The sequence below is a fragment of the Gossypium raimondii genome, chromosome 8 (assembly GCF_025698545.1).
Source record: "Gossypium raimondii isolate GPD5lz chromosome 8, ASM2569854v1, whole genome shotgun sequence".
Classification (NCBI taxonomy): domain Eukaryota; kingdom Viridiplantae; phylum Streptophyta; class Magnoliopsida; order Malvales; family Malvaceae; genus Gossypium; species Gossypium raimondii.
In genome coordinates this window covers 48,276,921-48,349,009 of record NC_068572.1, presented here as the reverse complement: position 1 = coordinate 48,349,009, position 72,089 = coordinate 48,276,921, and the positions used below count along the sequence as shown (strand labels likewise).

The window sequence follows — 72,089 nt, the reverse complement described above, 5'->3', positions numbered from 1 at the left end:
TATTACTCCAAGTTTATTAAGGTTTCATCACTAATGTGTTATAACACCTTCTTACTTAGCTGGCGTCTTCAAAGAAACACTTAGTCAGATTGCCCCACTGTAACCTTAAAAGTTTAATCCACTGGGATGCAAAAATTTGTACCATCTTTCTCCTGTTGTAGACCAAGATGTAAAAGATTTGGCCTTTTATCAATCCTCTGCTATCACAATTCAAGGATACATGATGTGAAACTTTTTTGTCTCTTACACCATTCTCAGGGTGTTGTACCAAATGCTGATGCACAAATGAAGAAATCTTCTCCAAGAACAACTTCTTATTATTATTCGGTGATCATTGCTTACTTGTTCATTGAAGCTTTGTCACCAACACGACATCTTGCCATTTTGTTCAAATAATACTTTAGACAAGAAAAAACTCAAAGGGATAGTCTGAATTTAGACTTTTCCTTATCAAATTTCCAACCTGGTGTGTTCTAAACAATAGTCCTATTTCAGGTTCCTGTATTATTTAGAAACTTCTAGAGTAATATGCAAAACTTCCCTTGTGAAAGTTTTATTAGTCCATTAATTATTATTCTAATGCAACATGCTTGCAAGTGATCATAACAATGGGTAGGAATAGAATTGATTTAGAGCATGGCTCTGAGATAAATAGATTATCTAAGATAATAAAGATGGATAACAAAGAAAATGATTTAGGAACGCATATCTTGGCAATGAATGAAGTGTTCCAAGAATAAAAAAAATGGTATAAGGATTAGGTGCCCCAAATATCGCAGCTTGAACTTCTCTGTACAGACTTTCTGAAGACCGTTCTGAGTTTAACATGTGTTTAGGAGATCTACAATACTTCGTCGATGCCCCAAGATGTCGCCCACCCTTTCCTATTGATTCCGTTATGCAAGACCACTGCCTGCCCCACTCTGATCAGTATTTGAGCTGCTCTGAAAATTTCAAACGCCATTTTGGACAACATTTGAGCCGCTCTTTTTGGGTTTTCAACTCAAATCCCCTTTGGTCTAAGGCGCCCTTTGTGGGTTTTCACCTTAACCTCTCCATTTTCTTTTTCATTTTTCATTTTTATCTTTTCATTTTTCACATCACTTTTTTTTGGACTCAAGCTTCCCTTTGCGGGTTTTTACCTTGGTCCTCTCCTTCTTTAAGCGGAGAATTTCCTGACTGAATTTGAGTTTATGGGACTTTGCAGGTTTATCACCCATCTCGTTCAAAATCAAAGCTCCTTTGGAAGGAAAAAAAACCTTCTCTATAATCATAAGGTTCATCTCAATTTGGCATCTGCTTCCCTCCAAGATATTTTTTGTAGAGGGAGGATCTTCAACATTTGGCCACCCTCGTGGAATTCTCTAGGATGAACCTTTTGTTATAGGCTCGCATCATTCATTTCTGGTACATCTGACCGTGATGAATAGCTTTTAATCTTCTTCCTTCTATCAAGTTTAATAGATCACATTGCGATTGGATCTGTCCTGCTTCAACTCAGCCAAAACTCGAAGAGAAAGAATTTCAACTTCAATGAAAAAAATGTGATAAACTAGAAAGAGTGACATTGCCTAAGTAGAGTTTTCATTGCACCATTCATGATATTCACCTTGAACATACTGCAAATTTCTGATATCGTGCTATTGTTCAGATTGCAATGACGGCGCTTAAACCGGGTACATCCTGGTTTCTTCGTGATATTGCTTCTAGGCTGAAAGTAACAAGTGTGTTCTAAACATTACTCTAACAAACTCTAAATACTAGAGGGTTTCCTCTGCAGTCCAACTATTTAGAACATTCCCAGGTTTATAAAGGGCGAACATCCAACAAGATCTCTTCTCCAGTTGTTTCTTCGTGTTCGGCGCTGATGTGTACGTTTCCCAACATTTCTTCATTCATCGTAGTCCCTTCATTATCCGTATGATTGAGTTGCGGGTTTTCTGTACTGAATGAATCCTCTAATTTGACAATGCCCATATTGATAAACCTTTCGACCAGCTTTCTAAAGGCAGTGCAATTTTCTATAGAATGCCCCGTAATTCCCGCATGATAGTCACATTGCACATTTGTGTCGTACCATTTGAGGTACGGAGGTTGTAAAGGCTTCAAGTAGAAAGGGGAGACAACATGTGCGTCAAATAAACTTTGATACAGCTCGTAGTACGGCATTGGGATTGGTGCAAATTGAGACTTCTTTTACTTTATGCTAGATTCTTGTATTGGGGGGATCTAATGGCCAGTAGTAACCGTCTTGGCTGGTTTTTGGTAATCGGCTTTGAATAACTCTCGTTATTCCTACCCACATTATTCACCTCATTTTTCCTCTCCCTCGAGACTTTTGAAGTATTGTTTTGGGAGTTCCACTCTTGCCTATTCCATTTGTAACGATCTTCAAATTGTTTTGAAAACTCTACTTTCGCCTATTTTGTTTCTGCTAGATCATCGAGGGCAACAGGATTAGTTAGATTGCCCCTAAGATTGGAACCTGATCCTGTCGCGAGATTCACCGGTGTTGAGGTATTGGTCTGGTACTGTGGTCGAATGTTAACTGTTACCCTTTGTGGATATGTGTTTGGTTGTGCTTGGATGTTTGTTGGGGTAAAGCCTGGAAGATATGCAGGGCCTTCATTATCATTCCCAAAGTGGACCACTGGGTTTTTTTCTTTTCCTAACCTCATATCCAATAACTGGGTTAACTGGCTCATCAAATTTCTTTGGATTTCTAGCATCTGATCCTTCATATCTTGTTGAAATTTGGCCAATTGCTCTAGCATTTGTATTTGCATCAGCTCTAAATAGCCAGAACATTTATTCAGGAATCCTCTAAGGTTTGGTATAGCTCTACCTAGGGCAAGTTTTTAAAACTCACTATATGAGGTTTAGTTTCTAGAGTAAGGGTACCCGAACCAGCGGATTCCTCGATCTTCACCCATTATAGGCTCATATAGATCGAGTTCAGTTCAGGGGGATACATTTCCCTATGGTTGCACGGAGATGAAAATCTCACGAAGACATAGGTACAGATGTATCCCGGAAGCGGTCCACTACCCTGCACGGAGGTGAAAACCTCACGAAGGACTAGTTTCTCGCTCCCACTTTAAGGGTAAAACTGACCAGGTAATCTAAACGCAAATACAAAGTAGCCAACATTCCATGGTAAAAAAAAGGTATGAAGGGAAATCATGATTTTAAAACCCAAATTTGATTTTCGATCACAAGACAAACAAATAACCAATTTATGGCTCGACTCTCTAGTGTCCCAGTGGAGTCGCCAAGTTGTCGAAACCGTTTTTTTGAAAACAAAATTTTTAAGTTGTCGACTTTAAAAATGAAAATGGGAGTCGCCACCGATTCTTTATTAAGGTGTGATCGGTTCACCTTAAAAATTATTTTGGTCTACGAATCTTTGAGAAAATGAGTTCGGGAGTCAGTTACGCACGAGGAAGGGTTAGTAGCCTCGTAACGCCCAAAAATTGGTACCAAATTGACTATTTGATGTCTTAGTGTCGAAAGTTAAAAAGATTTTAAAATAAGCTTGAATGATGAAATTTGTAAAAGGATAACCAATTGTTCAAGTCATATAAAGAAATCGAGTCCCACTACGTTAGGGTACAATCCCTCATAATCCCCGAACTTTGAATATCACGTTTATTTTATGCGAAAATCTTCATTTCGAGAAAGTAACAGGCCACACCCAATACGTTAGGGCACAACAAGTTAAGTTCCCAAAAATGATTTTTATGCTCGTGCATTTTGAATAAAGAATATTCTCGGTCATTTAAGATTGACAAAGAAAATCAGAACCCAATACGTTAGGGCTTAATTTCTCTCGAAAATCCCAAACTTCAAATAATGCTTTATTCAAAAAAATTTAAATCAAGAAAATAACTTTGATGAATGGTTAAAACCAAATTATATTTTCAAAAGGGTATGTTAAAAGTTAATATACAATATGATACAAAAGCTTTAATGCAAAACATATATGAGTATAAATTTACAAAATATATATACAAGTACAATATACAAGTAAATTCACAAATACGTGCATGCATATATTTGACACACATGTACAAGGATACATAAAAAGATAGAATGGAATATATCAAACAAAAACTAAAAATGCATGTACATGTACTTGAAAATCGTGAAAAGGATAAAATACAAAATATATGCATATGTGTATAAATTTACAAAATAGGAAAATAGAATGTATAAGTATAAACATAGGACAATCATGAAAATTCACATACATATATATTCAAATACATATATATGTGTACAATATGTATAAAAAATGGGATATATATAAAAAAGATTTTAAAGAAAAACGTGTACATAAATATACGAAAAATGTATGGGTATCTTGAATTATAGAGTGTGAAAAGTGTATATGTTATATAATATATATGCATATATATAAAATATAAAATATATAAATATTAGAAAAGTAAAAATATAAAATATTAAAAAGTATGTATGTATATTATTTAAAACATGCGTATATATATACAAGAATAATAATAATAATAATAATAGTAATAAAGTCATAGTATAACATAATTTAAAAAAATGAATAAAATAAAAAAAGGGTTAAATTAAACTAAAAAAGAAAAAAAAGCTAAATTCGAAATAAATCTGAAAATAGGACCACATTGAATGCGCGCGCAAGTGTGGAGGATCAAAAGGGAAATTATTCCCTCCTTCCAAAACGCTGCGCAGAAATGGGCTAAATTGAAAAACAAATAAATTTGCGGCTCAATTTAAAAAAGAAGCAAATCGGGCTTGATCGTGACGCTCCACAAACAAGAGGGCCTTAATGTGCAATTTACCCCTTAAAGCCCAACGCGCGGATCCTCCTGGTCGGGTCGGGTCAATACGCGGATCTTTTCTCCCAAAACGACGCCGTTTCAATTAAATTATAAAAGCAACATCTTTAAAAAAAATCATTTCCTGCTATGCTTTAAAAAAAAAAACCTCTTGAAACCCTAGCCTCCTCTGCTAGGGTTCTAACTTTCGGCCACCACCGCCGCCTCTGGAGATGGAGCCTCCAACTCCGATGATGAAGGAGTGAAGGTCCTCCGATTACTCAACGCCGGTAAGTCTCTCTTTTTCTTTTCTTTTTGTTTGGTTTTAAAATAAAGAACAAAAATGAAAAAAATAAAAACAAATCCCCGAAAATACCTTCAAAAATTCTTTTTTCCTTTTGATTCAGTATTTTTTGCCAATACAATCTTTTCTCCCCCACCCCTTTTTATAGATTTCTAAAGGCTTTTTATAGCCCGAAAAAGAAAAAGAAAAATAATAAAATCAATATTTGTCTTTGCTGTTTTTTCTCTTTCGGATTCTTTGAATCCGTTTTTGCAGGTGTCGTGGAGCGAACGGCGCGCGTGGGGAGGCCGATCACCTAGTCCTGCGGCGGTGGAGGTGGGAGGTTCTTGGTTGTTCATGCTACTTATCGCTAGGGTTTCTCGCAGATTGGGCTAGTTCAATTGGGCCTACATGTGTTGGGCCATTCTAGGTTGTGTTGGGCCCGAGCATTATTGGGTTTGTAGAGCTGCCCCTCTTTGCTCATTATCGTGTAACGGGAATAGAGCAAAGACTAAAAGCCCAATTGTGCCCGGTCTTACTGAGCCTCGACTTCTTCATTACTTCTTTACTTCAAATAGCGTCATTCCTTCCTACTGCATCTTGAGGTATAGAACCGGTGCTTCAATCTACTCTACTGCAATGTATGTCAGGGAGATAGGATTCGTATGTTGTAGCTTCTCAAAAGAACTAAATTTGCTATCTTTAATCTGCTCCACTGCAACTTCAGGGAGATAAGACCTGTAGCTTCAATTTGCTCTGCTACAACTTAAGGATAAATCTGACGCGATCTGCTCTACTGCAACTTCAGAGAAATGAGATCTGCGATTTTAATCCACTCCATTGAAACTTCAAGGAGATAGGATTGGTATACTTCTGTTTGCTCCACTGTAACTTCAGGGAGATAAGACTGGGTCTTCGATCTGCTCCACTACTGCTTAGGGAGATAAGAATACTAGCTTCAATGTACTCCACTGTAACCACAGGGAGGTAAAATTCACCATCTTTGATCTGCTCCACTACTGCTTATGGAGACAAGATCTGAAATCTTCAATCTATTCCACTGCTGCCCAGGGAAGTAGAATTATTGGCTTCAATGTACTCCACTGTAACCACGGAGAGGTAAAATCTGCCATCTTTGATTTGCTCCACTACTGTTTAGGGAGATAAAATCTGTAATCTTCAATTTATTCCACTGTTGCCCAGGGAGATAGAATTACTGTCCTCAATGTACTCCACTGTAACCACAGGGAGGTAAAATCTGCCATCTTTGATCTGTTCCACTACTGCTTAGGGAGACAAGATCTAAAATCTTCAATCTATTCCATTGCTGCCTAGGGAAGTAGAATTACTGGCCTCAATGTACTCCACTGTAACCACAGGGAGGTAAAATCTGCCATCTTTGATATGTTCCACTACTGCTTAGGGAGACAAGATCTAAAATCTTCAATCTATTCCACTGTTGCCCAGGGAAGTATAATTTCTGGCTTCAATGTACTCCTCTGTAACCACATGGAGGTAAAATTCGCCATCTTTGATTTGCTCCACTGTTTATGCAGGAAGGCAATATCTGAAATCTTCAATCTATTCCGCTGCTGCCCAGGGAAGTAGAATTACTGGCTTCAATGTTCTCCACTTAACCACAGTGAGGTAAAATTCACCATCTTTGATCTGCTCCACTACTGCTTGGGGAGACAAGATCTGAAATCTTTAATCTATTCCACTGCTGACCAGGGAAGTAGAATTACTGGCTTCAATGTACTCCACTGCAACCTCAGGGAGGTAAAATTCACCATCTTTGATCTACTCCGCTGTCTATGCAGGAAGGCAAGATCTGCTATCTTCAACCTGCTCCACTGTCTCCGAGGGAGGCGAGGTTGGTGTCTTCGATCTGCTTCACTGTCGATGCAGGAAGGCAAGATCTGTTATCATCACTAATCTGTTCTCTTAGGAACATGACCTGTATAATGAACTTTATGAACCTAATTATGCCTAGTGATTAGGATGTCATGATCAGAATGAATCAAATGCTCCTAACTAGACATCTATGAATGACATTTGAATGAATGCAGAATGTCATGAAAATGATATTTTATCGCTTGGGTTATTATTACTCCAAGTTTATTAAGGTTTCATCACTAATGTGTTATAACACCTTCTTGCTCAGCTGGCGTCTCCAAAGAAACACTTAGTCAGATTGCCCCGCTGTAACCTTCAAAGTTTAATCCACTGGGATGCAAAAATTTGTACCATCTTTCTCCCGTTGTAGACCAAGATGTAAAAGATTTGGCCTTTTATCAATCCTCTGCTATCACAATTCAAGGATACATGATGTGAAACTTTTTGGTCTCTTACACCATTCCCAGGGTGTTGTACCAAATGCTGATGTACAAATGAAGAAATCTTCTCCAAGAACAACTTCTTCTTATTATTCGGTGATCATTGCTTGCTTGTTCATTGAAGCTTTGTCACCAACATGACATCTTGCCATTTTGTTCAAATAATACTTTAGACAAGAAAAAACTCAAAGGGATAGTCTGAATTTAGACTTTTCCTTATCAAATTTCCAACCTAGTGTGTTCTAAACAATAGTCCTGTTTCAGGTTCCTGTATTATTTAGAAACTTCTAGAGTAATATGCAAAACTTCCCTTATGAAAGTTTTATTAGTCCATTAATTATTATTCTAATGCAACATGCTTGCAAGAGATCATAACAATGGGTAGGAATAGAATTGATTTAGAGCATGGCTCTGAGATGAATAGATTATCCAAGATAATAAATATGGATAACAAAGAAAATGATTTAGGAACGCATATCTTGGCAATGAATGAAGTGTTCCAAGAATAACAAAAATGGTATAAGGATTAGGTGCCCCAAATATCGCAGCTTGAACTTCTCTGTACAGACTTTCTGAAGACCATTCTGAGTTTAACATGTGTTTAGGAAATTTACAATACTTCGTCGATGCCCCAAGATGTCGCCTACCCTTTCCTATTGATTCCGGTATGCAAGACCACTGCTTGCCCCACTCTGATTAGTATTTGAGCTGCTCTGATAATTTCAAATGCCATTTTGGACAACATTTGAGCCGCCCTTTTTGGGTTTTCAACTCAAATCCCCTTTGGTCTAAGGCGCCATTTGCGGGTTTTCACCTTAGCCTCTCCATTTTCTTTTTCATTTTTCATTTTCATCTTTTCATTTTTCACATCACTTTTTTTTTGGACTCAAACTTCCCTTTGCGGGTTTGTACCTTGGTCCTCTCCTTCTTTAAGCGGAGAATTTCCTGACTGAATCTGAGTTTATGGGACTTTACAGGTTTATCACTCATCTCGTTCAAAATCAAAGCTCCTTTGGAAGGAAAAAAAACCTTCTCTATAATCATAAGGTTCATCACAATTTGGCATCTGTTTCCCTCCAAGATATTTTTTGTAGAGGAAGGATCTTCAACATTTGGCCACCCTCGTGGAATTCTCTAGGATGAACCTTTTATTATAGGCTCGCATCATTCATTTCTGGTACATCTGACCGTGATGAATAGCTTTTAATCTTCTTCCTTCTATCAAGTTCAATAGATCACATTGCGATTGGATCTGTCCTGCTTCAGCTCAGCCAAAACTCGAAGAGAAAGAATTTCAACTTCAATGAAAAAATGTGATAAACTAGAAAGAGTGGCATTGCCTCGGTAGAGTTTTCATTGCACCATTCATGATATTCACCTTGAACATACTGCAAATTTCTGATATCGTGCTATTGTTCAGATTGCAATGACGACGCTTAAACCGGGTACATCCTGGTATCACCATGCGAAGGCATCTTTGAATGCTTGAAGTAACCCAACAACGTATTGCTTTTTCGGTCATGCATGTTCCCTCAAGGTCACAGTTTCTATTGTTTCCTCATGAGGTAAAATTTCCTTCCTGCTCTACCATCCTTAATAAGTCCAGAAATAAGCTACAATCCATGTCATCTTCAAAGTTGTGAGATCCCTCTAAACACATGTCTCACTCAAAAGGAGATTCTGGGTCTGTAGCAGCGTCACTCATGTCATTGATATTTGGGGACCCATAGTGGGTACCAAATAATATACAAAAGAATGTATGAATAATATGAATAAGCGAATGAATGGTTTAGCAGAAAAAATCAAAAAGAACGACGAAAACGTAAAGACTGAAAGAACATTTACTCAAAGATGATTGCAATAATGTATTAATTAAAATAATAATATTCAGACGTGAGCCTATTTCACAAAGAAATTCTTATTGCTTCTAGGCTAAAAGTAACAAGTGTGTTCTGAACATTACTTTAACAAACTCTAAATACTACAGGGTTTCCTCTGCAGTCCAACTATTTAGAACATTCCTAGGTTTATAAAGGGCGAACATCCAACAAGATCTCTTCTCCAGTTGTTTCTTCGTGTTCGGCGCTGATGTGTACGTTTCCCAACATTTCTTCATTCATCGTAGTCCCTTCATTATCCGTATGATTGAGTAGCGGGTTTTCTGTACTGAATGAATCCTCAAATTTGACAATGCTCATATTGATAAACCTTTCGACCAGCTTTCTAAAGGCAGTGCAATTTTCTATAGAATGCCCCGAAATTCCCGCATGATAGTCACATTGCGCATTTGTGTCGTACCATTTGGGGTACGGAGGTTGTAAAGGCTTCAAGTAGAAAGGGGAGACAACATGTGCGTCAAATAAACTTTGGTACAGCTCCTAGTACGACATTGAGATTGGTGCAAATTGAGACTTCTTTTGCTTTATGCTAGATTCTTGTATTGGGGGGATCTGATGGCCAGTAGTAACCGTCTTTGGCTGGTTTGCGGTAATCGGCTTTGAATAACTCTCGTTATTCCTACCCACATTATTCACCTCATTTTTCCTCTCCCTCGAGACTTTTGAAGTATTGTTTTGGGAGTTCCACTCTTGCCTATCCCATTTGTAACGATCTTCAAATTGTTTTGAAAACTCTACTTTCGCCTGTTTTGTTTCTGCTAGATCATCGAGGACAACAGGATTAGTTAGATTGCCCCTAAGATTGGAACCTGATCCTGTCGCGAGATTCACCGGTGTTGAGGTATTGGTCTGGTACTGTGGTCGAATGTTAACAGTTACCCTTTGTGGATATGTGTTTGGTTGTGCTTGGATGTTTGTTGGGGTAAAGTCTGGAAGATATGCAGGGCCTTCATTATCATTCCCAAAGTGGACCACTGGGTTTTTTCCTTTTCCTAACCTCATATCCAATAACTGGGTTAACTGGCACATCAAATTTCTTTGGATTTCTAGCATCTGATCCTTCATATCTTGTTGAAATTTGGCCAATTGCTCTAGCATCTGTATTTGCATCAGCTCTAATTTCTCCAACCTTTGGCCTATTTTGCTTGGGTGCCGTGAGGGTGTTGGTTTTCCAATTTAACTGAAATAATTTTACTCAATTAGGCTCTTTCAATGGATTTTAATGCATATGATGCTATGTAATGCAAATGCATGGGATGAATGCAAAAAGAGACGTTGATTCTGATTCAATTCCATTTAGAAAACTTTTCTAGAAGATAAATTTCTTTACATAAAGCGGATATATATATACGGCTTTGCCCTCATACTCCAAGCGAGGACATCTTCTCCTTCTTCATCTGGATGCTAAGATAAATCTTGCAAATTCTTCAAAAGGGGTATCTCCTCTACCTCTTTTTTACTTGATCCTGGTTATAATCCAACGTCTGCCCATCCCCGTAATGCTCCTCAACTTCTTTAAGGTAGTTGGAATGTCAGAAACTATTGAATAATCAGCTTGACCTTGAGGCACGAAGTAAAGTTATGTATTCCTCCATCACCCTTCTCTTATCACGTTTTCTTGAACCATATTCGGACAACCATATTGTCATCCACTTTATCAAGAAACCCATTTTCTTATGACAAGCTCTCTATTTAGTAATCGAACTCGAATCAACATCTCTTTTCTAAGATGCAAATGCAATGCAATAATGATGTCATGCAATCAAAACAAAATAAAGCCAAGTCAGTATCCCACCAAAAGATATAATCCAATACAAACATTAAATAGCCAGAACATTTATTCAGGAATCCTCGAAGGTTTGGTATAGCTCTACCTAGGGCAAGTTTTTAAAGCTCACTATATGATGTTTAGTTTCTAGAGTAAGGGTACCCGAACCAGCGGATTCCTCGATCCTCACCCATTATAGGCTCATATAGATCGAGTTCAGTTCAGGGGGATACATTTCCCTATGGCTGCACGGAGATGAAAATCTCACGAAGTCATAGGTACAGATGTATCCCGGAAGCAGTCCACTACCCTGCACGAAGGTGAAAACCTCACGAAGGACTAGTTTCTCGCTCCTACTTTAAGGGTAAAACTGATCAGGTAATCTAAACGCAAATGCAAAGTAGCCAACATTCCATGGTAAAAAAAAGGTATGAAGGGAAATCATGATTTTAAAACCCAAATTTGATTTTCGATCACAAGACAAACAAATAACCAATTTATGGCTCGACTCTCTAGTGTCCCCAGTGGAGTCGCCAAGTTGTCAAACTGTTTTTTGAAAACAAAATTTTAAGTTGTCGACTTTAAAAATGAAAATGGGAGTCGCCACCGATCCTTTATTAAGGTGTGATCGGTTCACCTTAAAATTATTTTGGTCTACGAATCTTTGAAAAATGAGTTCGGAGTCGATTCACATACGAGAAAGGGTTAGCACCTCAGAACGCCCAAAAATTTGTACCAAATTGACTATTTGATGTCTTAGTGTCGAAAGTTAAAAGATTTTAAAATAAGCTTGAATGATGAAATTTGTAAAAGGATAACCAATTGTTCAAGTCATGTAAAGAAATCGAGTCCCACTACGTTAGGGTACAATCCCTCATAATCCCCGAACTTTGAATATCACTTTTATTTTATGCGAAAAATCTTCATTTCGAGAAAGTAACAGGCCACACCCAATACGTTAGGGCACAACAAGTTAAGTTCCCAAAAATGATTTTTATGCTCGTGCATTTTGAATAAAGAATATTCTCGGTCATTTAAGATTGACAAAGAAAATCAGAACCCAATACGTTAGGCCTTAATTTCTCTCGAAAATCCCAAACTTCAAATAATGCTTTATTCAAAAAACTTTAAATCAAGAAAATAACTTTGATGAATGGTTAAAACCAAATTATATTTTCAAAAGGGTATGTTAAAAGTTAATATACAATATGATACAAAAACTTTAATGCAAAACATATATGAGTATAAATTTACAAAATATATATACAAGTACAATATACAAGTAAATTCACAAATACGTGCATGCATATATTTGACACACATGTACAAGGATACATAAAAGATAGAATGGAATATATCAAACAAAAACTAAAAATGCATGTATATGTATTTGAAAATCGTGAAAAGGATAAAATACAAAATATATGCATATGTGTATATATTTACAAAATAGGAAAATAGAATGTATAAGTATAAACATAGGCCAATCATGAAAATTAGCATACATATATATTCAAATACATATATATGTGTACAATATGTATATAAAAATGGGATATATATAAAAAAGATTTTAAAGAAAACGTGTACATAAATATACTGAAAAATGTATGGGTATCTTGAATTATAGAGTGTGAAAAGTGTATATGTTATATAATATATATGCATATATATAAAATATAAAATGTATAAATATTAGAAAAGTAAAAATATAAAATATAAAAAGTATGTATGTATATTATTTAAAACATGCGTATATATATACAAGAATAATAATAATAATAGTAATAAAGTCATAGTATAACATAATTTAAAAAATGAATAAAATAAAAAAGGGTTAAATTGAACTAAAAAAGAAAAAAGCTAAATTGAAATAAATCAAAAGCAGGACCACATTGAATGCGCGCGCAAGTGTGGAGGATCAAAAGGGAAATTATTCCCTCCTTCCAAAACGCTGCGCAGAAATGGGCTAAATTGAAAAACAAATAAAAATTGCGGCTCAATTTAAAAAAGAAGCAAATCGGGCTTGATCGTGACGCTCCACAAACAAGAGGGCCTTAATGTGCAATTTACCCCTTAAAGCCCAACGCGCGGATCCTCCGGGTCGGGTCGGGTCAACACGCGGATCTTTTCCCCCAAAACGACGCCGTTTCAATTAAATTATAAAAGCAACATCTTTAAAAAAAATCATTTCCTGCTATGCTTTTAAAAAAAAAACCTCTTGAAACCCTAGCCTCCTCTGCTAGGGTTCTAACTTTCGGCCACCACCGCCGCCTCTGGAGATGGAGCCTCCAACTCCGATGACGACGGAGTGAAGGTCCTCCGATTACTCAACGCCGGTAAGTCTCTCTTTTTCTTTTCTTTTCGTTTGGTTTTAAAATAAAGAACAAAAATGAAAAAAATAAAAACAAATCCCCGAAAATACCTTCAAAAATTCTTTTTCCTTTTGATTCAGTATTTTTTGCCAATACAATCATTTCTCCCCACCCCTTTTACAGATTTCTAAAGGCTTTTTATAGCCTGAAAAAGAAAAAGAAAAATAATAAAATCAACATATGTCTTTGCTGTTTTTTCTCTTTCGGATTCTTTGAATCCGTTTTTGTAGGTGTCGTGGAGCGAACGGCGCGCGTGGGGAGGCCGATCTCCGAGTCCTGCGGTGGCTGGAGGCTGGGGAGGTTGCTGCTTGTTGCGGCTACTTGCTGTTAGGGTTTTCTGCAGTATTGGACTAGTTCAATTGGGCCTACATGTGTTGGGCCATTCTAGGTTTAGTTGGGCCCGGGCATTATTGGGTTTGTACAGCTACCAAATCCAGTGGGAAAATTGGTTCACATATAGGTATGAAATCATACCTATGTTCCTAAATGTAGATATATTTGGCATAGAATTTAGGCCAATCTTCATCGATTCTCCCTCGTAAGTCGATCTTGTGAAGTTCATTGAGCTCCTAGATGACGACAAAATACTTTGCCTAAACCTGAATTGACGCATCACTTGATAGGATTCGTTCATCTCGATCGTTGCAAAAACTATTAATGGCACTTTAACGTGCCAGATATTGCGATTCACTAAAAAATTCGTCTGGGATGCATTCTTGAATTCTCAGATAAGAGAGTGACTTCTATTCAAACTACAATATGAAATTATAAATTTTATTATGTATCTAATATTAAATTTCAAATCCTTACGTAAATATTATATAATTGAAAATTTCAAAAACTAACATTGATCTAACTTTAGTCAGATATCTTCGAACTCGTCTGGTATATCCACATGACAAGCGTCATTGTTCCACCTATTCAAATAATATGTTATTTAAAAGATATAATAATGAAAAAACATTATAATAACTATATTATTAAATGAATTTTACCTTGTTACGAGTGGAAATTCATAATGGGCATTTATTCGAGACGTAAAAATGAAAGTCAGTGTAACACTCCTAACCTATATCCGTCATCGAAATAGGGTTACAGAACATTACCAGAGTTTATAGATCAAATACAGTTAATTCATATCCTTTACTATTCATATTAGAAATCAATCATAATATCCCTTATATGGGCCCTCGAGGCCTAAAATATGCATTAGAAACAAGTCGAGACTAATTCGGGAACTTAGAGAATTTTTCGTAAAATTTCAAAACTTTTCCTATGTGCAGGGGACACATGCCTGTGTCTCAGGCCGTGTGGGCATTCGAAGTGGGGCATACAGTCGTGTCCCAGCCCATGTCTAATTTAGGGTGCTTACTGACTTGGGTCACACGGCCAAGCCATACGCCCGTGTGCTAGGCCGTATGAACAATTTATTTTGCATTAATTAGGTGCAAGGGTCACACGGCTAAGCCACATGCTTGTGTGCTAGGCCGTGTGAAAATACTTGGGCATTCTGTTTCTCAATTTTAAGGATGCAGGGGACACACGGCTAGATCACACGCCCATGTGCTAGGCCGTGTGTGACACACGGCTGAGACACATGCCCATGCATTTGCCCGTGTGGACGAAAATAGGTAATTTCCAAGGCCACATTTCTCACCCAATTTGTCTTCCACCTACATTAACACTTTAATACATTCACCAACCAATTCAAGACATTAAAACAAAGCCAAAACTAAGTCTTATGCTTGACATATTATCACATATGTTCAAGTGTTCAAACTTACCAAATACACATATGTGCATATAGGCATATTTTACCAATTATGGTATCTCAAACCAATCATCAATAGGTCTATATACTTTTCACCATTTAACCATTTTAAACACACACATCAAACATGTTTAGGTCATACAAATGGCTAGTTTCAACCAAATATTTATATGCCATCATTTGGCCAATTTAACCTATACATGCCATTATACCCAAAAGAAATTTTGCTATTTATACCAAAACGAGCTAAAGGATAGTGTGATGTTGCTCCGACCCGCTTCCAACCTTTACAAGCTTTCGAATACTATAAAATAGAAGAAATAAAACAAAGTAAGCATTTAATGCTTAGTAAGTTCGTATAACGGGAAATTAACTTACCATTCATTTTCATTAAAATAAACATATAAAATGCATCCAAGCAATTTGGCTAATAGCCTAAAACTCACAACTTCATCAAACATGTTAGTCATTTACTTCACATGAATTTCAAGAATCATGTATAAGCTCATCAATACCAAATTTCCATGTATTTCATGTATATACAAGTAACAATTCACTTTGAATTCATTTATTTTCTTGTATCAAGGTTTTACCCGTTGCATCATTTAAAATATCGATGGATACCCGGTTAGTACACATAAAGTGTACAAATCTATACTTCATCAATTCATATTCGGGAATGCTCATACGAGCACATAAACAGGAAGCCCTCTCTCGACCCATATAACAGGAAGCTCATATGAGTCATATAACGGGAAGCTTATTCGGGCTGTATAACAGGAAGCTCATAAGAGCCATATTTAGGAAGTTCATGCGAGCCAATAACGGGTAGCTCCGAAGAGCCATTAATCAGGAAGCTCCAGATAGTCATATATCGGGAAGTTCAAGCGAGCCATATCGGGAAGTTCCGGAGATCCATTACTCAGGAAGTTCATAAAAAGCCTTTAATCAGGAAGCTCACGAAGAGCCATATATCAGGACGGTCATAAGAGCTGTGGTGTGTCTACAACACATGCAGAATCACAACCAATTGAGATGCTCCGAAGAGCTATTAACGGGAAGCTCACAGGAACCATATAACGGGAAACTCGAGAGGGCTAATAACAGAAGGCTCTTTCGAGCTGTGGTGTGTCCGCAACATATGCAAGACCACAACCAATACGGGAATCTTGGAACCCTGTATCCATCGAATCTCATTTATCCAAACAAGACTTAATATTTATCGAGCATTGTCGGATATGTGATCAATTTCATATATATATGACATTTATACAATTCACATATACAACATTCAATTCAAACATATAAATATACACAATTTAGTTACACGAACTTACATAGACACTTGCTCGTATACAAAAATCTACTAATCCGACACTTTTTATTTTCCTCAATCTAACTCATTATTTGATCTTTACGGATCTATATAAATGAATTTAACATCAATTTAATACATTTCATATTCAATTCAATCAAATTCACATCTTAGGCAAAAGTACCATTTTGCCCCTATACTTTAATTAATTTTGATTTCATCCCCAGGCTCGGAAAATGAAATTCATGAAATTTAATCTTCATTCCAAGACTAGAAATTTTCATACATAACATTAAAAATCCATGAATTCCATAAAATTTAGAATTTTCCATGAATTCAACATTTTCAATTTAATCCCTAAATCATGATTTCATCAAAATTCTTTAATAAAACAATTTTAAATACCCATCAACGCCTCAAATTCATCATCTAATAACTAAAATCATATGAAATCATCAATGGTAACTTCCAAGATTTTCAACAAAATCAAAACCAAGGTAAATGTTAATTGGACCTAATTGTAACAATCACAAAAACATAAAAATTTCAAGAAACGGATAAGGATTTGACTTACATAAAGAAAAAATTGAAAAACCAGCTTAAACCATCTTCAATATCTATTTTTAGAACAGAAAATGATGATGAAATGTCTAGAATTCTTTAATTTTTCATTTGTTTCATTAAATTTGGCAAAATTTCTAATTTTGCCCTTAGTTCACACCATTTTATCATCTTTTCAAAGCTTATGCCGCCTCATCCATTTTCTTTTGGCATATTTATACCTTAAGTCCCTCCTTATTTATTGGTTAAGTTATTTAATCACTTAACCACTATTATTAGCAAGTTTTGCACATTTTTCAATCTAGTCCTTTTTAACAAATTAGATGTATAATCGGTAAAATTTCTTAACGAAATTTTCATACGACATTCCTATCATACCATAGACTATAAAATAATATTAAAATAAATTTTCTTTCGACCTCAGATTTGTGGTCTCGAAACCATTGTTCTGATTTCACTGAAAACGGGGTGTTACAGCCGGTACCATGCCCATGATTGAAGGAGTATGCAACCACCGATTTTAAATTTTTATGCTTCTGTTGCATGACACATCTCTCAGTACAATGTTGCCAACACAACTGATCCCCAATTGAGTCACCCTACTTCTTTTACGTTAACTAGTTATAGTAGTCACCTTAAATGTACCAGACGTTGAGATTTATTTTGTATTAGAAGACCTCCGATTAACCTCATGATGAATGCTCGCACGTATTGTTGTCTTTCAATAGCACTAGCGGAGTTGCCGTTATAATTGAAATTGTCTTCTAACCATTTCATCTTTATTCGACTACCACTAAACTTGTCCGGCATATTGCCTAAAAGTTGCTCAGAAATTGCGCTCCAATCGCCAATGATCACTACCCCCGTAACGACAGCCCTATCAATCGGTAAATCGAGTTGTAAAGCTATATCCTCGAGTGTAATTGTACACTCACTACACGGAAGATGGAATGTGTGTGTCTCAGGTTTCCATCTTTCCACCAAAGCGTTGATAAGCGCGAGATCCAATTTAGTCCCTCCAAGCATACGAGACACGTGTAAGAATCATGCCTTTTGCAAGTGTTGTTCAGTAACACACAATGCCCTTGCACTTAAATTGTATATGTACGTCTTAATAATTCGATCTTCGATCTGACTATATAAACATACAAAATTTATAAATTAATAATGTTAACAACTTAATAATTAAATTAATTAAAATTAATAAAATTTTCTTACCATTTGCAGTTGGACACCGAAAATGTGTTTGTCATCCAAATGAAGAAGAGGCATTGACATTTTTACGCTTATAAAAATAAAATAAAATCAAAGAAATTATGAAATAAAAATTAAAACAACAAGAATTTGAGAGAAATTGAGTGAAAATTGAGAACAAAATAATTGAGAGATTAGATGAATAGAATTAGAGAATAGGATTTGAATGCAAAAGAAAGAAAATGAGTTGAGTTTATATAGCAAATAAACTAGCCGTTAGAAAAAAAAAATTATCCATTAGGAGAAAAACCCATTGGAAATTATCTGTTGGATTTTTTGGTCGTTGGAAAAAGTTACCATTTGACAAAAACACATTTTACTAGACAGGTTTTCTGTTTGTCTCCAAAATCAACATATTTCTTTAAATTTGAAAAAAAAAAGAGGCCTAAATCAACCAAAAGAGTGATTTTTTTTCATTTGAATAAATTATTTCATCATTTATAAAAGTTATATTAATTTAAAAGAGTTATTTTTACATGTGATTTTAATCTCTAAAATATATTTTATATACTCAAATTATTGGTAAACCATAAATTCATAATATTAAATAAATTTGAATACGATTTAAATTATAACAATACTAAATACATAAAAATTTTAAACCAAAATATTCTCAAATAAACTTTTCGAATAACAATACTAAACTAATTCCTCCTTGTAAGAACCCGAATAATAACAAAAAATGGAAATCCCTCGGAGCCTGTAAAAAGCAACAAAGAACAAGAGCGGAAGTGAAGGTTGGACATACACAAGGTTACGTTTTCCAACCAAAATTGTTGCACCGCACGAGGACTACAATCCATATACATTCCACTATTCTGTCTCGTGTTGCTCCAAAAAGAGAATTTCAAAAAGGTGCGGAAAGGGGGGGGGGGGTGAGATTAGGTGGGGGACCAAATCGATGGTGCGCGGCCTATGCCTATGGGAGTTTTTTTTCTTCGATTTCCGTTGGGTTTGGCTTTATGCGTTTGTAGTTAACGATGATGCTTGGGTACTCAAAAGAATAATAATATGTGGAGGGCAAAGGGATGATAGAACCAAATTTGAGAGCAGCCGACGATCGCATTTCGCAATGATGAATTAAAAAAACAAAGAAGGTTCCTTTTTACAATGGGGACGAGACCACGGACAATATCCCTAACCTCCAGCGCCTTTCTTGACCGTCCATTGATTTTAATTGATGTAACTGCACCACTCATGTCTCATTTCAAAATTTCAATTCAAAAAATGCTCCCATCTATCGATTCAGTATGATTCGGACACCAAATGTTTTTACTATCTGTACTTAGTAATACTGGAAGCCTTTATTTTTAGAGAATTAATGAGAAAGGAACCAATTCAAACTTCAAAGCTAGGCAACGGGTAACATATAGTACAATCCAACTATACCGTACCATTACCACGTTTTGTAAAATGTTCCATCTTTCCATTTGCTGTTAAAAGGAGTTAGATTTTGAAAAAAATTTCACTATTTTTTATTTAATAATAAAAATCTAATTAATAATACTATCAAAGAATTTCTATTAAATTCAATATTATTTAAATTGGACTGAACAAGTTAATTGAACTGGTTGGATAGAAAATTAGTTCAAAGAGAAAAATTAGATCAATTGATCTATAGACAACTCGAATCCATTGAATCAATTTTTATTATTTTATTTTTATGAACTTTTACTAATTTATCTAATTAAACCATATGAACTAGTAGAATTAATAACCGGTGATTTGATTGAATCAATCATCAATCCAATTATTAAAATCTTGATTAAATTGGAATACGTGATAATTTTTATTAAAAAATTGCTTACATAATTAATATCACATGCGTGGAATACCAAATCAACAAATAAAATGTATGGTTTTCAATTTTAAATCTAGGATTGTAAGACTCTCCAACGCTATTTTAGAATAAAGTGAAAGCTGGTTTTTCTTTTCTTATACAGCTTCACCACAGCTATATTAGGGTTAAAATAGGTCATATGTTGGTTAATTCCTTTATTATTAAATAAATTAATTTAATCCTTAAATTTTAAATTATAACAGGGTTAACATTCACTATATAAGAAAAAAGTATTGAAATTTATTCTTTTCAATTCAAAACAAAATATTTCATCTACAAAATGATAAAAATTTTAAAAATATTAACACTGTTAACTAGTAAATGATATTTTTAAACGGTAAATATTAACTTTATTTTAATTTGACATTATTTAATTCTTTTTAATAATACATGAACTAAATTGATTCGTTTAATAACAAAAAAATTAATTTGATCAGTTCTTTACAATAGAGGATCTCAAATACATTCACCTTTATATTAGCTACATAAGTATCTGATTTAATATAATTTTTTAATCAAATTATCAAATAAATTAAATTGAAAAATATTAAATAAAAAACTTAAATTTGGATTAAACTTTGAGCAATATTTTTGAAATTTACAACCAAGGGTATTGGAGGGATATAAGAGTGTTACAGTTGCAGGTAGCGCAAAACTTGCGTCCATTTTACAAGTTGTGGGTGCCAATGCCATTTAAGTAGGTAGGTGAAAAAGTTAGGAGGATTGACTCTTCAATTTTTAAAATTTTAAATACAAGTGGGAATAAATTACAAACTTTGTTTTTTAGAATATCCATTTTACTTGAATTAATGCCAAAATTTGAATTGATTTGCTAAGCTTAAGATCCTGTTTAGCTTTATTCAAAAATGTTTCTTTTTACATGAAAACTAGATTCTCCATTAAAAGTACTTTTTAATGTGACTTTTGGAGCCAAATCATATTAATATGTGCTTTTAAAATAATACTTCTGATTTATTTACCCTTTTGTACTTTGTTTTAAATATACCATATTATTTATTTTTCGTAATTATCGAGTCGAGTTTAAGCTATTGATCTAGTCGAAGAGCTTAATAATACTCAATTCGGACGACTTTCAAGCTTTATCGAGTTTTTTTAATATATATTTTATATTATTAACTTACATTAGTACTCTTAATGTATATTATTAACCCTAAGCTTAATTATCAAGTCGACTTTGAGCTCGAGCTTAAATATGAATGAGCTTAATCAAGCTTGAGTGCAAAATTTAATAAACGAGCTTAACTGAGCTTAGCTTGAGAATTTCGAGTTAACTTGCCTCCATTACACCCCTATTTAAAATATGAATTATATTAATTGTTTAAAAAATATTTTAAATTTACATTTTATTTATCATAATTTTAACTACTTTAATTATTGAAATTAGCTTAGTTTATACCTTTCAGCATCATCTTGGAAGCAAAGTTAAACATTTAATTAAAAAATCACATTTTCTTTTTCCAACCCAAATTTCACGGCACTTTACAAAAATAGTTTTTCTGGCATTTTAAATATTAAACTAGTAGGAAACGTGAGAGATGGACTAATGGGCATGGCACTTCAGGTTAGGGTTGAGTTTTGGATTTTTAAATTTTTTCATTATATTTAGGTTCGGTTATTCATATTAATTTTGAATTTTAGATTTATTTTTTACAAAATAAAGTTTAATTTATGGTTTTTTAAATATGAAATATTATAATTTAAAATGAATTATAATTATAATTTAATTAACTAGGATTTCATAAAATTTCAAAATAGTGTTTCTCGGTTATTCTTTCTTAACTAGGCGCCTTACCCGACAACTTCAGTCCATTTAACATGGGCTTGGGCCTATTTTGGGAATCTACGGTTGGAAATATACTCTTCAACGCTCCTTATCTCATCTTTTATTAGTTTAAAATTTAAAACATTTTTATTTTGTTAAGTTCTCTCCTTTTCCGTCTGACCTATGTGACAGTGCATGTTTATTAAAAAAAAAACCTCCTCTTTTTATCAGTTCAGTAGCCAAGGAAATGAAAGAATGAGCCTCTAAGGCTATCACTTATACCCTCCAATGCCTCGCAATTCAAATATCACTTCTATTTTTCGCCCTTTTTGAATATCGCAGCCTCTGCACTTCCCCATTTTCTTTTGCCTTTTCCTTCGCATGATCTACAATTGCAACTTTGTTGATTGCTTTTGAACTTTGAAGTCTCACCACTCTCTCTTTACCCCTTGCATTAACAGTCTCCCAGGTTTGTTCTCCAAATGCAGCTTTTTTTTCCTTCTTCTTAATGACGACTGAACATGTTGGAGCTGGGTTTTTTGGATTTGGATTTTCTTTTAAAGAGTGGGTTTAAGAAACTACAATTTCTTTTTTCAATTCTGAGATGTTTTATATATTGTTGGTGTTTAAGGAACACATCTCTATCTCATTATCACATAATGAAGGCTTGTTTGCTTACTGGTTTTAAGATAGAAAAGAGTTGTTTATGACTGTAAAAGGGATTATTGGATTTTCTTTTATTTGGTAGTTGGTACACACTTTTTGCTTTGCACTACAAAAGAGTAAAAAGAAAAGAAAAGAAAAAGCATGGAATCTTTCATAAACCACGAATTTCTTTTTCCTTTATGGTAAAGAAAAATATTTTTTTATTTTAGTTTTATTTATTGGGTTAAACTTAAATCAGTAAACGTTTTTGGTTGGGCAGAGAGAGAGAGAGAGAGAGATAAAGAAGAAGGGAAAATGATGACGATGAAGAAAAGACTGGCTTGCTGTACGCGGGACAGAGAGATTAGCCTCGATTTTGATGAGCAAGATAATAGTAAGTTAATTATTACTTTTAATTAATAATTAAATTAATACACCTATTTCCTTTTTAAGGTTTTAACCTTTTCATGGTTATGGTAGTAGGCTGGATGGGTTGAAAAAAACGGAGTATTAGGCTATTAGCACTATTCTATGATGAAAATTTCCGTGATTGTTGCCATATTGCCATGTGATTCTAGTCTTTTGTTTTTGAATTTTTCTTCTTCTTAATTTTGTTTTATTATCCAACATGAGAAAATATAATATGTGTACCTAACACATTAGACTTCATCAGCTATCTATCTATTTTCATAGATATTTAAAATTGAACTACAGTGACTTTGTGATTGAGCTGAGAGGTTGGGGATTGTGGTGGGAATGAACTGAGAGGATGGGGAAGGGCCCATAAAGTGTGGTAACTGGAGGACAACCGATGTTTCTTCTTTAATATTTTAGCTACCCATTGCCCATTGGCACTTCACTCTTCACTTGTACTCGCTGCCATTGCCATGCAGGCAGCAATACTGCCTATATTTAATTCTTGGCAGACCATTTATGGTACCTAAAGACTAGGTGTGAATGTCATGTTCCTATCTTGCTCTACTACCAATGCACACCCATAGTTTATTTATTTATTTTTTCTACTCTCTATGCGTGAAACATGTATTGTTTTTTCTCTTCTTTTCTTCGATTTTGAAAAAAAGAAACAAAAAGTGAATATTCAATGAACTTCTTGGGGGATTCTTTGGAGTTCTAGTGTGAACCCCATTCTCAGTCTTTTAAAGATAGTGGTTCATAGCAAAATATCTAAAGCTCATGGAGGCCCCCGTTGCTTCCTAGGGTAGATAATCCTGGTCAGGGATTAAATTATTAAGGTGGCAAACCTTGTTTGTAAGTGCACCCGCCTCAAGTAAAAATTTAACTACCATAATCATCTTCACTATGATTGAGCTCCTCAGCGGACCCATTGAAACGCTTCAATCCTCATGGGATCTTGTACGTGCAAGCAAAGCAAACCACATTGAGCGGGGGGTTATCTCATAATTGGAAGCTTTTTGGTTTAGGTTTTGTTTGAACTTTGAAGTTTCGAGGGTGGTGGTAATGACAGCGATGTGATCACTATTCACAAGTTGCAAACAAAAATGAAAGTGAGAATCATTTCATAATTAACTGTAGCACCTATAACTGTCTGATAAAGTTACTGTGTACAGTTTCTTTTTTTTAAAAATTAAGGTTCGATGGACATTTTCTTTGCTGGTGTTCGGTGGTGGTGGACCCTTCCCTTCCCTTCATTTCATGTAGTAGCAGTAGTAGGTATGACTGGTGTCATTTAAAAGTAAAAACACTACTCTCACAGTCACAGTCAATGTTAACAGTGTGAAAGTTATTGAGTGGGGACATAAATTAAAAAAGTCATGTGGAAGACGACTTTTCTTTCTCCCCAAGTTGAAATACTAGTAATTATTGATGCTTGGATTAACTTAGCTCTACCTTTAGGTCAGGCTCCAACTGATAGTCTTGTATGCTTATACTATTATTATATTTCACCCATTATTATTTTTCCTTTTGCATATATTCCACTCGACTTATTTAAGTACTGCAAGCAATTACAGCAAGAAATATACCCTGCAACGCAACAGACGAGAATTGAAAAGGAGATCCATCCTCAGTTGGAAAAAAAAGGATGGTGAAAAAAAAAACACATAAATAAACTACCCCCTTTAAACTTTAACCCCATTTTTTATTTGGGCTTTTTTCTTTTGAGATTGCTTTGCTGTTGAGCAGTTCTATCTTGGAAATTTCTCATTTTTGGATTTAGTCCAGTCCCTCAAAACTTAGGAAATTTCTTCCTTAATGCAATCTTTTCTCAATTTTTGAATGGTATCATGTATTTTATTGCTCTTACCATCACATGATTGATTTCAGAACACACATTGTTAATGAACTTCAAATTGAGGCATAACTTTTAAACATGAGATGCGATCTTTAAACATGCCATGTGGGTTTTCTTGTCTTATAGGAGCGTCCATGACATATACTACCAGTCTTTTACTATAAGCTATATAAGGTAAGAGAATAGATGGGTAGTTAAAGTTATGCACACTGTAAAACCAGTTATTTATGCATGTTCTTTGAATAAGTCATCTAGTCTAATTATCTTATATATGCTAAACTTGGGCCCTTGCACAGCCATTTGCATGTGCATCTGCATGTGCTACCATCTGACTTTTCTATAATGAAGACAAATCTGACGGACTCATTTATTCCAAATGCAGAAGGTCCATATGTACCCGGGGAAATCTGGTTTTAATATGTTGTCTAGTTAAATTTGATTGGAGATGGCATTTAATCAATCTGTATCTGATTCACTATTAGATAAGTGACGGTATAGAAATTACAAGTGTGGGAAGTAAACTTCATTCACTATTCCTTGCAAGGATCATTGGTGTAGAAAATTCCCTTTGACTGTTTGCCGTGATTGCTGGAGTCTTTGCAGTTCTAGTGACTGAATGTTCCATAAGATCTCAGAGGAATGTATCCAGAAAATTGTCCCCTTCCCCTCCCCCAATTAATGAAATTGCATGATTTAAACGGACTGTAAGTTAGTTTCTCTCCTGATATTTGTTTGCTCAAATTTCACCTTCTCTTGAAACTAATAAAGTAAGACGTGTCCTTTTCCGAGCAGTTCTTTAGTGTTTATGCCATAAAATGATTACATTTAATTACAACTCGAATGTCAAATAATACTTCATGACGAGGCTTATATTTCTACAGTTATTGTTTATGTAGTTAGAGCAACATATGCCAGAAGCTTGAGCTTCTTTTTGTTTGCTTTGTACCTGCCAAAAGCTGATGACCAAATGTAAACCATTTGGCAAAGGTGTCAAGCTGATTATGCTTCTATTTGTTGTCATATTTTCCGTCCTGATTCCATTAATTGGATATTTAATTTTCAGAATTTTCTGGTATAATGACATATAATGGTCTTGAGAGCTGCATTATCAACAATCAGTCTTATGAGAATGAAAGCAGAACAAGCAGAGGAGATGGATGTGCATCTGATTCCTTGGATGATGATTTCTCCAGCTGTTCTTCTAGCAAAGATGCTTTTGGATCATTTTCTTCCAAGTGGATGAAGAGAGATGAACAGGGTTCAGATGAATGGGAGCTCTCTGAAAGCCCCGAGCATTTTTATGTCAAAGAGAAGCCTGCTTATTCCATTCAATCTTCAGACGTTGAGACAATGAAAGAAAATTTTGCTAAGCTTCTATTGGGGGAAGATATTACCGGTGGACGGAAGGGTGTCTCCACAGCTTTAGCTTTGTCAAATGCCATCACAAATCTTGCAGGTGAGTTTGTTTCAAGATCCTTATGTGTGTGTACGGCTTGCTTATTCGCAATTCTCCCATCGCAACTGTTGCACAAGATTCTACTATTAAAATGGTTTGCAAGATAAACATGTATAATCAGAAACTTTTATTCTGGATTAGAACTTGGTAAACCATGTTTAAATAAGAAAAGTCATAGCATTTCATGTTGTACTTTATTCATTCTGTCTTCCATCAATGGGAAGCATGCATCATGAGGAAGAGCCGCAACTTGCAAAGCATTAAAAAAGCATGTACATTTCACGAAGTTCATTGTGTTTTCATGATTTCATAGGATTGTCTTCTTTCATTAGTCTTCAACTTATAAGTTATGCAAATTTGAATGTGCAGCGTCAATTTTTGGGGAGTTGTGGAAATTGGAGCCACTAGCTGAAGAAAGGAAAAATAAATGGCGAAGAGAAATGGACTGGTTACTCTCTCCTACCAACTATATGGTGGAGTTAGTGCCTGCTAAGCAAAATGGTGCAAATGGCAGGACTATGGAGGTACTCTTGCGTTTGTTGGGTCCCTATTAAATTGACGATGACCATTTTGCAATGTCATGAGATTTATGTCAATTCTATTTTGAGCAGATAATGACACCAAAAGCCCGTGCGGACATTCACATGAATCTCCCAGCACTTCAGAAGTTGGACTCTATGCTTATTGTAGGCAATCTCTTTACTCTTCCTAATAACTTGTATACTCTAATGAACACATCGCCCACATTTACCAGATTAAATTTTGTAAATTGTCAGGAAACTCTGGAGTCAATGGTGAATGCTCAGTTTTATTATGCAGAAGTTGGAAGCCGGGCAGAAGGAAGAAACAAGAGTGCAAGGGAGAGCAAGAGGTGGTGGCTTCCATTGCCACAAGTACCAAAAACTGGGCTCTCAGATACCGAAAGGCAGAAGTTGCAATGTAAAGGCAAGGTGGTATATCAAGTATTCAAGGCTGCAGCATCGATTAATGAAAATGTTTTGCTTGAAATACCTCTTCCATCCATTATTAGGGATGCTCTTCCCAAGGTGAGCAAGCTCACTGCCTTCAGGGCAGTCGACTTTAAATATTGGACCCTTTAATAGTTTTTATGATGATATGTATTTTAGTACTAAAATGTTACTCGACATGTTTAAAAAGGAAATATAGAAATGGAATCTGGATATTTTAGTTGGAACCAGCTGACGTTAATCTACTTTAAAATCTTATGGTAACTGATAAATTTGAATGATGAGAGTAAATTCCAGGTTAAAGTTTTACAAGATGTTTGTACTGCATTTATGGCAACTGAATCTCTTTCCTTATGTTTACAGTCTGGGAAGGCAAGCCTTGGTGACGAACTGTACAAGGTTTTGACTCTGGAGTCCACCTCGGTTGATGAAATGTTCATTTCGCTAAATTTAAAGTCTGAAAACAATGCTCTCGAGGTCATTAATAGGTTGGAAGCTGCTGTATTTGCATGGAAAGGGCGACTTACAGAACAAGCTAGTGGTAAATCGCCAGTGCGAAAATCATGGTCCTTTATTAAGGATCCTATATCTGAAATGGATAAGATGGAGCTACTAGTGGACCGTGCTGAAGCACTTTTACATCAGATAAAGAGTGCATACCCAAACCTTCCTCAAACGTTTCTTGATGCTTCAAAAATTCAATATGGCAAGGTAAGTAGTTGGTGTTTAAAGTGAAGCTTATTTTATTCTGCATTGTATCTTTCACTATTGAATCAATATTATGTTGTAGTATATTAATAATTGCGATGAATTACACTTTGAATTGGTGCACAGGATGTTGGACATTCCATTCTGGAAGCATATTCACGAGTCCTAAAGAACTTGGCTTTCAGCATAATGTGCAGGATGGGAGAAATTCTACAAGAAGACAGTTTGTGTAACCCAAATTCAGGGGTGGCAACATGGTGCTTTCCTGGAATAAATGTGGGAAATCCAAGGCACTCTCACTCACTCAGTGATGTTATGAGCAAAGTAGAGGGAAGTACTGCGAATCCGATACGGACGGGGAGTTGTACAGTGATGCAAGTATAAATGCAACACCAAGTACAAGTAGGAGCCGTCGAGTTTGGTGTATTGGGAAAGAGGCATGTAGTAGTATAGGAGTGTCTCCTTGATAATAAAAAAAATCAAAAAGATGATGGAAATTTGATTTTCAACACTGCTTTTGTATATCATTGTTAAGCTTAATTAATTAATAAAAGCCATAAAAGAAACATATACTTGCTAGTACCGGAAACTTACATATGGATTCCAAATGTGTCGACTGTTAATATCAACTTATTGGGTCTGTATAGGCCCAATTAATTCAATATTGGATTGATTTGGCCCGTTTTATATTTTTAATATGGTAATAATTGGAATTTCACCGGTTTTGGTCATAGGAAGAGTAAGTGAACCGGACCTATAATGGGTGTGGAGCAGTTGTAGTGCTGGTACACTAAAGTCAGCCGTGGTCTGAGGCTGTTGCTTGTGGATCCGCATTCCACATGCGCCTGAGCAAAGCAGAGCAGAGATGGGATTTAAAATTAATAATAATAAAAAAGGGAATAAAAACGAAAATAAGCCCCAAGAAGAGGCAGAGGAGGCGGCATTTATCAAAAAAGGCATTTTCACCTCAAAGAAACACTGTTTTCAAGACGTAACCATCGTTGAGATCTGAAGACATGAGTTAGTAATACATCACTTTTAATCACTCCGCCCCCTAAATAATAAGGTTGGAGTGCCTTCCAAGCACAACTTCCAAATGCCAATTACGTCATCGACGCTGGTTTTCTCTTTTTTTCTTGTTGGGTTTAGGGTGAAACTTAAGTGAAACCACTCAGATGGGATCCGGTGGGAGCAAGGGTTGTTGTAGAGTAGGAGGAGGAGGAAGAGACACTGCACCTGCTGCTTCCTCGTCTAGCAGCGGTGGGCTGAGGGGAAGATCCAAGGTTAAGAATAGAGTTTTCCGGTCCTCTTGTTTGGGAGCGTTATCTAGATCTGCTTCTCCTAAACCCAACTTTGATCACCGGAAACAACCTGCGTCGGAATCGGATCTGGTGAAAAGAGAAAGTAACAGAAAGGTTGAAGGCGAAGCGGCATCTAATGAGGAAATGCAATTGCCATTGCCAACCCCATGCATATCTTCCGGTGGTAGCACCTCTGGTGCAGCTGTAACAGCTGCTCATCGCTCTCCTTCTCGCTGCCTCTCCGGCATTAGCTTCCTTCCTGGTAATTTGAGCTTCCGGTTCAGCAGAGCTAATAGCATGGGGTCCTCCGCGGAGATGTTGAACCCTGATGACGATTCTGAGACACTTGAACCTCAACAACCTCCCCGCAATTCTTGTTCTCCGATTATCTTCAATGATTCAGACGGAAGTGGAGAGACTCTCGAAAGCAACGCTCGTTTTAGCAGAGCCTTAAGTGTTGGAAGGCTTCGTGATCGTGTTCTTGGTAGAGCTCCCACATTCTGCCCTTTGCAGCAAGACATACAAATTACTCAGCAGCAATTAGCTACCTCTCCATCCACCACTGCTTCCGCTCATGCTTCCTCCGTTATTTCCCACGATGAAATTGAAACTTCTCGATCCAGAGAAGCCCGGTATCATGATTTGCTCCACCATAGATCCAATTTCCTTGAAAGGCGGAGAAGAATACGATCTCAGGTTTATAATCTTGTTGGACCCATCGCCTTATTCTCCACGCTTTTTAATTTAATTTAATGCCTGGTGGTTACTGAACAACGTTGATAGCAACTCTACTTTTTTCATTAACAATTAGAATCAGAACAAATATTTAGGTTTAGGACTGTTCTAATGCTTTATTTCTATATTTATGTCTGCTTCTTCTTTAGGTTTTGCCTGCATGTATTACTTTCTGCTATAGGTTCTTTGAAAGTTATCCATCTGAGCAAATGCAGATTATTGTCTGTTCAGTTACTGACCTATGAGTTGCTCCAGGTTCGAGCTCTTCAACGGCTAGGAAGCCGTTTTGAGAACTTTTCAGGGCATGAAAGATCCTGCATTTTATCTGGCCAACATAGAAGTGGTCGATGCACATGTCGTGTAAATAATCGAGATTCTAGTTCAAATGATGACACCACTGGTGCTAGGTCTAGTGTATCCAGAATCGTTATGTTAGCTGAGGCTTTATTTGAGGTGATTTTTATTTGTTGTTATTTTTTCCTTCTCTGGGTGATTGTCCTTTCTCTTGGAGTAACATTTTACATATTTGAACTAGGTCCTGGATGAAATTCACCAGCAGTCTATGGTTTTATCTTCGCGACCGTCCGTGTCTCCAATTGGTTCTGTTCCTGCACCTAATGAAGTTGTGGAATCACTTCCTGTGAAAGTGTACAAGTCACCCAAACTTAAGAATGATGAGGCTGTGCAGTAAGTATTTACTTTCCTCTGCCATCCATTAGATGCTAAACCGCTAACTAAGCTGTATTTTCCATTTGATTAACTTGTTTGGCGTTACCTTTGACAAATTATTGGTTTTCAAGTGTTTCTGTTATCCGAGTGAATCTAAAATCATGTCGGGGATATATTATATATTCAGGTAAAGTTAATCAAACACTACATACCAATTGCTCCAGGAGTAAGATAGGTATTGCTGTTAAAAAATGTGTTCTATCAATTTGTATGAAAATTATTGACTACATGCCAGCACTAGGTGTGAACATGGATAGGAAAAAGTTGTGAGCATAATGTGCCAAAGTAACATTCAAGCCCGATATTTAGGTTTGACTGAAAAATGCAGAGTATGCCGGAGATAAATTATGTCTGAGGTATGACTATATTAGACATGACCATAATGGATCAGCAAGGAGTGTATATTGGTTAGCATCTTAGATCTGACTAAGTTTGAAACACGCATAAGAAGGTCAGATGAAACATAATCTCTTGTACAGAGAAGTAGTACGATGGTGAACCTTGTAGATCTTTGAAAAGATAATGGGATAGCTTAACTTGTACCTTTACTACAAATTAAGATAATGAGCGTATGTGACCATGTAAGTGATTGCTAACTGAAATGTTCCCTGTTTGGGATAATTTAGGGCAATGGCTCAAAATCAATATTCGACCAGCTAAATTAAATATAGTAGGCCCTGAAAGAATGGTTGCTAATTCCTTATGATGGAGGCAATAAATACCTCTCTCTTTGGATGCTAAGTTATTAAGCACATTTCAAGTTATATTCTCAAATAGGTTCAGATGACTTGGTCTCTAGAACTCTTAATGAGCTTGCTTGAACAGGGTATAAGTTTTTAAGCCCACTTCCTAGTTATATTCACAAATAGATCCATGTAATGACTATGAGGGAAGGGAAGTCTGTTTCTTTTTTCTTAAAAACACTTGCTACCTAAGAGGATAGGATAAAACTACTCCAGCTAGTAACAGGGAAATCATTTGAGAATGCTACCCATTTATGGAGAAAGGGGTGCCCTTGAAGCCCAAGGCTGAGAAACATGCCGGGGTGAAGTGTCACTTTTTCCAATGTGTTTAAGCCATTCATGCATGCCCTCCCTTGCACTCAAGCAATGCTTGACTGGGAAGGTGGAATACATAGTATCATTTGAGATGAGTTCAATACACAATTTTCCAGCATATATGATGAGACACCAATTTGACTTTAATAGACTAGGTTTTAGTAGCCGTGTAAACGTGGTCTTGGACTATTTTAAGTGTGAAAATTCACTTGGCGTAATATGTGTAAAATATAAATAACATGGATAAAAGCATCTTGAATAAAAGCATCGAGGTTCACATGATAAAGTTATTCAGATTTATCATTTTGAACATTAATTCCACAATTGTCAGTCCTGCTAAGTTACCTTGCTGGGGGTCAATGATTTTATTCGTCCTGAAACCCTTCCTTCTGTTTCTTAAAGTGGAATTTGACTGCAACCAGGCATTTTCTTGGTCCTAATTTTGTCTTCCATTTAAATAACAGATGTTACATATGTCTTGTGGAGTATGAGGAGGGGGATAGCATTCGGAGATTGCCTTGTAATCATGAATTTCATAGAACATGTATAGACAAGTGGCTCAAGGAGATTCACAGGTATAAGATGAATAAGATGAATACCTTCTATTGCAGTTATTTTTAATTCAGCATGATTTTGAAATATTTGATGTACGTTGTGTTATATAAAATAGACATGTCTTACCAAGGCCCGTTTGCTAAATGGTTCCTGTTCCCCTGAAGGAGAATATCATGGGTTGCATGCCATAGGTTTTAGAAGGGTGAAGTGGAACGGTTAGACCAGCCAGTCCTTTTTAGACTCATCTAATTGATATACCTCTTCAGAAATAGAAAGATAGATATGTCCCCTACTTTTTGTTGCCATCTTGAGTGGTGGATTTCCTTTTTTTTTTTTTCTTAAAAAAGGAACACGTCGGGTGTTAGTGCTAATAAATTTGTAATGAGATTATGTTGGCTGAAGGTATGGTTTCTTGGTTTTTTTGGCTTGTAGGGTCTGCCCTCTTTGTCGTGGGGATATATGCGGACCTGATTTGATGCCTGGGGAGAAGTAGAGCTTCTGGTTTTTATACGAGAGGAGCATTGGCAACTGACTTTGGTTACAAAAGGGAAAAAGAAAGAGAAGAGAAGTGATAATTATATACTATTATTATTGAGGATGAATGTGAATGAGTTTGTTTAATATACCATCTGTGATCAGGGTGATCACCTTTTGGCTGCACAATAAAATAATACAGGAATGGCTTGGGAGTAGTAAGGGGCTATTGAACTTTGTGATTTGCAGTGTAAGGCTGTGTGTAAGCCTTCTTGCCTTGGGGCCACAACTCAGCTGGAAGAAAGAAAGGAAGGAGAAGAAATTTGATTGTTCATCTTCAATGTTGTTACCAAAGAAATATTATTACCAACTCCCTCTCTCTACAGCCACTCCACCCATATCAGATTATTTAACAAATTTGATGCAGATGCAGATGGCACGTTGTCCTTCAAGATTGGGTTTTGCCCCATTCATATATTAACATTACCATATGGATGCCTTCCAATATCATACGACACAACCAGGCTCCAATTAATGAATGTATCAAGCATTCAGATGACAAATGTGCCAAACCAATTAATAATGAAGGAAAAAGCTTGGTGATACCACCAGTTAATATCTTGGTCGTATTAGAGAATAATATAGATAGATAGAAAAGGTTAAGGTACTGCAAACTAGAATTCCATTACTCGTCACGACATTACAACCCATCCCTTTAATTTCATGTAACTCCGATTCTCTTTCTCATTTTGCATTATCGGTTATACGATCAGATGTTGCAACTGGAGTCTGACACAACGATCTCTGCAACTTGCTTCCAACAATTAGTCCGTTTCTGACATTTGTCCCTTGTCATTTCTCATTACCAAAGCTAAACAATGCCACTTAGATAAATAAATAGATAGAGTCAGATATAGCACAGAGGCAGCCCAACCTTTTAGCACCGAAACTTACAATAATCCATTTTTTTTTTTTTTTTTATGTGGAAGCCAGGCTTAAAGGTTCTTTCGATTCAGCTGCCAAACAAGTTGATCCACAGATGCCATAGCACGAGATGCTAAGCCAATTGACCCATCATACCTGACAAAAATAGATGCCTTAACAACTAAAATCCCACTCCACACATATACATTTCTGTATGTACTCAAGTGCTCTCACATCATGCAAAGCAAATCACAATTTGCTTAGTGTTGACATGTGAAGAAGAACAAACTTACAGCGCAACCAACAGAAATACTGATGCCTGCATCACAATGGCACCTTCCCCAGCAGATTTTGACGTGTTCAGGCTCCTCGCACAGAACCAATTTTCATGAATTGATGTAACCATGTCTGTCATCCATTTATCAGCTTCAAAACTTTAATATCCATTTTCATCCCCCCCAAAAAAAGAAAATTTAATGTCCACATGTGTATTTATTGGGGAAAAAAAAGAAGACTTACTAATAAAACCAGACATGAAAGCCATTGGTGTACATGTCTAAATAATATAAGCAACAATTTGCCAGCAGACGTTTCCAACATCACAAACCAAATCACTAGTGCAGAATTTGACCATTTTTATCATGTTTGGCTGGTTTTTGCTTCCTCCTTTACATGCTAAATTTTAAATGAGTAATCTAGGGACTAGAGCTCATATTGATCGAAAACCAAATTTGTGACATTAGCAAGCCTAAAACAAGTTAGTTACCTGTTGAAAGCCTGGCTATTAATGCAACACAAAAATATATAACAGAAGCAAAGAAGCAACCCCCTTTCCAAATCAACAAGAGAGATCCACATGCCAAAAGAAAATGAAAAATTCTAGACATTCTTCCCTAGGAAATGTTTGAAACGTAAGCACTCAACAAGCTACTAAAAAGAAGATACATGGCATGCAACTTTCCCAATGAACCAAACTAAAAATTTCATTAATCAAATAATTTATTTTGATGCATTATCAATACAGAAAAGGTGTCCCATGAATCTATGCTCTACCACTGGATTTATAGTCCTAGGAGCAAAATATTTCCTCTGCACATGCACAAAGTTGTAGTTCTTTCAAAGGTGAGTTACACAACAATTTTAGAAAGAAGAAGAAGAGAGATTCCATTCATACTAAAACTTTTAAGAAATTCAAAGAAAAAAATAAATTAAAGACAGAAAGGTAGGGTAAAGCAAAATTTACACTGGTTATTCCCAATCATGAAAGTCTCTTTCTGCAGTTTATTGCGCTTGATGAAATTGACAAATTGACTCAACTCAATTGGGCTGATCTTTATTCCTTCCTGTTCGGCTCTGTCAGGCAAATCATCATACACAGTCCTCCAAACAAAATAAATATCTTGGGTGATGATGAACATAGCAGCATCGAAGCATGAAAAGTGTAAAGAATTTCTTTTTTGACATATTAAATTATATATATATGAGAGTTTTCTTTCTTTGTCACTTGAAATGTCTAGAGAGCGAACCATTCTTGTACCTAAAAATGTAAGAAAATAAACCAGCTACATAGAAAACAATGGAATAACTTCAAAATGCATTTGTCTTGACAGTAACCAAGAAGTAGAAAGAAATCAACTTAAATTAGATTATGGTCCACAGCTTGTGACATTGATACATGGATGGTAAAAATCTACCTTATTAGGTGTCCATGTCTAAATAATTAAATTTGCAAAGATATTAACAGAACATAAAGCGACAAAGGCAGCCAGCATCATTGTTTGGAATATTAAGGTTATGAAAACAAAGGGATTAACACAATTACTGACTATGAAATAGGCATGGTAGATGAGATGACAGAAGCATCAAATCATAGAATTAAAGCAATAGAAGAAAAATAAAAAATTCAGATTAAAGAGATGAAATGTATCTTACATAGTAGACAACAGCCGAGAAGGCCTGAGTGGGTCATAGTTAATCAGCAAAGCAGCCTTCAATGGCTGACCTGCAATTTTGGAACAAGCAAGATTTGCAGTTACAGCTTGCAATTTGCAATGTAATCCCCAGTCGCATATTAAGAGGTAGAAAAGGGTATAATGAAAAGAATGAGATAGATTACCAGAAGAACCAATATTGGAGGAAGCCCATTTCTCCCAAGATTTTTGCACAAAAGCCCAATCCATTGCACACCTTAACCTGAACAGCAATTAGCAATACAACAACAGTTTATGCCAGAAATTGCAAATTGGTTTCAAACAAATTAAACCATGATTTGAAGAAGGATTAACCAAGCTTAACTAGTTCAGCTGATGCTTCTCCTAAAAGCATACTTCTTTTTTACTTTTTCTTTCAAAAATAATAACAATTTGAAGAGTTAAGGAAACAATTCCCAGAAAAAGGAGATATGAAATGAAGAAGAAAGATAAGAAATGGGGTATGAGTGAGGAAGGAAGAGAAAGACAAAGTGCTTACTTCTTATAAAACTGGAACAAGTGCTGTGATTCCTAGCAAGAAACTGGAAGAAAGAATCCCTCTCACAGAAGGCGTCAACCCAAAGTCTGAACAACGTAAAAATGAGCGATGCTTTCAGTTTCAGTTGCCCCTTCTGATTTGGGGGTTTTCTCATCGGCTTTCGCTACCTTTGCTCTTGCAGTTGGGCCCTGATATTTTAAAGGGATAAACCCATATTGAGTACTTTAAATTGGCCATTTTTTTAAATTTCGCCTTTGAATTTTTTCCCCTTCTCAAACTTGACACTCCGAGATACAATTTCAGAATACATATCATCAAATTTGAAAAACAAATTAAATTTCAAAATCGATACAGATAAAAAAAAAATTAGAAAGAAAGATTACCGATTTGGTAACCCTATTTTAAATGCTACATTTAAGAGTTGGTACATAATATAAAAACAAGTTTTTTTTCCTCGAGAAAAAGTATTTAGTAATATGTGTATCTTATCCAATTAGATGGTTTTGTACAATGTCGATTTCTAGAAGAAACCCAACCTCCTAATTACTCTAATATTAGTATCCCTTCACTTTCTTTACATTCATATTTATGGTTTTTTTTTTTTTGTCTCAAGATAGCTATACTTTTTGTCCGACCACTATATTAGTACCTAACATGAATTGCGTTAATTTGATTGATCGCCTGGGTCTTCTTCTACATCTTTCTCCCGTCAACCCCCCCAAATTTTTCGAATGTTCGTACATCGTCTCAATCCCCTCAACCCAAGTTGTTGCTTTCGTCATCGCCGGCGGTTGGCCTCTTTTTCTGCCTGAAAATAGCACCGGAGTTGAGCTGATTTGGGGTTTTTAATTAAGGTTTTCTTTCAGATTAAGGTTGATTCGAATTTGAATATTTTAAAATCCCTAGTTTACTCCGTGAAATCGAGCTTAAAAAAACTCAATTACCGAAAAATTTGAACCCAATTTCAAATGATTGAAATTATTTAAGTGTTTCCAAAAAACAAGAAAGGGTTTCTTCAACATTCAGATTCTCTAGAATCCACTAACAAACATGTTAAGCAAGATGTCATCAAGGGGGGATGATAAACCAAAACAATTAAATATAACAGATAAAGTGTTCATCGAATTATACCCCTCAAAAAATAAACAAAAGTATAATAATAAAACAGAAAAATAAAAGGGAAAAGAATAATAACAATAAAAAGCCACAAATTAGCAGCAGTAGCAACGACGATGGCGGAACTTTGAATCTCCGTTCGGTGATCCCAACAGTGGCAAGGCAAACCATGGCATGATGTACCACATACCAGAGACCGGTGGTGATCTGACGATGTAAAAGGGAGATCAGAGAAAGAAATAGATCAAAGCCTTGGCCTTTGTTTCATCAAATTTGGGTCGGATTCTTGGTAAACTAACCAACGATTTTAAGAGAGGTGGTGAGAGGAGTGTTTTGATGGTGTCTGACTGGAGCTCAGACGGCAGCGACGATAGCGAGTTTATCGAAGGAAAAGAAAAGAAAAAACAAAAGAAAGGTGGCCATTACAGAATAAGAATCGAAAGTGGAAAGGGGGAGAAAAGTTGAAATATTTTAAAATTTTCAATTGATGTCATTATGACATCATCATTGCCATGTATCTTCATTTCAAAGTGTCACATGTCCTGCATAGACTCAAGTACCAATTTAATTGACGTAAAAAAATTTAAATATCAATACCAATTTAAAAGAAATGGAGAAGTTGGAATACTAATCACCCTTACTCCAATGCTATATATATTAATTCGGAACACTTACGTGAAAGTCAGAGAATTTCAGATTCGTAATTGAAAGAAAAAATTGTTTTGTTTCATAATGGCTCCATTTATAATGATGAGATCTCTGGTTATTGGATGGATTGATTATATTTAAAAGGGAATTTTAGTAAGCTTAAATTAAACCACTTGATACATAATTATTTTTTAATTTTTCATTTCTTCTTCCTCTATAATATTGGTAATACTATTAATTCTCAAAATTCGCCCTCCTAAAGTCGAGATGCTGATGATTAATTGTGTTTTCGAACTTTACCACTTGCTTGCTCGACTTAATATGATCGAAAAAGTTATTTCTTCAATAAAAACTAATGTTTTCAGAACTAGACCAAATCAGTCGGTTGGATCAAGAATCAATTAGGATACCAATTCCAAGATAAGGGTTGAATTGATACAAATTGATTGAATCGATTTTCTCTATTTTAATTATTTTTTATTTTATAAAATTTTTAATATTTTATTTGATCAAACCAAATGAACTGATTAAATCGAAAACTAGTAGTGTGATCGGTTCAACCATCCATCTAACTATAAAGAATGAAAAAAAAAAAAACAAAACAAGAACAACATATATATGTAAGATAAAATAATATTTGTTTGTCTTTTTTCCATGTGCCAATTATCTTTTAAAATAAACTTAACTATTAGGTTAATAGACTTACCAATTTGGAAAAAAAGTAGTCTAGGTATCATTTATGACAAAAAAATATTTAGGTGTCAAAATGAGAAAAATATAATTTAGGTACCAATTTGTTGGTTAAATTTGTTTTTTAAATAGACTTAATAGTTTAATTAATGTTTGATCGAATTTAGGAAAATGTAATTTAGGTAGTAAGATATGAAAAAATGGTATAGTTGAAATACCAATTTGTGGGGAGTCTTTTCTTAATGATGCATTCTTTTAAGGAAATGATTCAATTTTTTAGAAAAATGTGGACTACCATTTATTAAAGTTGAAAAGACAAATCCATATTGCAAAACAACCAGTTGTAAAACAGTTGGCATCAAAACCAAGTGCTAAGGAAACTTTTCACAGCCCCAACACAAAACTAACAAGTTGAAAAAAGTGTAGGAAACAAAATGGTAGCTAGCAATAGAAACTCGGAGACCATCAAAATGAAACTGAGAAATACTCTCAGAAAACCCATGAAGGAAGCAATTTATAATAAGGTCTAGCCCCTCCTCCAATACATTTAGCACCATCCCTACTCAGTTCGATAGATCAACCCACCACCGGTGGGACTCCATAACCCCTCTTGCCTGAGCAAGTACATCCTCTATCCAGAAATTTTCGCTATCCAACGTGAATCCATGTTTTGCCTGGCAATGAGCTACTTGATTTCCTTCTCTTGGGATGAAAGTGAACTGACACCGTTGAAGGAATCCAGATAAAGCTTTCCCATCTGCAATGATCAACCCCAATACTCGATCTGACCCGGACAATTTTCGGATAATGGACCGAGCATCTCCTTCCAGCTCAACACACGAAAAACCCATGTCTCTAGCAAATCGAAGACTATGGATTGCAGCTCTAGCCTTAACAAACAACGAATCAGGTACAAAATCATTCTTAATAGTGCACGCTCCCATAACTAGACCTTCATGGTTCTAAATTGGTATTCCTAACACCGACTTTTGCCTGTTCTTATCATAGGCTGTATCGAAATTTATTTTAACAATTAGATTTGCTAGTAGTCGCCACCTACATTGAGGTTGTTGAAAAACCACCATTTCGTAACAATTAGAAAGTCTCACTATGACCCAACCTTCCATACAAAAAGCAAAATCATGATAAACTTTCATACATAAAACACGCATATACCCACCAATCTAGAGTCAAGTGAATCTTCTTATGATACTTCAAAGGGATCCTAACATCTAAACAAACACTTGTTCTCATAAAACCTTTAATCCCTTGCATAATAGATTTTGGATCATAATAGACAAATGTACCCAAAAAATTCTCAAATTGTTTTGCCATTGACTCCGACAGAAAATCGATCAGCAAATCATGGACTTGTAAAGGGTCATCCCCTTTAGAGAGACGGCTGTAGATCATCAAGAGATTGTTAAACATCCAAGGACCACCATCAATCATCCCCTTCAAATCCACCTTGTAAAAATCCTGAAAAGAAACCTCTTTTCACCCGGATATGATATTTTCACCCAGATTTGATATTGCCACCCTTCTCAATGGATGCTAAAGATTTGTAAATGTGTTGCTCATAAACTGAACAACATTTGTAATAATAAAAAAAAAAACCAACAACCCACTAAGCAGAGATCATAGCAGTAACCGGATCCACCCTCCTCAATAGGAATCTGTCATGGTGACTCCTCTGCATCAACAATATCGAGCCCGGCCATCTCTTTCTCCCTTGACCAGAAACAAAATTGAAATTAAGCACTAACCCACTCGCCCAGAACAAAAAGGAAAAAAAGGTGCTCAAAAGCAAACTACCATTATGCATCATATTTTTAATTATGTAATAGATATGCAAATCTTTAAGCAAATTGGACTTGACAAAATCTTAATTAACTTATTCACTGGAATTGAAAATTACGGAAACATCTCATAAATAAAAATACCACTACAATCTAGTGGTAACGATACAAGCTCAAGCAACTTTATTTGTTTCCAAGATCATACGCTTCTTTATTAAAATAAAACAACAAGAGAGATTCATAGATGGATAAATAGACATAAACAATGGACTAATATCCATCTAATAAATAAACTGTAGTCCATAATTATATGTATAGGATTTATGAATCAGAGTCAACTTTTGGGCAGGTAGGGTTGCAAGGATAAGGGCAGTCAAGCTTTTTGATGGGGCTCCGCTCATAATACCAGTCTCCAACAGCCTTGGCAATTTTCTGCATGCATGTATTCGGTACAAAAATCACCAACCAACTCATAAGATTTTAAGAGAAGAAATATTTGGGAGTCTCTCTTACCATGTTGCTTACTACCGGAGAACTATCGCTTGACCATTGTATCTGCTTTCCTACTTGACAGTGGGCATAGCACGAATCTATGAACATTCCTTTAGATGGAGAGTTGACCACCCCGGCTCTGTTCAGGGCACTTAAGAATTGCGTCCTGAAATCTGCATCAATCATCATTCACATAACCATTACTTTACTTCGTCCATTCTTTCATTAAGCAGATCAGGCAATGATACATATATACACATATATCTGTATAGGTTGAAGAAGCATTGTTACCTTGGATGGTTTTGAGCTGCGCTGCTGTACACTTCTTCAAGTCAAGCTTGCAGCTTTTCCACGCCTTACTTTTGTCAGCAGCACTGGGAGCCAAAATGTTCTTAATCTGATCAAAGTTTAACATATAGAGATCATTATATTCAAAGATATTCTTCATATAATGAATTGTAATTGCAGAGAAGATAAAAGCAAATGCACGGTGATATTGTATTCAATCGGCTTGAGAACGGACCTGCCAGGAGTCATAAGCTGAATTTACGAAGAAGATTGGTGTTTGCATAGTCTGCACCACGTACTGTGGGAAGAAACACTGCAATTTTGCAGAGAATAAACTGGCAAGTTAATGAAGAAGACATGCACAAGAGTAATTAATTAGGAAGGGACTATGATTTGTCATAAAAAAAATAGCCACACATACCAACTCTGGTCTGGCTCCCATTCTTGAAGTGCAAGACGCTGGCAAATTCTTAACGGATCCCTGCATAACACATGCTGCTTGTTAATGAACATGTTTAGTGACAGATTATTCTTATGGAGCAGATCACAATCATATATATATTAAAAAAAAATTTTCAATATAGTTCAAGTAAAGAATCGATAGAGACAATACGTGTAGTCTAGCCACTTTGCCATAGAATTCTTCTATGTGCTTCCCTCCCGAGACATCTTGCCTGCCAGATATACATTAAGATTTATCCAATGTTAAATGAGAGAAAACCCAAACACACATATGTGTAATAAATAAGGTCCAGGTCTGTGAACTCACGCATGGAGGAAGAAGCCAGCATCTGAAATGCACTTTACTTTAGTAGAAGCGGGAAGGAGAGCTCGAAACCTGTCACAGTGCAATATCGAAGCCAATCCACCAGCGGAACAGCCAGAAAGAATAGCCTATTTTTTTTGTGTATATATATATACATATAAACAGATTCCAACAAGTTATGAGCAAGTAGGGAAAAAGGTTACCGAAGGAATTACAAAATATTAAACAAGCCAAGCTACGTCTTACATTTTTAGCATTTCTCATTCCTTTTGCTAGTAGATCAGCAATGATAAATTCCCATATGCTGTTTCCTTTGAAAAAGAGATTATTAGCCTGATCACAGAACCATTATGTGTTAATTTATGTATATGCTTAATTTCTCGATAGTAAAAACAATTCAAGCAACTTACTCGATCGACAGCATCCCCGGTGAACGATGATCCATCGCAGTACCTAACCTTAATTCGATTCCAATTGTAGAAATCTATATGTTCAGATAGAAAGTAACCGTTAATAGTGGAGCTAAAGCTGAGGCAGGGGGAAATATTGTGAAATTTCGAAGCTTAGCTACCTGGATTGGATTTTTGCTGGCCGCTCAAGAGTCCAGAGAAGCCAAATTGCTTCACCATTTGCTTTGATGACCCTAAATCGGTGTTCTTACGAGAGAGGCAAGTCGGCACATCTTCACACCATCCTCCACCCTTCATGCAAGCAAAACACATTCTTAACAACAATTACAAATATAATATAAGTAAAACACAGCACAAGCAAGGCAAAAGCCAATGGACTAACCTCCATGTGAACAATCCAATTATCAACTCCAGCGCCAGAGCCCTTGTCAAAATGGTAAGCTGGTGGACTCCCATCCAAACAAACTACACACCACCACCCAAACCAAAAAAAAGAAAAAAAAGAGTGCCTTAAATATATGATATACATAAACATATAATAAAACATAGATAAGAAGAAAAACAAATCCCTACCAGCTCCTTTCGCTACGGCATCCTGCAGATAAGTAATCCCTACACTAGCGCCTTCAGATTTGAGTAGTATAACAGCAAGCACACAGACCAGTAGACTTAACCATTGGCGTAACCTTCCAATAATCATTCTGCTCTGCAGTATTTATTAATTTAAAGTCAGTGTGATTATAGAAAATAAAGAAATAAGCAAATTATAGTAATACGTATAAAAATATTACTACTGCTACTGCTATGCTTACAAAGGCTTATATAAAACCCATGAACATGTCCAACATCATTATTCAACAAGAAATAAAGTACTATTAACACCAAGCACCGCACATAATCAACTCGTGCTGCTAACAGTAACTTGGTCTCATAATTATCGGTAATTAATTTCATGTTCAGTAATTATCTAATTGGCTATCATCTACCCACAAATAATGATTAATATCACTTTTTTTAATCCGTCACAATCAAACCAAAGAAGCATGAAGTGATTGGTATGTTTAGATGGGTGGTCATGGTAATATTCTGACAATAACATTTAGGTTAATTTGAAAACAAACAGCACTGCCGGACAAACATAAAAGACGATGAATGGTCAAATTATAAAATTCACACCGATTCCCACATATACGATAATCAAAGCAATATACTTTTATTACAGCCTAAAACATATACCGGCAGACAAACATAAATATTAAAATAAATGCAATTAGCCAAGAATATAAATTTCACACCGATACCCATAACGACAACCCATAGGCCATATAGCAATATTATGTAGATTAATTGTACTCAAAAGAGACAATGTAACTCACACCTAATTCACTTCATTAATAACCTAAATATTGCCACATATAAATAAAGAGAGCAGTGAGAATAAAAGCAGGCCTGGCCGGCCCATAAAATAATCCTAGCTGAGATCTTAAATCTCGTCAACTAAAATTACAATTATCGTGATTATCATTATTATTATTATTATTATTATTTTAACTAATACTATCCGACAAACGTCATGAACCTCCCAAAAATAAAGTATCCGACAAAGGTCACACATGGCAAGAAGATCGCATCATGTGTCTCATCTTACTCTCTTCTAAATTCAATAATCGATCCCTTAGAATGGGAGGAGAGCTAACAGCACCGCTCGTAAATCGCCGGAGCAGAAAGAACTGAAAACTACGAGTGTTAAAAAACACAATCTCTTATTGTCTTCATCCTGAGATTACTTCATCAATAAAGTAAAAGAAAACGCTTTCCGAACTAGGAAAGATAGTAATAACAGTAAATACAGAAAAGCTATAAAAACTCAGGCAGAGGCACAGAATGGTAAGACCACTTTCGTTTCTTTTTGTACTTAAGATGAAAGCTTACCTTAAGAGAAGGGAGAAAGGAGAAACGATATAATAGCTGCCTACAACTAGTTTCTTCTTTGTACGAGTATAATGCTTTGTTTGGATCGGGTGAGGCTTAGCCACCGCTGATCTCTTTTCATTTATAGTCCTCATTCGGTAACGCGTGCCAACTAAGCAGACAGAAGTCAAATCAAATCCACAGTTCAGTTGTCGGTGCGCTCCACTTTTTAGTTTTTCATTTTCTTTTTAAACATAAAACCAGGGATTATGAACACCACTCATTACAGCTCAACCAGTACAAATTATCCTTTGTTTGCTTGCTTGGGCTTGCCAAAAAGTAATTTTTAATAACCCCAAACTCATTTTAATATTTAATAAAACGACCTTTTAATCTCACACTTTATTTACTGTAAGAAAGTGTTTTTAAAAAAATAAATTTATTAATAAATAACTATTTATTTTTATTAATTATGGATATTATTATTTTTCAAATGATTTATTAAATTAATTCGAATTTGACTGGTGGCTTTAAATAAATTAATAAATATGAAATTGACATGTACATGTGACTAAACAGACAAATACTTTGAATGGAATAAGTTGAGTTAAAATCTTAAATCAACCCACAGGAACCATATACTAATAATTAATAACATTATTATCTTTAATTATTAATTAGCAAAGTGTTTGCATAGAAAAAATGTTTACATAGAGTACAAAATAGACTATAACTAAGACCCTGAACAAATATTTACAATTTTTAAAGCTAGCACGTCTACAGTGCCAGGACGTATGTTATTATAGACACGTGTCCTTATAAAATTATTACTTTTAAGTCTTGAAATAAATTCATCAATTGCTTCCTACAGAAGTATTGCCTTTTTCCCCTTGAAATAAAGTAAAAGAAAAAAAAAGGGATAATTAAATGTTGAAAAATTAATTTTGTATTTTTTCTTTTATATATACAGAAGAGAGTTAAATATGCAAAAACAAGCCAATCCTTCATAACATATTGGAGACAGAAGCAGCAATCAGGAATGCAAGACCGCAATTGGTTGGCCTGGGCTGTCACACACAGGAAATTTTAAAAATCTGAATGCACCCGCATTAATTATCTAAGTGAAATCCATCGTAACCGTAGTAAATGCATGTCAACCGCTACCATCAGTTAATGGCTAAATTCATGGTGCGACATATTCGACGGCTGTTGGGCTGGGAATGGCAGGTTAATATTTGTCATGTTGCTCCAGAGAAGAATAGGGTGGCGGATTACGTAGTTGGCCCGGAGGGGTACGAATGAGGAAACGTTGTTGCTGGAGCTTCCTCGTGAAGGGTGCTATTTATTTTTGGTAAATGTTACCAAAAAGAAAATTTTCTAGTTTTGAACTTTTTATAACTATTTCATCCTCTACTTTTACTTTTAGTTAAATATTATTAATTGTTAAAAAATAAAAATGTTGGTATAAGTTTTTTAAAATTAACATCCTTACAACACAAAAAAATATCATGTCATTACAATGACTTGAAAATGTATTTTCTTTAAAAAACAAATTAATTGTACTAACTACTTCGAGTAATAATATTATAAAATAAAATTATTAAATTATAGAAAGTGAATCCTGAATTTAAGTTTAAGCATAACAAAACTAAAATTATATTTTGTTCTCATTCAATTTTGAGAAAATATTTGGTACATTGTTGGTAGAAATTTTAGACTTCATAAGTAAGTTCAAAAGATTGACAAGTGTCCTAAATGAATATAGTAAATTTAAAAAAAATCATATGATAAATATTTAAAACTACTTATAAAATAAATAAAAAATACATTACTAATGTACTAAATACTATCCTTTAATTTTTAATATAAATGGTCATCTTCCATTGATTCTTTCTCTTTCTAGTTATAAAGCAAGGGATGGTAAAGTAATATTGTTCCTTTTCTTGTATATTAATTTGGGATTGATTCGTTTCTCTTTCTAGTCATATAGCAAGCAAAGTAAGGGTCCTTTGGATGTTGCCACACCTTTAGTATGGTAGAATCTTTTACTTTAAATATTTGGCTTTCAATGGAGATGCATTTGGATAGCACTCCACTTGAAATTCTCAACTTACTGCAACTCCTAATTCAACCGGAGGGGAGAATCTGCGGGGGAGTAAACTGAAATCCCGGTGAAAGAAAAAAGTTCACTTTATCCATTTTATTAATATTTTATTTAATTTATAACTTCTTAACATTTTTCAGTATTTGTTTTATATTAATTAATTTTAATATAAATATTATTTTAATAATTTTTTTGTTAATAGGAGAATCGGCATATTTAGAATAAACTTTTAAAGTGTCGTCTTTTGGGATGCTAATCCGGACTGTCAACAGCGGGATGTATTGTTCTTGTGGCGGAGTTTTATCTCCCGATCTTTGTGGAGAGCTGTGAACCAACCGAGGTGTCCCTCCGTGAACCGTACATGGCTCTCCGTGAAGACTGGGGAACAAAACCCATCACAAGGACAAAATCTTCCATTGTTGACGGTATGAATCAGCATCCTAAAAGATAACACTTTGAAGGCTTCTCTCAAAAAAGTTGATTTCCCCCTCAACACTTTTAATGATTATTACCCAACAAATAATATCTTTTTAATATAAATTTTATTTTGAAATCATTAATGATTATTATTTAAAGCTTAGGACAGTTAATCGAGAATTCAAATTCAGAATCTTTAATTTATTTTCAAAGACAGTGAAAGTAGTTTTTCTTATACTGAACGCAATTACCATAATATTACATGCACTTTATGATATAATCTAATAAATTTTTTTGGCTGATTTTTCGTGGCTGAAAATTTTGTATAATATGCCTTTATAAGAGACTGCTCAATTAATTGTATATATAAACTTAAAGCATACAAGGAAATATTTGTATGATAAAATATTAAAATGGCTAGAAAGAAAAGTTGCCGTACTCCATTCATATTTTTGTAGAAACACATTTATATAGATATCTGGAACTTACATTAGATATACCATTAAGAATATCTCATTGGTTGGAAGATACTGCATCAACATTGCATTATTATTATTGTTATTATGGATAGGAGAAAAGGCATTCCACATCAACAAAGACTTATCATTACATGAGTGAATATTTGACTTTCTGTTATAATTATTAATATTTTTATTCATTGCCTTTAATTATTTATAACTCTTATTCAATTTTTAAATATGAGGATAACTACGTTTCAATATACTAGAATCTACGTCTTCCTATCCCGATAATAATTAATGTCAACCAAACTAAGATTCAATTTTAAATGAAGCATAATGGATTTAACTGAATATTGATTTCATTCAACCGAGGTGTAAATGATATTAGATTATAAAAAGTATATTATTTTTTGGGTGAATGAGATATTATTTTATAGGAATAAATAAAAAATTCAGAAGACTAAGAAAAATGAGTGGAAGCTAACAATACTTATTAAACTCGGTATCGATTTTTAAATAAAATAATTAATAAATAAAAATTTGTAATTTTAAATTTTATTAAAATTTTAATTAAATTGATGTCATTTGATGTTAACTCATATATACATCAATGAGAGATTTATAGAGGCATATATATTCTCTAACAAGATAAACCAAAGAAAATAGTGAGACATTGAACATTTGTTTTTCTTACTTTTATGGTGGAGAATCAGATGCTTTTCTCTGCATGCATTTACACCGATATCGTTTCCTGTGGATGATGAAAGTAAGATTCTCTACGCAAACATCTCATTCCAAGAAATAATCCAAGGCAAGCTCTTTATAAATCCATGGCTTCCCCCAAGCCCTTATATCACCAAGAAAGTCTATAGTTTCCACAACCACCAAGAGAGTCTTTTGTTCAATTCAATCAAAAGAAGTCAAGTAACCAGAGATTAAATATGCAATCATGGTTTGGTTCATCATCATCATCGGATAACAAGAAGAAATTAAAGGAGGTATTCGAGAAATATGGCAAAAAGTCTGGTGATGAAATCCGATTGGAGAAAAAGGATCTCAAGGCAGCGTTTGAGTACCTGGGTGCTCTTATGCCCGGTTATAAAGCAGCCTCTGCGCTGAAATACATTGATACAGATAAGAGTGGATACATAAAAGGCACTGAACTTGATGCTCTTGTTGAATATGCTTACAGTTCCGGCTACAACCGCTCAAATTCTTTACTTTAATTGCCCTTACTACATCAAATATTAATTTATGTGTGTTGTGTTCCTTTTGGTTCCTAAATAGTGATTATGTTTTACTCTTTTTAATTCTCATCTGTATTTTCATGAAATTACATGTTCTATTGTAGACATCTAAAAGGAAATTTATGTTTGTACAATAAAAGAGGATGTTGCAAAATAAAAGAGGATGGTTGAAAATGATTTTATCTATTATTATATATTTCTTTGTTTATATATATGATTTTTAGGTTTATTAAATGTGTTATATATTTATGCTATACCTGAAATTGTTTAAGGTGAATTTTAAGGAAATATCATGGTTGAAATATAAAGTTGTGGATTAATAAAGTTGTCGATTAAGTTTTAACTTAGTTGGTATTGATATTATTGTCTGAGCAAGAATTTATGGGTTTGTGTATGCTAAAACACGTTTATCTTCCTATTTAAAGGTGAAAAAGGATTATGAGTAGTTCTAATTCTAATACAACTTAACTTTGATATTATAATTGCCTAATGAGGAGCTAGCAACACCAAGCAAAGGTTCAAATTATTTAACTCCTTATCCTAACTTGTTAGTTTCTCGTTGACTTTCCTAGAATTTATAAAATAAAAAACCTTTTTATTTATAGTTAGGTTTTAATAAATTTGAGGTTTCATAATCTTTATCGTAAACAATCATAAATGTAATTTTAAAATGTAAAAGGGTAAAATGGTTTAAGTGTTAAAAAGTATTGTAATTGGAATGAGACTGATTGGATCGAGAACTGGTCAGTATATTAGTTTAGATAAAAGGTTGAACCAACTTTGAATTAGCTAAATCATGTTAAAAAATCAATTGAATCGATGGTTAAACTAATTGAACCAATTTTTTTCTATTTCTTTTAATTTTTATGATTTTTAATAATTTTTCAATTAAAATTGAACTTATTAGTTAAACCATTTGACCGGTTCGATCGCTAGTTCAATTTTGAAAACCTTGTAAAAAATCATAATTTTGATATATTCAAATGGAAATAATTTGTCTATTGGGTGAAATTAAACACAAATGGAGCTATTTAGTAAATGGATGACTTTGTGGCAACGGGGGAGTCATTAAGGACTGTGACATGAAGTGGGCTCAAAGTTTCTTTAGCTACTTGGGTTCATGCCCTATGTTTGATGCAGAGTTATTGAGTGATTTAAGCTTATAGCTACGAGTTTACTAAATAGAAAATATTGTAGTGGCGGAGGGATTATGTTGCAAAGTTTAGGTCAAGCCTAAATGCTCTAGTTAGAAGAAGAACGAACACCCTTCGTTGGCACTGGGAGCTGAAGGTAGAGCATTTTATGTAACACCCCAAAATATGGCCTAAGAGTTTTAAGGGTATTTTTGAAATTTTATCCTTAGAGTGTTCGGAATTTTGTGACATGGCTTATCGATAATGTTTCCGAATGTGGTTTTTAGAAAATCAAATCAATTTTTGAAAATGATTTTTAAATACCTTTAATTTTAGAAAAAAATGATTGATTTGTAATGGGGTCAAAATTTAAAGCATTTATGTTGCAGTTAGATCAAATTTTAAAAACCAACTTAAAAACCCCCTTCCCAGTTTTGTTTTCACAACAGGTTTTTCCCCAACACAAAGCTTTGTCATCCCTTACTCTGCCTTACTCTTCCAATTGATTTTTGATTCTCAAACTATATTACTTTGATTTCCATCATTCTCCAAGTATTAAACCTCCATAAATCTTCAAGAAAACATTATAAAATACCATTAATTTCTTCATCTTCTTCACTTGTAGGTTTTTCAGATTTTCATAAAAAAACTCGTTTATTCTTCCATAAAAAATAACCATTCACTTTCTTATTAGTTTTTAATGTTATTAGGCCTTTGAAATTGATTTTTCAACCGTTAAATCGCATGTTTTAAATAAAAGTCGAGAATAGAGTTGTTAATGGTGAATTTGATTTTGAATAAAAATGTGATTTCAAAGTAGTAATTAATAGGTTTTGATATGATTAAGAGGTTTCTAAACTTATTTTGAAGTATCATTAAGGATTTCTTCGGTTTAATGAATTTTCAGAAAAATAGCCATTAACATGTTGAAAAAGTCGATACTATAAACTAAGTATTTTAGTGTAGTTTAAAGGTTAAGAATTAGTTATGGTGAATTAAAAGATGAACGGAATTGGTTTTAGGCAAAAAGATTGAGTATAGACCAATATATTCGAATGTAAAGATTGTTATGTTAAATGTTTCGGTTATATGGGAACATAGCTTAGGCTTATATTTTTGATTGCTTGTGGTGAGTTCCTAGTTGATTTTTGAATATATTATTGTGTGAATTGTTGTACGGAATTGGTTTTAGGCAAAAAGATTGAGTATAGACCAATATATTCGAATGTAAAGATTGTTATGTTAAATGTTTCGGTTATATGGGAACATAGCTTAGGCTTATGTTTTTGATTGCTTGTGGTGAGTTCCTAATTGATTTTTGAACATAGCGTAGTGGTGAGTGTTTAGATTAATTGCTTGTGGACATGATTCAATGCATTATTTAGGAATTTAATGGTAGCCTAAACCCTTATTCTAAATTCCGGGTGTAATCTTTCTTGTACCCATGTTTATCTTGTAACATATGTGCTTGCGGTATTGTGAAATTGTGAACCGAAATGAGATGATATATATGTGTTATATGTTCATGATTATTGTAGTGAAAGAGTATATGTGTAAGCATGTGATACATGCTAAGTAACAGTGATAATATTGTGAAAGTGATGCAAATGTGTGGTGAAAGTAATCAAAAATTGGTAAGTAATATGTGTCTTTAAATACAAATATTTGAGCCTTGTGATTTTTGAAACCGCTGGATATAGTTGGCATGCCATAAGATTGTGAGTACTCGCTTATATGTTATATGATTTGGGCGTTGAGGCCCTTGGACATGTTGGAGAGATAAGGGAATGTGAGTTAAGCTCCATTCAACAGGACATGTTTGGTGTGTTGGAAAGTGTTAGCTTTATGCTTCACTTTTGGGACATGTTTGACTTTATAAGTCTATGTGGTGTGTTGGAGATCTGTGTATCTGATAAGTGGTGATAGTGCCTACTTTTACGTTTCACAACTCAAGTGCCAATTTATCTATAAACATGTTTTTGAATATTGAGAATATTCTTGAATGTTATGTGATTACATGATTGTTGATATATATGCTTGAATGTTATGTGATTATATGAGTATTCTGATATATGCTTAAATGTTATGTGATTATATGTGTAATGTGATATATGCTTAAAAGTGAAAATGGTTACCATGTAAAAGAACTAGAAAATAATGCACGAGTAAGTATAATATGACACTAGTGTTGAAACTGTTGAGTTGTGCTATATGGTTGTTTCGTTGATGCTTGATGAAATGTTTGTATAGTATTTGTTCTAGGCATCCACTGAGCTTGTTAAGCTCACCCACTCCATTCTTAAACCATTGCAGATTAGTTTTGTGCCAATGTGAGCGGTGTGGTTCCAAGGGGTGATCCAAGCAAGTCCATTTCCCTTTTCGTAGGTGTTTATCATTTATTTTGATATCTTTTGGGAATAAGGCAATGTGTTAGACTTTAACTGATATTTTCCATGTGTTTTGGATTCTTCCATAGATTATTTGTTCCTAATTTTATGAGATTCATTTCATATTACGTTGATTACTGCTCGGACTGTTTTTTGATGTTGAAACTATTATTATGGTCATTTTGACATTTATTTGATAATGTGATAGTAACAGGATGAATTGATACAAGTTAGAGTGATCTTTATGCTTATGTATGTTGCATTTTTCTGGTCTGAAGTAAGGGTATTGATATTCGTGTTGAAAAAAATGATACCTCTGTGATTTTGAAATGTGTAGGAAGTTAGAATCATAATTTAGTATGGATACCTTATCACGAGTATCAATATTCGGGGTAAAATAATCGATACTTTAATAAAGGTACTGATAAATTCTGGGGTTTGATTTTTAGAAGAGAAACAAAATGATGTTTTTGGTATTGATACCATATAAGAGAAATATCGATACCTTTATTTCAGTATCGATACCTGCGTAACTTGTTTTGGAATTTTTCTAAGTTGCTCTAATGCATGTTTAATTGATATTATAAGTTTGTTTGAAGTATGTTTGGCATGTTTTAATGATAATTAATATATGCGTGACTTAAAAAATTGTAAGAACGCTAATAAAGAGGACGATTGCCTATTAATGTGACATTTTATAATGTGTGTGATGAGCGACGGCGGTGTGACATCCTAATATTCGGGCTCGACGATCGGGATGGGCATAGGGTGTTACATTTTATAGGGAAGGTAATGCTATGGCTTATGGCCTCATGAATTTGGGACTGCATTCAAGTCTAGGACCTCATATTCAATAGTCTACCAAATGGGATTTTAAAAATGCTTCATGAAGATATAAGTCAGTATAAGTATAGAGGGTGATCTATTTGTGATTCTATTCTTCTTATTCCCACAAATCAAAATAAATAAATAAAGATAAAATGTATAATTGATTTAAGTTTATATGAGTTTAAAATTAAATTCTTGTAAATGAGTTAAAAATCATTAATAATTTAAAATTTGAAAAGCCTTGTCTTTATAAAATAAAATAAAAAGAAAAAGAAAAGAAGTTGGATTATGTTATAAATATTTCATTATTAAGTGGATGTCCATCAAGCGCAAGATAAGTTTTGATTTACTTTAAATTCTAATGGTCATTAGAAGTAAAGTTCTATTTCATTTATACTTCTTATGTCTATAAATATAGACTTTGGAGAAGCATTCTAGATTATTCCTATTAATCAATAAAATACGTTCTATCTTTTGCTCTCCCATTTTCTTTGTTATTTACACTTTGTCTTTTTATTTTATAACACGTTATTAGCACGATAATTCTCTATTTTTTCGCTTCAAAATCTTTCGAAGTCGTCCCACAAGTCCAATTCCCCTTTCACCTTAATCTTTCACCTGTACAACTTCATCTGTAGGATGTTGAAAGATTCAATTTCAAAATGGATCATGGTTCTTAATCCCGATGTTTGATTTATCATTGTACAAACATTGGTATAGTATAGATTTGGTAAGAAACTTTTATGTTTCGACCATATTTTCTTTTTTAATTAAGGTATGACTATTACTAATTTTTATTTGACATAAATTTCACATTATGATGGTACTTGATTTTCGCCTCTCTAGGTTAATTTTTTTACGTAAAAGACATAATTGTTTATTAGATATATTTGCTATTAATATGGTATATATTACTTGTTGATAACTTATTCTTTTAGGATGAATCTAGTGGCGGAGCTAGGATGTTAACCTTGAGGGGGCCAAGCTAAAATTAGACGTGCTACATAACAATCGATTTGAACATATAAACAATCAATTCAAAAGAAGTAATATTCCAACATAACAATCGATTTAAATATATAAACAATCGATTCAAAAGAAAAAAAAAGCAATATTCCACCATAACAATTGATTCAAAAGAAGCAAGTATTCTAACATAATAATCGATTTAAACATATAAACAATCGATTCAATAGAAGAAATAATCCAACATAACAATCGATTTAAATATATAAACAATCGATTCAAAATAAGAAGAAGCAATATTCCACAATAACAATCGATTCAAAAGAAGAAGTATTCCAACATAACAATCGATTTAAACATACAAACAATCGATTCAAAAGAAGAAGAAGCAATATTCCACCATAACAATCGATTCAAACATATAAACAATCAATTCAAAAGAAGAAGAAGTAGTATTCATCCATAACAATTGATTCAAAATAAGTAGTATTCCAACATGATAATCGATTTAAAGATATAAACAATCGATTCAAAAGAAGCAATATTCCAACACGAAAGTCGATTTAAATATAAAAAAAATCAATCCAAAAGAAGCAATATTTTTGGGAAATTGAAAAAATCTTAAACCTTGGGGGCTACTTATATTTTTGGGAGAGCCATAGTATATCTAGAAATGGCTAAATTGCAAAAAATTAAACCTTGGAAGGGTCATGGCCCTTTTGGGCCTCTATTAGACTCCGCCATTTATTGGAACAAGTTCACCTGAAGGATATAGCGTACTAGCCTATAATGATCTTTTTCATGTTTACACAAGTATGTCACATTAGAGGGAAATTTCTTTGGAATCATCATATTCAAAGCTTAAGACAATTGATTGAGAATTCGAATTCAGAATCTTTAATTTATTTTTAAAGACAGTGAAAGTAACTTTTCTTATACTGAATGCAGTTCCATGACATTACATGCAATTTATGATATAATCGAAATTTTTTTTGCTGATTTTTTCATAACTGAAAATTTTGTATAATATGCCTTTATAACGATCGCTCAATTAATTGTATATACAAACTTAAAGCATATAAGGAAATATTTGTATGATGAAGAATTAATATGACTAGAAAGAAAAGTTGTTGTAGTCCATTCGTATTTTTGTAGAAACATGTTTATATAGAGATATGAAACTTACATTAGATATAACATTAAGAATATCTCACTGGTTGGAAGATATTGCATCAACATTTTGCATTATTATTATTATTGTTATTGGGGATAGGAGAAAAGGTTACCCATGAATTCAACATCCATGTGAACAAAGACTTGAGCAATACAAGTCTTATCATTACATGAGTGACTATTTGACTTTCTGTTATAATTATTAATATTTTTTATATAATGCCTTTAATTACTTATAACCCTTATTCGATTTTTAAATATGAAGATAAATACATTTCAATACACTCAAACCCACGTCTTCCTACTCTGAATACGCATAACATAACAGATACAAAACATACATAGCATTTTTTTCGGTTTACTCATATCATATGATGTTTCAGTTATACAAATGAATATAAGAATTTATGCTAACAGATGCTTGAATTTAATGTTTTATGCATTATTTGATCAAATTCTGACCCCGCAGAAGGCTTACGATCGATCTAAATGGCGTCTATGGCCTAGAGGAAAAATTCTGAATTTTGGGCTACACAACTTAAATGGTCAGTCCGTATGGCCTGTACAGCCTCACACAGGCTCATGTGGTCCACACGGCCCAAATAGCCCAGATCGTGTGTCACACATGATCCTGCACACAACCATGTGGTGTTTACTATGTAGTTTTTTGGCTTTCACCTATTGCTATTTTTCGTGTTTTTGTTACACACCTTGACTGTTTTTTATGCAAATCCACCCACAATACTTTTAAAACCTAAAACTGTCAATTAATACGCTCAAATTAATAACGATTATACTAAAAACTACATGGAATATTCCAACAAAAACGCCCCTACAACGACGAGAACACTTACTCTAGAACACAAGAGCAACTTAACGTCGCCTAAATCGCTGGAGGATCACCAAGCACCCCTTGATTTTCTCCTAGAAGTGCACCGATATAATTATAATAAAAAATCAACCAAAATTCACTTCTTTCAAATGATAACCTAACAACCAAAAGTACCATAAAAATGATATAACTATCAATCTCTTACCCGACAAAAATTGAAATACTTGAGAGGATTTCAAGTGAAGGATTCACAACACACTTGTCCAAGATTGAGCAACAAAAAGATAAAGAAAAAGAAATAATGCACAAGCTACGACAGGTAGCAGTTTGGCGATGAAAGAATATAAAAAAAGGTGAAAGTTTAACAGGAAGCAAACAAAACAAATAAAATAATTGAAAAACCAAGAAAGAAAAGAAAAACACACAAAATCCAAGAAAAAGGAGTGAGTGACGTGAGAGAAGAATTAGGAGCAATTTTAGGGAAAAGATATGAAAATAATGTAACGACTCGAAAGTCAGTAGAGTTAGAAACGATGGTTTCAGAATGCTATTTTTCGATGATTGAATCAGCGAATATTATTTGCTAATATTTACGAGAGTATTACAGTATTATACTAAACTTTGGTTTAATCATTTTTGTTATTTGGAAAGTTAGATAAGGTACAAGTGTATCGGTTTTAAAGTCGGTGGTTTTAGAAATTGAGGTATCAGGACTTCATTTCTGTAAATCGTATTCATAAATATTTTTATTAAATATGTACAAAGTTATTTTAGAAGTGAATCTAAATTTTTCTCGGTATTTATGTTGATTTATTGTTTAAAATTAAGTATAGGGACTAAATTGTGTAAGTGCAAAAGTTGAATTATAGTGGAATCACTAATTAATTACTTTCTAAAGGACTTATGAAATAAATAAACCATAAATATATAGGTATATATGTAATCAAGTGTGACCGGTTAAACATTAGTAAATATGTATATATTTTATGTTATAATTTTGGTTATAATAAAGTTAAAATAATAATAAAATGAAAACAAAATAGAAATTGGAAAGAATGATATTGAAATAATGGATGGTAAGAGAAAGCTTTTTTTTTTTATGCATGCAAATTCGAAACTCATAAGGAGAAGGAAAAGTCAAGGGAGTTTTAGCTTTCAAGCTTTTTTTGGTTAGTTAATTTAATAATTCTTCTTGTAATTTTTATGTTTTTGAAATCCTGGTACCTAGAACTACTCGACACATGCTGTAATTTTAAATATTGTCAAGAAATTAGGATGTTACCATTGTTGGAATTTTGTTGTTTAAGGTGTTATTTTGATAGATACTAAGTTTAGAATTGATAAAGGATTATATTGCAAAGTCAATTGATGATTTTGTAAAATTTAGAGATTAAATTGTATAAAATTTGAAATTAGGGGTAAAATGAAAAATAGGAGATCCTTTAGGGACTTCAGTGAATTCGACATAAAATTTAGGGGTTAATTTAAAAATTATGTTAGTCCCATTTTTAGGGACTAAATTGAATAAAATGTAAAAGTTCCTTAAATTAGCAATTGAATGTGAATTTGTTTGTATATTGATTATTTGGTATGTTTTTTTTTTAATTTGTAGCTAACATCGACCTGAATACCCCAAAATGAAATGGAAAAGACAAAGTCGTAAACGAATAGCTCAGAGTTTACAGTTTGTGTTTCTATAATCCGAACTATTTCAATTATTACATTGTACATTGCATAATATGGTAAATTATAAGGTAAGCTACAAAATTGATTAGGTGAGATATATTGAAGTGATTGGATTGGCTATTAGTGTTATGGATTAAATTAATTAAATGTGGAAATACTGAATATTATTTGAAATGTGAAATTTATTTTGATATGGAAATGAAATAAATGGTTATTTCTATTGAGTATGAAATAAAAGTAAGATGACACATGTTAAAACTCTTATGAAATTTGAAGAATAAAACTATGAAATTATGAAAGTTACATGTTTCTTTGCATATCTTTTATTGCATTTTAATCTTGTATTTGAATATTTCATATTATGTTTACATATTCATATTATAGAAAATACCACTGAATTATACTCACCGTACGGTTTTTTTTTATGCGCATGTTGGGTATTTAGTGGTTCAATCGTCGACTCAGTATCTAACAGCTATCCTGAACTCAACTGTTGGTGAAATGTTCTTTTGTTCTTTGCATGTACCTAGGATGTTCTATATATATATAGTGTTCATTTTTTGTTTTGATGGTATTTGGGTTTCTAAGTTTATAAGTGTTGAATATGTATATATATGTGGTTGATAGGAATGATCATCTTAAAGATATCTTACTAAATTAATTTGGTGATATGCATAATGGATAAATAGTTAAGGAGTTAATATGCTAGGTGAGTTTATAGTTAATGCATATTTGTGAGAATGATGGTTAATAGATTTTTTGATCACAATCGATGATAGTGGTTTGGTGTATGCTTTATAAATGGAATTGAATGCTTAGTTGTTCATGTTGAGGTACCTTAATTACTTAATGGCTAATTATTTAGGCTGGTTGATCTTAAGAATATATATATTTGGCTTAGGTTTTGATATATTGAATTGAGTTGTACATGGATAAGATGTTTAAATTATGATTTGCACGCCTTTATTTATGTTTAGGTATGTTATTTGAGTTTAGGCAAGTTTTGAGCATGAGTGCATCTTTTAAAAAGTAGTTTTCACCATTTCTAAACTCACATATCGATATTTTTACATCTAGTATCTATACTTAACCAAATGAATAGTTTTAAAACAAACAGAATCCGAAATGGTATCGATTTTTATTTAAGTATCGATACATTTTCATAAAATATCGATACCATGAAATAAATATCGATACCTTTATTTTATAAAGAAAACAAAATTGATTTTGATATCGATTTTCGAGAAGGTATCGATTCGATATCTAATGTGAATTTTCAATATTGATTTTAAACTTTAAAATTTTACAATTAAATTCTATTACATGCCTAAATTTTACAATTAGGTCATTATAGAAATCAAAATTTTTAATTTTTGATTATACGTGATTTAATGATAAATAATTGAGATTTTGTTTAGTAAAATATTTGTTGATTATTGGATATTGACGTAGCATCTTATTACTCAGGTCCGGTGACCAGGCCGGGTAAGGAGTGTTACAAATAAGATACAATAAAAACCAACCCACAACTGACCACTTCTTCAACAACCTAATCCTCATCTAACAGATTTTTTTAAAAGAAATTCAAATCTGATTCAAATTCCAATTGATAGGTGGCAATAGTGACATTAACAAAAACTAATACCCACTTGCACACACAAGGTCTCGAACCCAGGACCTCTCTCACTCTTCTCACAACACTTAACCACTAAACCAGATCAAATTACTTGTCAAAAATCTAACAATTCAATCGAATAAGTTTTTGGGGTGTTACATCACCCTTCGGAACCACACCACTCACACCGACACACAATTAATCTGCAAATGTATAAGAAGGGAGTGGGTGAGCTTAACAAGCTCAGTGAATGCTTAGAACAACTACCATGCAAACAATTCATCAAGCATTAACAAAACAACCATTAGCACAACCTCAACAGTTTCAACTCTAGTGTCATATTATACTTACTCGTGCATTATTTACTAGTTAATTTACATGGTAATATATTCACTTTTAAGCATATATCACATTACACATATAATCACATAACATTGAAACATATATACAATACTCATATAATCACATAACATTTAAGCATATATCACAATACCCATATAATCACATAATATTCAAGCATATATCACAATACTCAAAAAAACATGTTTATAGATAAATTGACACTGTAACACTCCTAACCCGTATCTGTCGCCGGAACAGGGTTACGAAGTATTACTAGAATTTACAAATCAAGTAAACAAATGTTTCACATCATACAGTATTCATATCAGAAATCAATCATAAAGTCCCTTGTATGAATCCTCGAGGTCAAAAATACACATTAGAAATAGGTCGGGACTAAACCGGGTATTCATAAATTTTTTGGAAAGCATCCAAATTTTTCCAAGGTGCAGGAGACACATGCCCATGTGGCCAGACCGTGTGGGAATTCGTATTAGGGACACACGACAGTGTCCTAGCCCGTGTCCAAACCTGGGAGTTCTTTGACTTAGGTTACACGGCCAAGCCACATACTCGTGTGCTAGGTCGTGTGAGTATACTGACTTAAATTAATAAGGTGCAGGTGTCACAAGGCAAAGCCACATGCCCGTGTGTGCTAGGCCGTGTGAATAATTTTAGTATTCTGTTTTGCAATTTAAAAGATGTAGAGGACACACGGCCAAATTATACGGCCCTGTGTTAGCTCGTGTGAACAATTTTGAGTATACTAACTTGTGCAAATTTTAAAATACAGTAGACACACGGCTATGTTACCTAGTCGTGTTTTACACACGGCTGAGACACATACCCGTGTCTCTGCTCGTGTGGACAAAATAGGCCATTTTTTAGCTACTTTTCTCACCCAAATTTGGCATTAACCTAACCAAACATTTTTGGACATCAATAAACCATAATAAGACATTTAAACCAAGCCAAAATCAAGTTTTATGCATGTAATATCATTTTATAAATTCAAATATCCAAACTTACCTATTTGACCAAAAATACATATAGGCATACTTGTATCAAATATTAACATACCTATAAGATTACTATCAATCAACCATACCAAACACTCACATCAAACTTGATATAGCCTCTTGTATACACATCAAAACATGTTCATCACAAGCCATTACAATGGCTAATTACAACCAAAACATTTACATGCCAACATTGGCTAATTAATCTATACATGCTATTATAACCAAAAATTAATTTACTATTTATACCGAAATGAGCTGATGGATAATGTGAGATATCTCCACCAAGCTTCCAACCCAATGAGCTTCTAAATTATTATAAAACAGGGAAAATAAAACAGAGTAAGTTTTAAAACTTAGTAAGTTCGTATAACATGAAATTTAACTTACCATTTAATTCACATTTAAGGTAAGCAAACTAAACATGCTCAAACCAGTTTGGCCAAATGCTTAAACACATATCCTCATCAAACATGTTAGTCATGTAATTCATATAATAACTCATAATCATAATTGTACATAATCATCAGACAAGGTTCATACACATGTATATTTCATCTCATTTTTCAACATATCAAGTAACATCATTTTCATGTATTTCAGGCATAAATGAATAATAATTCATTTCGTACTCTTATTGTTTCATAACAAAATTTTTCCCATTGAATCATTTAAAATATCGATGGATACACGGGTAGTACACACAAAGTGTACAAAACTGTAATCCGTCAATTCATATAATATCCATCAATTCATATTCAGGAATACTCATGTGAGCATATAAACGGGTAGCTCTTACGAGCCATTTAACAGGAAGTTCATGTGAGCCATGTAACTGGAAGCTCATGCGAGCCAAATATCGGGAAGCTCATAAGAGCCATAAATGGGAAGCTCAAGAGAGCCAATATTAGAAAGCTCTAGATAGCCATTAATCCAAATGCTCATAAGAGCTAAATAACGGGATGCTCTTGGGAGCTGAGGTGTGTCCGCAACACATGCATGACCACAATCAATCGGAAACCCTTAATGACAATGTCATTTGTACCCATCGAATTTCTTAAGTTCAAACGGGACTTAGCACTTGTCAAACATTATCAGACATGTGATCCATACTTATACATGACAATTTTATACATTTCACATGCATAATATTCAATTCAAACGTATAAATATACAATTTAATTACACGAACTTACCTCAACAAATGTTCGTAGACTTGTAAGCTACTAATCCGATACTTTTTCTTTTCCTCGTTCTAACTCCGTATTTGGCCTATCCGGATCTATATGAATTAATTCAATTCAATTTAATACAGTTCATACTCAATTCAATCCAATATACATCTTTGGAAAAATTACTATTTTACCCCTATACTTTTAATTAATTACGATTTTATCCCTAAACTCGAAAATGAAATTTATACAATTTAATCATTATTCCAAGCCTAGCCGATTTTTATATATCACAATAGCAGCCCATGTATTTCATAAAATTTATAATTTCTCCATGAATTTTCTATCTTTACAATTTAGTCCCTAAATCACAATTTCATCAAAATTCACTTTACAAAAGTTGTTTATCTATCAACAACCTTTCATTTTCTATCATAAAACTTCATAATTAAACTATATTCATCCATGAAAAACCCTAATTCTTTAATAGTTTTACAAATTAATCCTTGAGATAGCTAGATTAAGCTATTACGATATCATAAACATAAAAATCATTAAAAATGGGACAAGAATACTAACCTAATTAAGAAAAACAAGCTTGCTAACTTCAAGCTCCCATAGCTAGGGTTTTCATGGTTTTAATTTAGGAAAGATGATGAAAATGATGATATTTTATTATTTAATTCATTTATCATCTTTTATTTTATCATTTTCCAATTTAACCTTTTACTTTTTTTAAATTCCCAATGATGAATAATCATCCTTATCTACTAACTCCTCTAAATGGTCTATTTGTCATATAAGGACCTCGAATTTTGAATTTCATAGCTATTTGATCCTTTTAGCTACTAGAATTCAACTTTTGCACTTTGTGCAATTTGGTCCTTTTCATCAAATTAAACATGAAGTTGGTAAGTTTTGTTAACAAAAATTTCATACGATATTCCTATCATAATGTAGTCTATAAAATAATATTAAAATAAACTTTCTTCTGGTCTCAGATTTGTGGTCCCAAAACCACTGTTCTGATTTTACTGAAAACAGGCTGTTATATGCACTTGAGCTATGAAACGTAAAAGTGGGCACTATCACTACTCATCGGATACACGAATCTCCAATACACCATATACACTCATAGAGTCAAACATGTCTCGTAAGTGAAGCATTAAGCTAACACTTTCCAACACACCAAACATGTTTCGTTGAATGGAGCCAAGCTTATATTCCCTTATCTCTCCAAACATGTCTAAGGGCCTCAATGCCCAAACTACATATATATATATATAGGTGAGTAATCACAATTCTATGGCATGCCAACTATATCCAATGGTCTCAAGTATCATAAGGCCAAAATATCAATATTTAAACACACATATTACTTACCATTTTTCGATTACTTTCATTGCACATTACTGCACATTTGTATCATTTGCACAATATTATCACTATCACTTAGCATGTATGACATGCCTACAAATAAACTCTTTCACAACAATAATCATGAACATATAATACATATATAACATCTCATTTCAGTTCACAATTTTACAATAACATAAGCAAATATCTCACAATATAAAAATGAGTACAAGAAATCTTACACTTGGAATTTAGAGTAGGGGTTTAAGCTACCACTAAATTCTCAAATAATGCATTGAATCATGTCTACGAGCAATTATTTCAAACAGTCACCAATTACGCTTTCGCCAAGAAGCCAAAAGTTTAAACTAGCTTTTCCTTGCCTTTATCTTTACTCGTAGAAGGTCCTATTGATTCCAACGCTTCAACAAAGTAAATCACACAACAACACAATCAGCTTTCAGCCAAAGACTCACATCAAACAATCAAAAAACACAAGCCTAAGTTAGGTTCTATTTTGACCAAAACCTTCGACATAGAAAACTTAAAATTCAAATATCTCGATCTATACTTGATATTTTTGCCTAAAACAAATTCCGTTCATCTAATTATTTACCTATGACTGATTCTCAACCTTTAAACTTCTTAAAACTACCCAATTCATGGTATAAAAAATTTTGACATGTTCATGACAATTTTAACGAAAATTCATTAAAACTTAAGAATTCTTTAACGAAACTTTAAAGTAAGTTTAGAAACCTTTTAGTTATGTTAAAACAAGTTGAAAACCACTTTAAAACCACATTTTTACCCTAAATACACCATTAACGACCCAATCTTTTACTTTTATTTAAAACATGCGATTAATAGCTAAAATTTCTGTGTAAAAGACCAACTATCTTTTAAAACTATTTAGAAATTGAATTGTTACCTTAGTTAATGATGTAATGGCCCAATATTGCCCGACCCAATATAAATAATAAAAACAAAAAATACTAAAAGTCCAATGTCCAGATTACAAAACACCCACCAAACCCAATTAACCCACTAGCCTAAAAAAACCTTTAGCCCAATGAGCCCAAAACGCAAAACAGGAGCAAGGAACCATAGCAACTTTCGGCTCCCAGCGCCGCAGCAACCGTACCACGCCTCCACATGCTGCGCCACATCCACCCTCCGTACGCCGTACCTGCAAAAAGGACAAGCAAACAAAAAGAGCAGAAATCAACAGCAAATAATATATAGCAAAATAACGAAAAATGTAAAAAAAAAAGATTCTTCAGTTATTTTCATTTTCTTATTGATTTCGGCTATAAAAAAGGAGCCAACAAAATCTGTAAAGGGGTTACGAATAGCGAATGCAAAAATAAAAGAGAAAAAGAAATCGAATATCAGTATTTTCGAAGGTGATTCTTAGAATTTTTTTATTTTATTTTCCTTTTTCGTTTCATTTTTATGCGTAAATAATAAAAAGAGAAGTGAAGATTTACCTTTAGGGTGGCTGTCGCATCCTCGTCCGCTTCGTTGCGATCGGAGTTTGGATGGGGATCTTGAGTTTCTGAACAGCGGCACGTTCAAGCGGCGGCAGAAGCTAGGGCAAAACCCTAGCAGAGAAAAGCGCAACAATCTTTTTTCTGCAAAACATATGCTGCTTCTTTTTTTAGAAATATTTTGTTTAAATAATAAGCAATACAACGCCGTTTTTGAGACAAGGGCACCAGCACCAAAACGGCACCGTTTGGTTTCTTGGCCCGCGCGGTGACCCGACCCGGGGGAAGGATCCGCGCGTTCTGGGTCTGAAGGCCTATTTGCGCAATTGGTCCATCTGATCTTGTAGGGTTCTTAAATCAATCTTTTTATTTCTTATTTTTTGCCCCTGCATTTTGATATTGTTTTATTGCGGTCCGCGTCACTGCGCTGCGTTTTGCGGGATTGATTAATTTCCTTTATGACCCCTCTTGGTTATCCGTTTGTTCAATGGGGTTCGCACCCTTGTTTTATTTTTGAATTGGCTCTTTAATTTCAGTCTTGATTGCGAATCAGTCCTTCTATTATTTTATCCTTAAAATTAGTTATTTCTTTTATCTTTATTATCATTTTAAGGTTTTTTTATCATTATTATTATTGCTATTATTATTATTCCTATTATTTCATGTTGTTTATACCTTTATTTTTTATCATTACCTCTTACAATTTTAAGTCTTATATTATTATTGTATGTTAATGTGTTATTTATGTTTTAGTTATTATTTATAAATTCATGGTATTATCATTTTGACTCATTATTATACATATGTTTTAAAATTTTTGTATTTTTGCTAAAGTTTATTTTATTATGATATGTGAATATTTAATTGAATTATGCATTCTCGGGATACAATAGTATTTTATTATAACTTATTGCGTATAATCTATCAATAATTTTAAATATATTTTTGTAGCAATTTATATGTATGGATGTTTTATTAAAATATTTTGATATATGGTATTTATTTCAATGTATATTATGGATTTTTAATTCATTAGCTTTTAGTGTTAATATTTGCATGCAACCATTGCTCTTAAGCATACGGTATTGTTTGTTTGTATCAATTGATTATTTGTGTTCATTAGTGTATACTTTGGCCTACAAATTATCACTTCATATTGTCATTCCATCGCGCTTTATTCGCCTTAAAAGAATTACGTTTAATATCATTTAAGTATCAAAACCAATCTATCCAAAAACTTTCAAAATAACGCAATACTCGAAATTTGGAATCCTCGAGAGAATGGTGCCCTAACGTATTGGGTTCCAATTTTCCTCGTTGAATCTAAATAATCGAAAATCTTCTTCAATCAATACACATAAACCAAAAACTCATTTTCGGGAATTCGATACATCGTGTCCTAATGTATTGGATGTGACATGTCGTTTTCTTGAAATGATGATTTTAAAATGATAACAAGGGTTATATTCAATGCTCTGAATTTTGAAAAATTGTGCCCTAACGTATTGGGCTTTGATTTTTTCATCTGACTTAAAGCAATTGAATATCCTTCTTAAACTTCACCACACAAGTTTTGAAAATCAAAAGACAAGCTTATTCTCGAGGACTAAAAATGTCGTGCCCTAATGTATTGGGTGTGACATTTTACTACTTTGAGACAAGGAGGTCTTTAGCATTCGCCTCAATTTATCCAAACATCTTTTATAAAATTAACATTAACAAAAAGGGAAGGATCGTATTTTAAAATCTTTTCAAAATCTCAACACTAAGACATTAAACAATCAATTCGGTACCAATTTTGGGCGTTACGAGGGTGCTAACCCTTCCTCGTGCGTAACCGACTCTCGAACCTATTTTCTCAAATTTCGCAGACGAAAATCATTTTCAAGGTGATCCGATCACACCTCAATAAAAGATCGGTGGCGACTCCCATTTTATTTTCAAAGTCGGTCCCCTTTTTTTTCAATAAAAAATGGTTCGACAAATGAAAACCAAATGTTTGATCGAAAACCTAAAAAACCAACAAGCTTGACAATAGAGGAATCTATGGTGTTTTTGGGTGTTTTTCTTGGATTTTATGGAGGTTTAATTATTTGGAAAATGATAGGAATCAAAGGAATTTAAGTTTGGCAAAGAAAATTGAATGGAAGAATTGAGAGAACAAAGGGATGGCAAGAACAAGTTATCAAGAAGAACTAACGTGAAAATAAAACTATAAATGGGGGGTTTTAGTTTAGATTTTAAAATCTGGTCTAATTGCCTCTTAAAAACTCTGACTTTGGACTATTTTATAAATTAGCCCTATTTTTAAAATTATAGGTTTCTAAAACACTTTTTCAAAACTTGATTTGAAATTCTAAAAAACCATATTCGAAAACATTACTGATATACTGTGTCACAAAATTCCAAACACTCTAAGGCTAAAATTCTTAAATTACCCCTAAAACTTCTAGGCCCTATTTTGGGGTGTGACAATAGCCTAAACCCTACTCTAAATTCCTAGTGTAAGCTTTCTCGTACTCACGCTTATCTTGTGAAATTTGTGCTTGTGTTATAGTGAAAATGTGAATTGAGATGAGATGCATTTACATGTGACATGTGTTCTTGATTACTGTTGTGAAAGTGCATATGTAGGCATGTCAAACATGCCAAGTGGCTGTGATAATTATGTGCTTATGATGTATATATGTAGTGATAGTGAACGGTAAATCGGTAAGTAATATATGTGTGCTTAATAACAAATATTTTGGCCTTGTGATTCTTGAAATTGTTGGATATAGTTGGCATGCCATAGGATTGTGAGTACTCATTTATATGTTATATGATTTGGGCGTTGAGTCATTGGGACATGTTGGAGAGATAAAGGAATGTAAGCTAAGCTCCATTCAACGGGACATGGTTGGTGTATTGAAGAGTGTTAGCTTTGTACTTCACTTTTGGGTCATGTTTGACTCTATGAGTCTATGTGGTGTGTTGGAGATCCGTGTATCCGATGAGTGGTGATAGTGCCCACTTTTACGTTTCATAGCTTAAGTGTCAATTTATCTATAAACATGTTTTTGAGTATTGTGATATATGCTTGAATGTTATGTGATTATATGTGTAATGTGATATATGCTTAAAAGTGAATATGATTACCATGACAAAGAACTATAAAATAATGCACAAGTACGATATGACACTAGTGTTGGGACTATTAAGGTTGTGCTATATGGTTGTTTTGTTGATGTTTGATGAAGTGTTTGCATGGTAGTTGTTTTAGGCATTCACTGAGCTTGTTAAGCTGACCCAGTCCATTATTAAACCATTACAGATTAGTTATGTGCCGGTGTGAGTGGTGTGGTTTCGAGAGAAACAAGTTCATTTCTCTTTTCGTAGGCGTTTATCATTTATTCGGTTATATTTTGGGAATAAGGCAATGTGGTAGACTTTTACTGATATTTGTCATGATGTTTTGGATACTTTTATAGATTATTTGTTCCTAAGTTTATGAGTTTCGTTTCGTATTACATTGATTATTGCTCGAACTGATTTTCGATGTTGAAACTATTATTATGGTCATTTTGACATTTATTTTATAATGTGATAGTAACAGATGAATTGGTACAAGTTAGAGTGATCTTTATGCTTATGTATATTGTATTTTTCTGGTTTGAACCAGGGGTATTGATATTCGTGTGGTAAAAATGATACCTCTGTGATTTTGAAATGTGTAGGAAGTTAGAATCGTAATTTGGTATCGATGCCTTATCATGAGTATCGATACTTGGGGTAAAATAATTGATACATTAATAAAGGTACCAATAAATTTTGGGGTTTGATTTTTAGACGAGAAACATAATGTTGTTTTTCTATCGATTTTCTGATCGGTATCGATACGATATAAAAGAAATATTGATACCTTTGTTTCAGTATCGATACCTACGTAACTTGTTTTGAAATTTTTCTAAGTGGCTCTAATACACGTTTAATTGATATTATAAGTTTTTTTTGAAGTATGTTTGGCATGTTTTAATGATGATTAATATTTGCTTGACTTAAAAATTTGTAAGAACGCTAATAAAGAGGACGATTGCCTATTAATGTGACATTTTATAATGTCTGTGATGCGTGACGTTGGAGTGACATCCTGATATTCGGGCTCGACCAGACCAGGTATAAGGTTTTACACCACATCTCATATGGTGTCTTTTGAATCGATTTAGATGAAACATGATTTAGTGTGAATGTAACTATCTCAAGTGCATGTCCCCAAAAGAAAGTAGGAAGATTAACATGACTCATCATTTATCGAACCATGTCCAAAATTGTTCAATTTCTCCTTTCAGAAACTCCATTCCATTGTGGAGTACGAAGAGATGTATGTTGTAAGATGATCCTGCATTCCTTCAAAAGCTTATCAAAATCTAAGTTGAAGTACTCTCCTCATCGATCTGATCGATGCGCCTTATTGCCTAGTTAGTTTTGTACTTCATTCTTAAATTCCTTGAACTTCCCAAGGGCTTCAAATTTATGGTGCATAAGATAAATATACCCATATCTACTAAAGTTATCAATGAAAGTAATGAAGTATTGAAAACCTCCCCTGACTTGTGTATTCATTGGTCCACATACATCACTATGTATTAAGCCCAACAAATCACTAGCTCGCTCACTTTTACTATTAAAAGGGGCTTTAGTCATTTTACCCAACAAGAAAAACTCACATGTATCAAATTATTTGAAAATAAAAGAATCCAAAAATCCATCTTTGTGGAACTTTGATATGCGCTTCTCACTTATATGACCCAAGCAATAATGCCAAAGAGAAGTTTAATTAGAGTAATTTATTTTTGATCTTTTAGTATTTATGTTATAAATGGTCATATCTTAATCTAAAATGTAGAAACCATTTACTAATTGTGCCAAACCATAGAAACATTATCGAGATAAAATGAACAATAGTTATTCTTAATAATTATCTCAAAACTAATTTTGTCTAAATGAGAAATTGAAATGATATTTTTAGTCAAATTGGGCACAAAATAACAATCCTCCAAACATAAATCAAGTCCACTAGGTAAGGATAAAATATGTGTTCCTATAGCTAATGTAGCAACTCTTGCTCCATTTCCAACTCACAGGTCCACATCTCTTTTAGCCAAATTCCTACTCCTTTGTAGTCCCTATACAGAGGTACAAATATGAGAACCACAACCGGTATCTAAAACCTAAGAAGTAGATGTTGATAAATTAATATCAATAACATAAATACCTGAAGTGGACGTTCCGCTTTCCTTTGCCTTTTTTGTAACAACCCGTTTTCAATGAATTCAGAATAATGGTTTCGGGACCACAAATTCGAGTCAGAAAGAAAAATTATTTTAATATTATTATATGGTCTGCATTATGATAGGAATAACGTATGAAAATTTCGTTAAGAAAATCTTATCGATTTCAAGTTTAATTGCTACAAAGGACCAAATTGCATAAAATGCAAAAATTGAATTCTACTAGCTAGAGGGATTAAATAGCTATGAAATTCAAAACTTGAGGTCTTTATATGGCAATTACATCATTAAATGGAGTTAGTAGATAATTATAATGACTCATTCATGGAAATTCAAGAAAAGAAAATGATGAAATTGGAAAGTTGAAAAATTAAAAGATGATAAGTTAATTAATTGAATAAAATAATTTTATTTCATCATCTTCCCAAATTTTCTATGAAAACCCTAGCTAAGAGAAACCCTAGCTAATTATAATGACTCATTCATGGAAATTCAAGAAAAGAAAATGATGAAATTGGAAAGTTGAAAAATTAAAAGATGATAAGTTAATTAATTGAATAAAATAATTTTATTTCATCATCTTCCCAAATTTTCTATGAAAACCGTAACTAAGAGAAAGAAATTCAAGCAAGCTTAATTGGGTAAGTAATCTTTTCTTGATTTTAAGAATTTTTATATTTTCGAGATCATAATAACTTAATCTAGTTGATTTGGGGATTAATTTGCAAAGCTATCAAAGTATTAAAATTTTTCCATGGATGAGTATGCTGAAATTTTGAAATTCATGATAGAATATGAAAGGTTGTTGATAGATAAAGAACTTTTGTAAAGGAAATTTTCATGAAATTGTGATTGAATTGAATGTGTATATTTATATGATTGAATTGAATGTTGTACATATGAATTGTGTAATTGCTATATGTATGAAATTGACTACATATCCAACAAAGCTTGCTAAATGTTAAATCTCGTTTGAATAATGAAATTCGATGGATACAGGATTTCCCGTATTGGATGTGGTCCTACATTTGTTGCTGACACATCATAGCTAGAAAGAACATCTTGTTATAAGCCCTTTCGAGCTTCCTCTTATGGTTCCTGCAAGCATCCTGATTGATATTGATCTGTCATGTGTTGTGGACATATCGCAGCTCTTTGTGAACGTCCTATTATATGATCGGTATTGATCCTGCATGTATTGCGGATATACCGCAGCTTTTTACAAACGTTCCGATATATGGCTCTTCATGAGCTACCCGTTATGAATCGCTTAAACTTCCTGATATATAGCTATTCAGAGCTTCCTAATAATAGCTCTTCGGAGTTACCCGTTAATCTCACATGAGCTTTCTGTTTCAAACTCTTATGAGTTTCCCGATATAGCCCGGATAAGCTTCCTGTTACATGGCTCACATGAGCTTCCTGTTATATGGCTCGAGAGAGTGCTTTCTGATTATGTGCTCTAAAGAGTACCCTTGAATATGAATTGACGGATTACAGTTTTGTACACTTTAAGTGTACTACATGTATGTCCATCGATATTTCAAATAAATTCAACGGGAAAAGTTCTGACATGGGCTAACTGAACTTGAGATGATTTGTTATAAAAATGTATATGTTATATGGAAATCTGATAAGAAAAATATATGAATATGAAAGTTATTACATGATGAGCTCACTCATGTTTATTGACAATTGTGTGAATTACAATGACTAACATGTTTGATGAAGTTGGGTGTTTAGGTTATTAGCCAAATTTCTTGGATGCATTTTGTATGTTTACTTTAATGGAAATGAATGGTAAGTTAAATTTCCAGTTATACGAACTTACTAAGCATTAAATATTTACTTTGTTTATTTCCTCTATTTTATAATACTCGGAAGCTCGTAAAGGTTGGAAGCTGGTCGGAGCATCATCACACTATCCCTCAGCTCATTTTGGTAAAATTAGAAAACTAAATTAAATTATAATGGCATGTATAGGTTATTTAGCCAATGTTGGCATGATAATGTTTTGGTTGTAACTAGCCATTGGAATGGCTAGTGTTAGACATATTTTGTTGTAATTATATAAGGCCTTATTTTGCTTGATGTGTGTATTGAAATGGTTGAATGGTGGAAGTTACATAAGTATGTTAAAGGTTTCATGAATTGGTAAAATATACTATTATGTTTATATGGT

General features: G+C 33.8%; 4 protein-coding genes across 6 annotated transcripts; 2 read left to right on the top strand and 2 right to left on the bottom strand.

The window, feature by feature from the left end:
• The first annotated feature begins 22,150 nt into the window (after positions 1–22,150).
• LOC105791812 (rop guanine nucleotide exchange factor 14) lies at positions 22,151–28,620 on the top strand. The gene is given in 9 exon segments (XM_052635347.1): positions 22,151–22,458; positions 22,915–23,028; positions 25,970–26,362; positions 26,732–26,886; positions 26,974–27,048; positions 27,139–27,408; positions 27,694–28,041; positions 28,165–28,377; positions 28,380–28,620. Coding segments are annotated over 8 exon segments (1,659 nt in total). The 5' UTR covers positions 22,151–22,458; positions 22,915–22,949; the 3' UTR covers positions 28,506–28,620.
• Positions 28,621–28,940: 320 nt separating this feature from the next.
• Positions 28,941–33,260, top strand: LOC105791814 (uncharacterized). Its single transcript, XM_012620049.2, has 5 exons — positions 28,941–30,035; positions 30,330–30,527; positions 30,610–30,761; positions 32,326–32,436; positions 32,849–33,260. The coding sequence occupies exons 1-5, from the start codon at positions 29,214–29,216 to the stop codon at positions 32,907–32,909; spliced, it is 1,344 nt and encodes a 447-aa protein (XP_012475503.1). The 5' UTR covers positions 28,941–29,213; the 3' UTR covers positions 32,910–33,260.
• Positions 33,261–33,446: 186 nt separating this feature from the next.
• LOC105791816 (uncharacterized) lies at positions 33,447–37,836 on the bottom strand. Its single transcript, XM_052635348.1, has 7 exons — positions 36,933–37,836; positions 36,284–36,471; positions 35,931–36,007; positions 35,747–35,816; positions 35,058–35,167; positions 34,108–34,222; positions 33,447–33,970 (listed from the first exon to the last, which is right to left on the bottom strand). The coding sequence occupies exons 3-7, from the start codon at positions 35,992–35,994 to the stop codon at positions 33,886–33,888; spliced, it is 444 nt and encodes a 147-aa protein (XP_052491308.1). The 5' UTR covers positions 35,995–36,007; positions 36,284–36,471; positions 36,933–37,836; the 3' UTR covers positions 33,447–33,885.
• Positions 37,837–40,611: 2,775 nt separating this feature from the next.
• LOC105791815 (pectin acetylesterase 7) lies at positions 40,612–44,573 on the bottom strand. 3 transcript variants are annotated; one of them, XM_012620051.1, is made up of 13 exons: positions 44,425–44,573; positions 43,066–43,193; positions 42,875–42,957; positions 42,654–42,783; positions 42,493–42,566; positions 42,329–42,415; positions 42,086–42,210; positions 41,930–41,990; positions 41,738–41,797; positions 41,552–41,629; positions 41,320–41,425; positions 41,050–41,201; positions 40,612–40,968 (listed from the first exon to the last, which is right to left on the bottom strand). In XM_012620051.1, the coding sequence occupies exons 1-13, from the start codon at positions 44,556–44,558 to the stop codon at positions 40,858–40,860; spliced, it is 1,329 nt and encodes a 442-aa protein (XP_012475505.1). In that variant the 5' UTR covers positions 44,559–44,573; the 3' UTR covers positions 40,612–40,857. The 3 variants fall into 3 exon arrangements, with proteins under 3 accessions (XP_012475505.1, XP_012475506.1, XP_012475508.1); XM_012620052.2 differs by having other exon boundaries at positions 43,066–43,198; positions 44,425–44,561; XM_012620054.1 differs by lacking the exon at positions 44,425–44,573 and adding an exon at positions 44,141–44,229 and having other exon boundaries at positions 43,066–43,198.
• Positions 44,574–72,089: the final 27,516 nt, after the last annotated feature.

Excerpts from the sequence above, each read along its gene's own strand:
- LOC105791814 (XM_012620049.2), top strand. The coding sequence starts at position 29,214 with ATGGGATCCGGTGGGAGCAAGGGTTGTTGTAGAGTAGGAGGAGGAGGA. Across the intron at positions 30,036-30,329 it reads GGAGAAGAATACGATCTCAG|GTTCGAGCTCTTCAACGGCT; the intron begins GTTTATAATCTT and ends GAGTTGCTCCAG. Across the intron at positions 30,528-30,609 it reads TAGCTGAGGCTTTATTTGAG|GTCCTGGATGAAATTCACCA; the intron begins GTGATTTTTATT and ends TATTTGAACTAG.
- LOC105791816 (XM_052635348.1), bottom strand. The coding sequence starts at position 35,994 with ATGGATTGGGCTTTTGTGCAAAAATCTTGGGAGAAATGGGCTTCCTCC. Across the intron at positions 35,168-35,746 it reads TCTCGGCTGTTGTCTACTAT|AGCCGAACAGGAAGGAATAA; the intron begins GTAAGATACATT and ends TTTGCCTGACAG. Across the intron at positions 34,223-35,057 it reads CATGATTGGGAATAACCAGT|ACATGGTTACATCAATTCAT; the intron begins GTAAATTTTGCT and ends AATGGATGACAG.
- LOC105791815 (XM_012620051.1), bottom strand. The coding sequence starts at position 44,558 with ATGAGGACTATAAATGAAAAGAGATCAGCGGTGGCTAAGCCTCACCCG. Across the intron at positions 42,958-43,065 it reads TGCCGTAGCGAAAGGAGCTG|TTTGTTTGGATGGGAGTCCA; the intron begins GTAGGGATTTGT and ends GGTGGTGTGTAG. Across the intron at positions 40,969-41,049 it reads CTCCGGTAGTAAGCAACATG|AAAATTGCCAAGGCTGTTGG; the intron begins GTAAGAGAGACT and ends ACATGCATGCAG.